The 72,089-nt window shown below is 46.1% G+C and overlaps 1 protein-coding gene across 2 annotated transcripts; it reads left to right on the forward strand.

Moving 5' to 3' along the window:
* Window positions 1-9,633: 9,633 nt before the first annotated feature.
* LOC139424096 (cdc42 effector protein 4-like) lies at window positions 9,634-44,071 on the forward strand. Of its 2 annotated transcripts, none has more exons than XM_071175791.1 (2): window positions 9,634-9,939; window positions 41,796-44,071. In XM_071175791.1, exon 2 carries the CDS (start codon window positions 41,984-41,986, stop codon window positions 43,091-43,093), a length of 1,110 nt encoding a protein of 369 aa, XP_071031892.1. In that variant the 5' UTR covers window positions 9,634-9,939; window positions 41,796-41,983; the 3' UTR covers window positions 43,094-44,071. The 2 variants fall into 2 exon arrangements, with proteins under 2 accessions (XP_071031892.1, XP_071031893.1); XM_071175792.1 differs by lacking the exon at window positions 9,634-9,939 and adding an exon at window positions 21,591-21,688.
* Window positions 44,072-72,089: the final 28,018 nt, after the last annotated feature.

The following is a 72,089-nucleotide window of genomic DNA, read 5'->3' on the forward strand; positions in this document are numbered from 1 at the left end:
AGGAAAGAATGAAAGGGGCCATGTATCGTGAGATTTTGAGTGAAAACCTCCTTCCATCAGCAAGGGCATTGAAGATGAAACGTGGCTGGGTCTTTCAGCATGACAATGATCCCAAACACACTGCCCGGGCAACGAAGGAGTGGCTTCGTAAGAAGCATTTCAAGGTCCTGGAGTGACCTAGCCAGTCTCCAGATCTAAACCCCATAGAAAATCTTTGGAGGGAGTTGAAAGTCCGGCAACAGCCCCAAAACATCACTGCTCTAGAGGAGATCTGCATGGAGGAATGGGACAAAATATCAGCAACAGTGTGTGAAAACCTTGTGAAGACTTACAGAAAACATTTGACCTCTGTCATTGCCAACAAAGGGTATATAACAAAGTATTGAGATAAACTTTTGTTATTGACCAAATACTTATTTTCCACCATAATTTGCAAATAAATTTATTAAAAATCCTACAATGTGATTTTCTGGATTTCTTTTTCTCATTTTGTCTGTCATAGTTGAAGTGTACCTATGATGAAAATTACAGGGCTCTCTCATCTTTTTAAGTGGGAGAACTTGCACAATTGGTGGCTGACAAAATACTTTTTTGCCCCACTGTACATCCCAGAGGCCTCTTTTTATCCCTCATTTACACTATAGAGCTGACCCTGAGCCCTACTGGGCTAGCTAGCCCTCATTCACACTATAGAGCTGACCCTGAGCCTTACTGGGCTAGCTAGCCATCATTCACACTATAGAGCTGACCCTGAGCCCTACTGGGCTAGCTAGCCCTCATTCACACTATAGAGCTGACCCTGAGCCCTACTGGGCTAGCTAGCCCTCATTCACACTATAGAGCTGACCCTGAGCCCTACTGGGCTAGCTAGCCCTCATTCACACTATAGAGCTGACCCTGAGCCCTACTGGGCTAGCTAGCCCTCATTCACACTATAGAGCTGACCCTGAGCCCTACTAGGCTAGCTAGCCCTCATTCACACTATAGAGCTGACCCTGAGCCCTACTGGGCTAGCTAGCCCTCATTCACACTATAGAGCTGACCCTGAGCCCTACTGGGCTAGCTAGCCCTCATTCACACTATAGAGCTGACCCTGAGCCTTACTGGGCTAGCTAGCCCTCATTCACACTATAGAGCTGACCCTGAGCCCTACTGGGCTAGCTAGCCCTCATTCACACTATAGAGCTGACCCTGAGCCCTACTGGGCTAGCTAGCCCTCATTCACACTATAGGGCTGACCCTGAGCCCTACTGGGCTAGCTAGCCCTCATTCACACTATAGGGCTGACCCTGAGCCCTACTGGGCTAGCTAGCCCTCATTCACACTATAGGGCTGACCCTGAGCCCTACTGTGCTGGCTTGGATAGTTTCTTTTCACATGATCCTGTCCAGCACGGTTCCATCTACTATATTGGATGTGTAACCTGGCCAGCGCCGTACAGCTCGCTTTGGCTCATAGTGAAAAGGGGAATATTTTGTTGTAGTTGGTTTTACTCGCGTTTAAAAAAAATTCTGCTTGTTTCTTAATGACAATGATATTTAAAGATGTTCTCTCAATATTATAGTAAACATTGCAGGCATCTTGGATAGTATTTTCGCTCACCCGTGTGTGTGTGTGTGTGTGTGTGTGTGTGTGTGTGTGTGTGTGCGTGTGTGTGTGTGTGTCTATGAGTGAGCGAGAGAAAGAGAGAGCGAGAGAAAGAGAGTGAGAGAGAGAGTTACATTTCTAAAAAAAAAAAAAAAAAGACAATCATTCAGAATGTTCCTGATGCTTGGCATCATTAATAATAGTATTTTACAGGACAGCCACGACACGTGACCCAGGAGATGAGTATTGAAGCCTTCATGAACAAGAGAGCAGGACCTCGCCACAAAGGATCAGCGGACTGTGTCTTACAGAGAATGACACAGAACACAATGAAAGGGAAAAACACTTCATGTGGGCTGGAAATATGAACCAAGGACGAACGTAAGAGACAACTGTAACAGGACAAATGACTTCTGGTTCCACGACACTCAATCAGCTACAACGGCTTCAACACCTTCCATGGTCTCCTCACTTAAACCCAAAACATTGTTGCTATTTTATATGTACATATGTGATGTGTATTTTGTCTTCATTTTGTTGAACCGATATTTATTTCTTAATGGTATCTATCAATCACTTCTGTAATGGTAATGTTATCAATCTCATTTAAAAACAAGTATTGCATAATGTAATCTGTCTGCTACAGCTACAGTACATTCCTCTGCAGCTGCAAAATGTAATCTGTCTGCTTACAGCTACAGTACATTCCTCTGCAGCTGCATAATGTAATCTGTCTGCTACAGCTACAGTACATTCCTCTGCAGCTGCATAATGTAATCTGTCTGCTACAGCTACAGTACATTCCTCTGCAGCTGCATAATGTAATCTGTCTGCTACAGCTACAGTACATTCCTCTGCAGCTGCAAAATGTAATCTGTCTGCTTACAGCTACAGTACATTCCTCTGCAGCTGCATAATGTAATCTGTCTGCTACAGCTACAGTACATTCCTCTGCAGCTGCATAATGTAATCTGTCTGCTTACAGCTACAGTACATTCCTCTGCAGCTGCATAATGTAATCTGTCTGCTACAGCTACAGTACATTCCTCTGCAGCTGCATAATGTAATCTGTCTGCTACAGCTACAGTACATTCCTCTGCAGCTGCATAATGTAATCTGTCTGCTACAGCTACAGTACATTCCTCTGCAGCTGCGTAATGTAATCTGTCTGCTACAGCTACAGTACATTCCTCTGCAGCTGCGTAATGTAATCTGTCTGCTACAGCTACAGTACATTCCTCTGCAGCTGCGTAATGTAATCTGTCTGCTACAGCTACAGTACATTCCTCTGCAGCTGCATAATGTAATCTGTCTGCTTACAGCTACAGTACATTCCTCTGCAGCTGCATAATGTAATCTGTCTGCTACAGCTACAGTACATTCCTCTGCAGCTGCATAATGTAATCTGTCTGCTACAGCTACAGTACATTCCTCTGCAGCTGCGTAATGTAATCTGTCTGCTACAGCTACAGTACATTCCTCTGCAGCTGCATAATGTAATCTGTCTGCTACAGCTACAGTACATTCCTCTGCAGCTGCGTAATGTAATCTGTCTGCTACAGCTACAGTACATTCCTCTGCAGCTGCGTAATGTAATCTGTCTGCTACAGCTACAGTACATTCCTCTGCAGCTGCGTAATGTAATCTGTCTGCTACAGCTACAGTACATTCCTGTGCAGCTGCGTAATGTAATCTGTCTGCTACAGCTACAGTACATTCCTCTGCAGCTGCATAATGTAATCTGTCTGCTTACAGCTACAGTACATTCCTCTGCAGCTGCATAATGTAATCTGTCTGCTACAGCTACAGTACATTCCTCTGCAGCTGCATAATGTAATCTGTCTGCTACAGCTACAGTACATTCCTCTGCAGCTGCATAATGTAATCTGTCTGCTACAGCTACAGTACATTCCTCTGCAGCTGCATAATGTAATCTGTCTGCTACAGCTACAGTACATTCCTCTGCAGCTGCATAATGTAATCTGTCTGCTACAGCTACAGTACATTCCTCTGCAGCTGCATAATGTAATCTGTCTGCTTACAGCTACAGTACATTCCTCTGCAGCTGCGTAATGTAATCTGTCTGCTACAGCTACAGTACATTCCTCTGCAGCTGCGTAATGTAATCTGTCTGCTTACAGCTACAGTACATTCCTCTGCAGCTGCATAATGTAATCTGTCTGCTTACAGCTACAGTACATTCCTCTGCAGCTGCGTAATGTAATCTGTCTGCTACAGCTACAGTACATTCCTCTGCAGCTGCATAATGTAATCTGTCTGCTACAGCTACAGTACATTCCTCTGCAGCTGCGTAATGTAATCTGTCTGCTACAGCTACAGTACATTCCTCTGCAGCTGCGTAATGTAATCTGTCTGCTACAGCTACAGTACATTCCTCTGCAGCTGCGTAATGTAATCTGTCTGCTACAGCTACAGTACATTCCTCTGCAGCTGCATAATGTAATCTGTCTGCTACAGCTACAGTACATTCCTCTGCAGCTGCGTAATGTAATCTGTCTGCTACAGCTACAGTACATTCCTCTGCAGCTGCATAATGTAATCTGTCTGCTACAGCTACAGTACATTCCTCTGCAGCTGCATAATGTAATCTGTCTGCTACAGCTACAGTACATTCCTCTGCAGCTGCGTAATGTAATCTGTCTGCTTACAGCTACAGTACATTCCTCTGCAGCTGCATAATGTAATCTGTCTGCTACAGCTACAGTACATTCCTCTGCAGCTGCATAATGTAATCTGTCTGCTACAGCTACAGTACATTCCTCTGCAGCTGCATAATGTAATCTGTCTGCTACAGCTACAGTACATTCCTCTGCAGCTGCATAATGTAATCTGTCTGCTACAGCTACAGTACATTCCTCTGCAGCTGCATAATGTAATCTGTCTGCTACAGCTACAGTACATTCCTCTGCAGCTGCATAATGTAATCTGTCTGCTTACAGCTACAGTACATTCCTCTGCAGCTGCAGAACGTTGAATGTGGTTCTTCAACGCTTTACAATATGATTTCGGCTTTAATTCCACCTAAACATGCAGATAAATACCCACATGTGTTGTATTGTAATATTCATTTTGACCCAAGTATTATGGGACATTTCTAACGGGATGGAAACCTTTGGAAGAAGGTCCCTGATCACATCCAAGGTCCATCAGGACACTTTTAATCACCTGTGTTGTTGTGTGCTGAAACTCACTGTACACATCATCAACCACATGATCATGGTACTACTGCAACAATAAATTATTTTATTTTCTACAAATTGTCTCTTTGAACGCCTCAAATTGTAAGCCTTGAAATAGATACCCAGACTCTGTGGAATGCTCCTGCAGTTTATTCAGTTTCTACCTGAAGGGTCAGTCTCATAGGTCTGTAGGAGATATCAAGACCCCCACTAAAGTTTAATAATCAGGTTCAGTCTCATAGGTCTGTAGCAGATATCAAGACCCCCACTAAAGTTTAATAATCAGGTTCAGTCTCATAGGTCTGTAGGAGATATCAAGACCCCCACTAAAGTTTAATAATCAGGTTCAGTCTCATAGGTCTGTAGGAGATATCAAGACCCTCATTAAAGTTAAATAATCAGGTTCAGTCTCATAGGTCTGTAGCAGATATCAAGACCCTCACTAAAGTTAAATAATCAGGTTCAGTCTCATAGGTCTGTAGGAGATATCAAGACCCTCATTAAAGTTAAATAATCAGGTTCAGTCTCATAGGTCTGTAGCAGATATCAAGACCCTCACTAAAGTTAAATAATCAGGTTCAGTCTCATAGGTCTGTAGCAGATATCAAGACCCTCACTAAAGTTAAATAATCAGGTTCAGTCTCATAGGTCTGTAGGAGATATCAAGACCCTCACTAAAGTTAAATAATCAGGTTCAGTCTCATAGGTCTGTAGGAGATATCAAGACCACCACTAAAGTTAAATAATCAGGTTCAGTCTCATAGGTCTGTAGCAGATATCAAGACCCTCACTAAAGTTAAATAATCAGGTTCAGTCTCATAGATCTGTAGGAGATATCAAGACCCCCACTAAAGTTAAATAATCAGGTTCAGTCTCATAGGTCTCTAGCAGATATCAAGACCCTGACTGAAGTTAATAATCATTAATATGTTGAAGTCTGAATAACATGAACTCGTCCATGTTCATGTACTGTAGCTAGGCAACGCTACTGAAAGAACCCCATCCTCCTTCACATAGAACACAACTCTCAGAGCCAGAAGGATGACTGACACTAGATGCTGATAGGCAGATAGATGACCTGATTCTTCCCAGCCACATCAGAGACAGAGCAGGGACAGAGACAGAACAGAGCCGAGATGAGACAGGGACAGAGACAGAACAGAGATGAGATGAGACAGGGACAGAGACAGAACAGAGATGAGATAAGAGAGGGACAGAGACAGAACAGAGATGAGACAGGGACAGAGACAGAACAGAGCCGAGATGAGACAGGGTCAGAGACAGAACAGAGATGAGATGAGATGAGACAGAGACAGAACAGAGATGAGACGGGGACAGAGACAGAACAGAGATGAGATGAGACAGGAACAGAGACAGAACAGAGTTATCTTAGATTAATTCTGACTATTTTGAGGAAATATACTTCATCTCAAAATGGACAAACAGTACTATTGCCACCTTTTTCTAATTTTTCAAGCAACGGTCTTTTAAGGGAGTATGAGAGCACTCGTTCGAATTCGGCTCGCCGAGTTAGGCTAGGCGCCAGCCGAACTGAAGAATGCTGACGCCTTAAGCCGTCCGGCCTCACACACACCAGGAAACTTCCTCTTAAACTGTGCATCCTCTACTTAAAGGCTGTTATCACCCCCTTGAGAGGAGCCCTTTTCCATAGGCTAAAACATGTTACCTCTCCCGCCCCTGAGTCGAACCAAAGGCAATGCTCGGTCCGTCTGGGTTACCCTATCATAATGAATCTGCTATGAATCTGTTGATAGACTGCATTCCCCCCAGCAGACTTCCACCCACCTCAACAACGCATGCTGGTCATGCCCCTTTGTTTTATAAACCCTGCACCTATTGGAAATCATCTTGTAAGTCATGTGACTATAGGTCTACCTATCCCCTCCCTGGGCAGTAAGTCATGTGACTATAGGTCTACCTATCCCCTCCCTGGACATTAAGTCATGTGACTATAGGTCTACCTTTCCCCTCCCTGGACAGTAAGTCATGTGACTATAGGTCTACCTATCCCCTCCCTGGGCAGTAAGTCATGTGACTATAGGTCTACCTATCCCCTCCCTGGGCAGTAAGTCATGTGACTATAGGTCTACCTATCCCCTCCCTGGGCAGTAAGTCATGTGACTATAGGTCTTCCTTTCCCCTCCCTGGACAGTAAGTCATGTGACTATAGGTCTACCTATCCCCTCCCTGGGCAGTAAGTCATGTGAGTATAGGTCTACCTATCCTCTCCCTGGGCAGTAAGTCATGTGACTATAAGTCTACCTTTCCCCTCCCTGGACAGTAAGTCATGTGACTATAGGTCTACCTTTCCCCTCCCTGGGCAGTAAGTCATGTGACTATAGGTCTACCTATAGTCCCCGCGATATGCAACTGTTCAGGGAAGTCAGGAACCAATACACGCAGTCAGTCAGGAAAGCAAATGCCAGCATCTTCAGGCAGAAATTTGCATCCTGTAGCTCTAACTCCAAAAAGTTCTGGGACACTGTGAAGTCCATGGAGAACAAGAGCACCTCCTCCCAGCTGCCCACTGCACTGAGGCTAGGTAGCACGGTCACCACCGATAAATCCATGATTATCGAAAACTTCAACAAGCATTTCTTAACTGCTGGCCATGCCTTCCTCCTGGCTACTCCAACCTCGGCCATCAGCTCCGGCCCCCCCCCCGCAGCTACTCGCCCAAGCCTCTCCAGGTTCTCCTTTACCCAAATCAGCTGGGCTTGACAATCTGGACCCTCTATTTCTGAAACTATCCGCTGCCATTGTCACAACCCCTATTACCAGCCTGTTCAACCTCTCTTTCATATCGTCTGAGATCCCCAAGGATTGGAAAGCTGCCGCAGTCATCCCCCTCTTCAAATGGGGAGACACCCTGGACCCAAACTGTTACAGACCTATATCCATCCTGCTCTGCCTATCTAAGGTCTTCGAAAGCCAAGTCAACAAACAGGTCACTGACCATCTCGAATCCCACCGTACAATCTGGTTTCCGAGCCGGTCACGGGTGCACCTCAGCCACGCTCAAGGTACTAAACGATATCATAACCGCCATCGATAAAAGACAGTACTGTGCAGCCGTCTTCATCGACCTTGCCAAGGCTTTCGACTCTGTCAATCACCATATTCTTATCGGCAGACTCAGTAGCCTCGGTTTTTCTGATGACTGCTTTGCCTGGTTCACCGACTACTTTGCAGACAGAGTTCAGTGTGTCAAATCGGAGGGCATGCTGTCCGGTCCTCTAGCAGTCTCTATGGGGGTGCCACAGGGTTCAATTCTCGGGCAGACTCTTTTCTCTGTATATATCAATGATGTTGCTCTTGCTGCGGGCAAGAGATCCCCTGGTCCACCTCTACGCAGACGACACCATTCTGTATACTTCCGGCCCGTCCTTGGATACTGTGCTATCTAACCTCCAAACGAGCTTCAATGCCATACAACACTCCTCCCGTGGCCTCCAACTGCTCTTAAACGCTAGTAAAACCAAATGCATGCTTTTCAACCGTTCGCTGCCTGCACCCGCACGCCCGACTAGCATCACCACCCTGGATGGTTCCAACCTAGAATATGTGGACATCTATAAGTACCTAGGTGTCTGGCTAGACTGTAAACTCTCCTTCCAGATTCATATCAAACATCTCCAATCTAAAATCAAATCTAGAGTCGGCTTTCTATTCCGCAACAAAGCCTTCTTCACTCACGCCGCCAAACTTACCCTAGTAAAACTGACTATCCTACCGATCCTCGACTTCGGCGATGTCATCTACAAAATAGCTTCCAATACTCTACTCAGCAAACTGGATGCAGTTTATCACAGTGCCATCTGTTTTGTTACTAATGCACCTTATACCACCCACCACTGCGACCTGTATGCTCTAGTCAGCTGGCCCTCGCTACATATTCATCGCCAGACCCACTGGCTCCAGGTCATCTACAAGTCCATGCTAGGTAAAGCTCTGCCTTATCTCAGTTCACTGGTCACGATGGCAACACCCACCCATAGCACGCGCTCCAGCAGGTGTATCTCACTGATCATCCCTAAAGCCAACACCTCATTTGGCCGCCTTTCGCTCCAGTTCTCTGCTGCCTGTGACTGGAACGAATTGCAAAAATCGCTGAAGTTGGAGACTTTTATCTCCCTCACCAACTTCAAACATCTGCTATCTGAGCAGCTAACCGATCGCTGTAGCTGTACATAGTCTATCGGTAAATAGCCCACCCAATTTACCTACCTCATCCCCATACTGTTTTTATTTATTTACTTTTCTGCTCTTTTGTACACCAGTATCTCTACCTGTACATGACCATCTGATCATTTATCACTCCAGTGTTAATCTGCAAAATTGTAATTATTCGCCTACCTCCTCATGCCTTTTGCACACAATGTATATAGACTCTCTTTTTTTTCTACTGTGTTATTGACTTGTTAATTGTTTACTCCATGTGTAACTGTGTTGTCTGTTCACACTGCTATGCTTTATCTTGGCAAGGTCGCAGTTGCAAATGAGAACTTGTTCTCAACTAGCCTACCTGGTTAAATAAAGGTGAAATAAAATAAATAAATACCTATCCCCTCCTTTGGCTGTGTGAGATATGGTACCTGTTGGCCCACACACATACATGAATGTGAATGTGACAATCATTCATTGCCCATCTCCGTTTGGAAAACATGTGGGGCCCACCCAGAGCCTCTAGTCTGTCTCAGTACAGTGAGAATAGCCTAATTCTAGAATACCGCCCTATCGCTTTAAGACGCCATGTGGGAGGGGCGTGGTCAGACTCACGACAGAAGTGGAAACGCGATGAACGTTGCACCGGTGTACAGCAACCCTTGACAGAAGCACATAGGATGCATCATAGCTACTATTTTACTCTGGAAACCAACTTCACTATCTTATTTTGGTGCTGATTTGTTTAAAACAAAAAAAATAATAATAGAATTGGGAGTTTGGAAGAGTCGATAGGATATATATTCTCTACATTTTGCCTGGTCCCGTTGTTGAGCGGATCCTAGCCTACGGCAAGACAAGCCAACAGACAACGTTGTTGTGTGATGAACGCGCCCTTGTCTTGAACCTGGGGCCTCTTTGAAACTGTCACGCGGATCAACGCCTTGTGGATGGGATGCTTTTCACGGTGAGTTCCGCGTGGCCTATGCATGCGCTTTAAATTAGATTCATAACAACAAAAAAAAACTTAATTGTGGCTCTTTTATTCCGTCTTGATCATAGTGCATGCAGCTTACAAACAGACAGAAGCGCAGATAGGGGGGGACCACGGGGGGTGAATATTGGGAGCGGAGTCGCTTTTGTAATCATCAACCAGGCTACTTACTGTTCCCTCGTCAGTGATCCTCGGCCGTATTGAAACTGGGCTTAACTGGGGTCATTTCATGATTCTCTTTTTTTAACAGTTTAATTGGAGTAGTTGTCTCCTTTCTGTCGAGTGTAGATTATTCCTCACATTACAAAGAACAGCCAATTGCAACATGCGGTGGTTTTGGGCGCTGCCGGGTGCCTGTTTATTGAATGCAACGATGTTGCAAAAATAGGCTCGTGTTACTTTGTTGCCTTTTCTGTGTCCGGGTTCATGATCATTTGCTTTGCGTCTTGAACTCAATAGAATAAGACAGAGTTTTTTGGGGGTTTTCTGTTAGAATTCTGCTTTCAGTGGACTTATAATTATTTTCATATTTCTTAACTTTATATTCGACTGATTCATTTAGAAGTTGTGTAGCTTAATTAAAGGAAATCAAGGAAATATGGCGCGGGTCACTTTTTATTATGGTAAAAAGAAAAGCGTCGCTTGTATTGAAGGCAGTGTGGCTGTAGCTCCTGGATACGTTGTCTAGACCAGGGGAGCGTGATGGTCTGAATCTATGAGGATGGTGATACAGTAGGGCTGTAGCTCCTGGATACGTTGTCTAGACCAGGGGAGCGTGATGGCCTGAATCTATGAGGATGGTGACTCCGGTGATATCTTTTCTGATGTACTCCATCATACCATGTCCACGAACAACGTCCCCTTTGATAGCCTAACTACTAATTGGTTGCACCAAAGCTCTTTCTTAAAGAACATGCATTTGACAGAATGGGAGAAAATGCATTTTTGCCAACTCACTCTGCAGCATTGGGAGAAGTGAGTTTGGATCTCAGGTCAGAGAATTGTTCAATCATTAACCAGCAGACATTAGATAAAGTGGAACTGCTGGTGACAGAATGGACAAACTGACCCTATTAAGTCCAAAACTATACACACACACACACACACACACACACACACACACACACACACACACACATCGTAGCAGACATTTCACCTACTGTTTAGCCTCTCGTCGTGCGTGTGTGTATGCGCTGGTACACTGGTCAAAGTGCATCCCATTCTCCCAAACCATTACCCTCCTCGCCAGAGAGACTGTTGACATGGCAACCAGGTCTGTGTCACTGGGCATCAGATCAGCTCATTGGCTGGGAGTCCTCTACTGCCTGTGTTCCAAATGGCACCATAGTCACTATACAGTGCACTACTTCTGACCAGGGCGGATAGAGGGAATAGGGAGCCATTTGGGATGCAGATTCTCTGGTCCTCCTGTCATAATGGGGGGGTTATTAGGGCTAAACTTTATTTAAAAAAATGTGCAACGGAAAATTCAACCAAACCAATCGTTTCTCATTGGACAAATGTATGTAGTTGCCTACCCCATGTTGCACTCAGGTTTCTAACGTTTTGCTGAATCAAGAATATTGGTGGATAAATCAAACTTTTCAATTGTCATTAAATGAATGGATCTTTTCATGTGTCTGTGTTCCTGTGTGGCAGCTGTGAACCGCTGTGTTCTGTCTCTCACTATGTACTGTGTTGTGGGAGGAAAGCCATGTCTTTGTAGGGGGGAAGGCCATGTCTTTGTAGTAGGGGGGGCATGTCTTTGTAGGGGGGGGGGAGGCCATGTCTTTGTAGGGGGGGGGGGCCATGTCTTTGTAGGGGGGGAGGCCATGTCTTTGTAGGGGGGGGAAGGCCATGTCTTTGTAGGGGGGGGAAGGCCATGTCTTTGTAGGGGGGGAAGGCCATGCATCCTGCTTTAAACTCTGTCATAGAATGTGTGTGTACATGTGTGTATGGGGGGTTGACATTCCAGGAAATTCCAACATAAACTGTTATTTTCTCCTAGGGAATGTCTCTGTGGACTGTGACACTTAGCTGAATGATACTGAGTATGTGGTGAAGGGTTGTCCACTGTAGTTTGGTTGACTGATGTTGTGTTGCCAGTTCAACACTTAGAACTTGGTCTTTCAGGGACACTTTGGAGTCGGAATGGATCCATCTGTATCATTGGTTCTCCTCCTCTGATCCTGACTGTTTACTGTTCTGACAGGTTGTATCCCAACTGACACCTTGTCCCCTATAGTCTGTATCCCAACTGACACCCTGTCCCCTATAGTCTGTATCCCAACTGACAACCTGTCCCCTATAGTCTGTATCCCAACTGACACCCTGTCCTCTCTAGTCTGTATCCCAACTGACACCCTGTCCCCTGTAGTCTGTATCCCAACGGCCACCCTGTCCCCTATAGTCTGTATCCCAACTGACACCCTGTCCCCTATAGTCTGTATCCCAACTGACACCCTGTCCCCTATAGTCTGTATCCCAACGGACACCCTGTCCCCTATAGTCTGTATCCCAGCTGACACCCTGTCCCCTATAGCCTGTATCCCAACTGACACCCTGTCCTCTCTAGTCTGTATCCCAACTGACAACCTGTCCCCTATAGTCTGTATCCCAACGGCCACCCTGTCCCCTATAGCCTGTATCCCAGCTGACACCCTGTCCCCTATAGTGCTCTCCATAAGATCCTGCTAGGGAAAAGGGTGGTGTTTAGGATGCAGAAAATACATCATTTGACCGTGTTGTCCTCTACTGCTTTTGGCACACAGTTCTAATGGTCTGTAACTAAGTAACTAAGTAACTAACTAGGTCTGTGATTTGTGCACAGGAGTTAACCTTTGACCTTTGGTTCGTTCACTGCGGCACAGCAAACTTGATGTAACCCCTGTTATGTTGCCCCAACATCTAAATTCCAAGGGGGTTTGGTGAGGCTCAAATGTCACTGTGAATACTGTGTTTGTTCCTGGGACTCTTTTGTTTCAGGCCTGATAATAATACTGTGTGTGTGTGTGTGTGTGTGTGTGCCAGCGTGATAGTAGAGTTTGTTCAAAAGCCAGAGGGCATGTTTATTCAGCAACCCCCTGCTATCTGGGGTCCCAAGGACGTCCGACTCATTGTACAGTCCTCTACACTCTCATCATTATACAGTCCTCTACACTCTCATCATTATACAGTCCTCTACACTCTCATCATTATACAGTCCTCTACCCTCTCAACATTATACAGTCCTCTACACTCTCATCATTATACAGTCCTCTACACTCTCATCATTATACAGTCCTCTACACTCTCATCATTATACAGTCCTCTACACTCTCATCATTATACAGTCCTCTACTCTCTCAACATTATACAGTCCTCTACACTCTCAACATTATACAGTCCTCTACACTCTCATCATTATACAGTCCTCTACACTCTCATCATTATACAGTCCTCTACACTCTCATCATTATACAGTCCTCTACTCTCTCAACATTATACAGTCCTCTACACTCTCTCAACATTATACAGTCCTCTACACTCTCTCAACATTATACAGTCCTCTACACTCTCATCATTATACAGTCCTCTACACTCTCATCATTATACAGTCCTCTACTCTCTCAACATTATACAGTCCTCTACACTCTCGTCATTATACAGTCCTCTACTCTCTCGTCATTATACAGTCCTCTACACTCAACATTATACAGTCCTCTACACTCTCATCATTATACAGTCCTCTACACTCTCATCATTATACAGTCCTCTACACTCTCTCAACATTATACAGTCCTCTACACTCTCATCATTATACAGTCCTCTACACTCTCATCATTATACAGTCCTCTACACTCTCATCATTATACAGTCCTCTACTCTCTCAACATTATACAGTCCTCTACACTCATCATTATACAGTCCTCTACACTCTCATCATTATACAGTCCTCTACACTCTCAACATTATACAGTCCTCTACACTCTCATCATTATACAGTCCTCTACACTCTCATCATTATACAGTCCTCTACACTCTCATCATTATACAGTCCTCTACACTCTCATCATTATACAGTCCTCTACACTCTCATCATTATACAGTCCTCTACACTCTCTCATCATTATACAGTCCTCTACACTCTCTCATCATTATACAGTCCTCTACACTCTCTCAACATTATACAGTCCTCTACACTCTCGTCATTATACAGTCCTCTACTCTCTCGTCATTATACAGTCCTCTACACTCTCGTCATTATACAGTCCTCTACTCTCTCGTCATTATACAGTCCTCTACACTCTCAACATTATACAGTCCTCTACACTCTCAACATTATACAGTCCTCTACACTCTCATCATTATACAGTCCTCTACACTCTCTCATCATTATACAGTCCTCTACACTCTCTCATCATTATACAGTCCTCTACACTCTCTCAACATTATACAGTCCTCTACACTCTCATCATTATACAGTCCTCTACTCTCTCGTCATTATACAGTCCTCTACACTCTCGTCATTATACAGTCCTCTACTCTCTCGTCATTATACAGTCCTCTACTCTCTCGTCATTATACAGTCCTCTACTCTCTCGTCATTATACAGTCCTCTACACTCTCAACATTATACAGTCCTCTACACTCTCAACATTATACAGTCCTCTACACTCTCATCATTATACAGTCCTCTACACTCTCATCATTATACAGTCCTCTACACTCTCATCATTATACAGTCCTCTACACTCTCATCATTATACAGTCCTCTACACTCTCTCATCATTATACAGTCCTCTACACTCTCTCATCATTATACAGTCCTCTACACTCTCTCATCATTATACAGTCCTCTACACTCTCTCATCATTATACAGTCCTCTACACTCTCTCATCATTATACAGTCCTCTACACTCTCTCATCATTATACAGTCCTCTACACTCTCTCATCATTATACAGTCCTCTACACTCTCTCATCATTATACAGTCCTCTACACTCTCTCATCATTATACAGTCCTCTACACTCTCTCATCATTATACAGTCCTCTGCTCTCTTTCTCGTCGTCACGCAGTCCTCTGCTCTCTCTCTCGTCGTCACGCAGTCCTCTGCTCTCTCTCTCGTTGTCACGCAGTCCTCTGCTCTCTCTCTCTCGTCGTTACGCAGTCCTCTGCTCTCTCTCTCGTCGTTACGCAGTCCTCTGCTCTCTCTCTCTCGTCGTTACACAGTCCTCTGCTCTCTCTCTCTCGTCGTCACACAGTCCTCTGCTCTCTCTCTCTCGTCGTCACACAGTCCTCTGCTCTCTCTCTCGTCGTTATACAGTCCTCTGCTCTCTCTGAACAGATGTCAACATTCAGATGCATCTAAAGCACAGGTAACAGTGAAAGGTCAGGAAGCACACACACTCACAGTACAGTTTAGAAGTACAGTACCACGTAATTAAAACCGTATTGCTGCTGGTTGGTTTAGAGTAGTGTCTGTTTATTTGTTTAGAGTATGGATTGATGTGTGTGTCCCCGAGTTAATTTCTGTTGATATGGGAGACTCCTACTCCCCCTGCCCTTCCTGTGGGCTCAGACCTTTATACACACACACACACACACACACACCCCTGTACCGCCACAGTGCGTGTCACCAGTAATTGCCATGTAAAGCTAACTGATGTCAGTTAACTTATCTTTCTAGTGTAATTAGGAACATTCCTTTAGCGCTGTGTAGTGCAGAACACAGTTCAACAGCCATGGATGTGTGTCTCAGATGTTCACCAATTAGTCCAACCAATGAGGTCAAGTCTTTGGTCCAGCTGGTGAACTGGAAGGCCAAGCCGTGTGGTTTGGGAACTGAGGACAGCAGTAATTTTAAGGAGGAAAACTTAACCATCCCCCATATCTTACTTCTGATAAAACCTCCAAGTGTATCATTTTGAGATGGCTAAGAATTAGAATGCATTTTAATATTCCTTGACTGTTCCGGAGTTCCACTCTGTTCTGATCTCCTTCACCCTCACTGTGGCCACTCTCTTTAGGCTGTGTAGTAAGTCTTCTAAATGCCATGGAGGGAGGTGCCCCCTCTGAAGGCCTCTGCCTGTTTACTTCTAGATGCCACGCTCAGTGCCATTACATCACTCTGTGCAACAGTTGAAAAGGGACGGTATATTACTGGAAAATGCCAACGTTTACCAGTAAAATACCAGCGTTTTGGTAACGTTCAAGGATTTAATGTAATTTTTTCACAAGACATCTAGTGTCCCTTTTGGGTCCTTCAGATTATCCCAGATGTGTGTAATCATCTCCGGCCCTCTGTGTGGCCTTATAGCATGTCAAATATTCAAAGATAAGATTTTTTTAAAAATAATAATAGCACAAGAAATCTGTAAATCATTATCCTGAATACAAACCATGAACTTAGTGAATATCATTGGTATTTAATGAGGGTTTCGGCATGAAGTATCCTTGTTTTCTTTTAACAGGTTCATTTATCTGTATCACGGTCTCTGTTGTACTGGTGACGGTGGTGGAAAAAGTGGATGGTTAGTTGCAGAGTTAATTGAATATAAAGCCTGTGTGTACAGTGGCAGGAACCAGTAGGTATAAACCCTCTGGAATTACCAGGATTTCATCATCAGATCTGATCTTCATCTAAGTCACAACAACAGACAAACTCAGTGTGCTTAAAGTATCTGAACCCCACGAGGCTAATGACTTCTCCAAAAGCTGAGGCTAATGACTTCTCCAAAAGCTAATGGGAGTCAGGAGTCAGCTGACATGGAGTCCAATCAATGAGACCAGATTGGAGATGTTTATTAGAGCTGCCCTGCCCTATTAAAAAAGCACTCACAAAATGTTTATTCGCTATTCCCTAGTAGGGTGGCACATTTTGGGGAATATTCAGAGTTGGAAACTTTCCGTGGGAATTAATAGAAATATGTGCAAAATAATATTTATACCATTTAAATGTAAATGTTTTTTTGCATTGGATATATTTACCTTACCATATATGGAGACAAACCTTTTACCTTATAAGTAGACATAATTGCAAATTATTTAATACTTCCAATAGGAAAAAAATAAATGTAGTTACGAAATAAACTTTAAATAAATGAGTTAACTCTTCACATGAGATGATTTCACTGAACAACAAAATAAAGGGAATATTGAAGGATCCTCAATGATCCATTGCATCACTCAAAGGATATTCTAGAAACTAAAGCTTTGGTTGTCTTCCTCTCAGGCTTCCATGTCTTCTCCCTGGACCTCCTCAATGTCCACCTCTTGAACATCAGACTCTGAGGCCTCATCTTCACTGTCACTTTCCAACCTTGTTGAGGATGGCTCGTGGTCAGGCTCAAAAAGCCTCAAATTGCCTGGATGGCCACCAATCTTTCAACCCTTGTATTGGTCAGCCTGTTGCGTGCTTTGGTGTGTGTGTGTGTGTTCCCAAACAAGGACCAGTTGCGCTCTGAGGCAGCTGATGTTGGTGGGATTTGTAGGATGATGGAGGCAACAGGGGAAAGAGCCTCAGATCCACAAAGTCCCTTCCACCAGGTGGCTGATGAGATATGTTGGCACGACTGCCATATTGCATCTCCATCCCAAAGCCCTTGCTTGGAAGTGTACTTCGCCAGACTGCCAAGAACCTTGCCCTCATCCAGGTCAAGGTGGCGAGACGCGGTAGTGATGACGCCATAGGCCTTGTTGATCTCTGCACCAGACAGGATGGTCCAAGGTCATTGATGACTGCCTTCAGCTCATCTGCAATGTAGAGATCGGTGCATCTGTGCTCTTGTAGAATACTGGCTAAGGGGTGGAGTTAATGATGTAGTTAATTATTCCTTGCCCACGAACATTCGACTGCCCATCAGAGATGATTGCAATACAGTCTGCTTTCTCTATGATTTGCTTGACCTTCACTTGGACTCTGCATCCAGCAAATGAGTAGATAAAGCATGTCTGGTTGGAGGGGTGTATGCTGAGCGAAGAACATTCAGAAATCTCTTCCAATACACATTGCCTGTGAGCATCAGAGGTGAACCAGTTGCGTACACAGCTCGAGCAAGACATTCATAATTTCTCTGACTACTTTCCTCCATTGAGTCAAATATACTTCTGATTCCAGGAGGACCGTGAGCTGTTGCTATCGATAAGGAGTCTGATTCATAATTTTCATCTCGAATAGAAGTAAGAGGGACTTTTGTCTTTGAGTTTGAGTTTGTGAGCCCTGGGGGAACTTTATGCACTTGGCCAGATGATTCTGCATTTGTTGTGTTCTTAACATTTGAGTTGGCACAGTATTTGCAAATGTACACAGATTTTCTTTATACATTAGCTGCAGTGAAATGTCTCCACACATCAGATTGTGCCCGTGGCATTTTCCTGTAAAGATTAGAAAAAAATGAGTTAAAAACCCCCACATACAAGATCACGTACAGAGAAATAGTTAAGCAGTTAGATTAAACAACTCCTTTGTAAGATAAATGTTTTTAAAAAATGATGTATGGAAACAGGTGAATTAACACTCCTCAGTTAGCAGGTTCAAGCAAGCTAAAACCCACATGGTAGCAAAAACGAAGTAGCAGAAGTTAGAAATGATTTAAACACACTTCGCTGTAGGCTACTATTTACAAGTTAACAAAAAATCATGTATGTCATATAAAATATATTCACCCCACCCAGTATTGTAATCAAAACTTACCAGAAAGCATGTAGTCCTTGGCTCAGACAGTGTAGTGGTGTGGGCTCAATAGCATCTCATTAGTGTGCAAGATCTTGAGAAGAATGCGCAGAATGCTCAATGAGGTTTAGAAGAATCCTAGAGTGTCAACTAAAGACTGACAGAAATCTCTGGAACATGCTTACATCTCTGTTGACGAGTCTACGATACGTAAAACACTAAACAAGAATGGTGTTACTGGGAGGACACCACGGAAGAAGCCACTGCCGTCCCCCTCTTCCTCCTGACCCCATCCCTCCCTGACCCCGTTCCTCTGTAATTCTTGTCAGGTTTTAAACAGCAGCTCAGTAACAGGACAGAGGTCACAGCACATGGAGTCTACGTCACAAGTGGCACCATATCCCCCTGTTTTTAGTGCACTACTTTTGACCTTACAATCAACACCTTTTGTGTCAACAAGCCATAGTTGAACGCACTTTGTTTAGCTTTCAGGCTTATCTTTTAAACCCACGCAGGATCGCCCATAGGGTGCACTAGGCCCCATAGGGCTCTGGTCAGAAGTAGTGGACTATATAGGGAACAGGCTGCTATTTGAAACTGAACCGTAAACTAGTAGAAACATGTTCCTAACGGTCTCTCTTGGATCCTGACTGAGAGGAGAGAGCAGCATTCCATAGAACACGCTGCCTCCCTCTGTTGTCTGCGTGGGAGGTGTGACACGAGCAATGCTGATGACCTCATACACACACGTCAGGTGAGCGCTGATGGTTGGAGGTGATGGCAGCACTATGGTTTAGCACGACGACGTTCGTTCACACCACAGGGTTGGTTGACACACTGCGGGGTTCACAACACACACCTCTGTGTGGGTGGAGGTGTGAGGAGAGACAGAGGAGTAACCAGCTCACACCGTGGTCTATAGTTAGTCTGACTCTGGCCTATATACTCTGGACATCAGTCAGCCAACAGAAAGGCCTATATACTCTGGACATCAGTCTGGCCAACAGAAAGGCCTATATACTCTGGACATCAGTCAGCCAACAGAAAGGCCTATATACTCTGGACATCAGTCTGGCCAACAGAAAGGCCTATATACTCTGGACATCAGTCTGCCAACAGAAAGGCCTATATACTCTGGACATCAGTCAGCCAACAGAAAGGCCTATAACTCTGGACATCAGTCAGCCAACAGAAAGGCCTATATACTCTGGACATCAGTCTGGCCAACAGAAAGGCCTATATACTCTGGACATCAGTCAGCCAACAGAAAGGCCTATATACTCTGGACATCAGTCAGCCAACAGAAAGGCCTATATACTCTGGACATCAGTCTGGCCAACAGAAAGGCCTATATACTCTGGACATCAGTCAGCCAACAGAAAGGCCTATATACTCTGGACATCAGTCTGGCCAACAGAAAGGCCTATATACTCTGGACATCAGTCAGCCAACAGAAAGGCCTATATACTCTGGACATCAGTCAGCCAACAGAAAGGCCTATATACTCTGGACATCAGTCTGGCCAACAGAAAGGCCTATATACTCTGGACATCAGTCAGCCAACAGAAAGGCCTATATACTCTGGACATCAGTCTGGCCAACAGAAAGGCCTATATACTCTGGACATCAGTCTGGCCAACAGAAAGGCCTATATACTCTGGACATCAGTCAGCCAACAGAAAGGCCTATATACTCTGGACATCAGTCAGCCAACAGAAAGGCCTATATACTCTGGACATCAGTCAGCCAACAGAAAGGCCTATATACTCTGGACATCAGTCAGCCAACAGAAAGGCCTGTTTTGTACGTCATGACAATTGATCCTAGACAGACTTCTAAATATAGAACATCTATTTGGCTACCAATGATTCATTGAAAATGAGCTTTTCTTGAAAGTGCAACATGCTCCATTTAAAATGACGTCCCCGACTGCAAGTCATTATTGTGCTGCTGTCTGCATGGTCCCACCCTGTTGGTCTGATGGAGAGATAATGGGCTGTTCCTCTTCTAAATGGGACGTTCACCTCTGGTAAGTGGCTGTGTAGCACGACCCAGAGACATACATTAAGAGCGTGGCCAGGTTTGAGAACGGCTGCCATGGTAACGTCTCTATTCTCTAGATGTTGGTGATGTCACAATGCTAGAGTGACAGTTCCCTGCCGTAAACAAACAAAACAGAGCAGCGAATTTCCGATGTTTTTATTGATTAGCATTCGGGATCGTGTGCATCCAAGGCGGTGTTGTGTTGTGGTGTCAAACAAATGACTTATCTGCTTTCACTGGACGTCTTCACAGGTTTAAAACCTGTCGGAAATAAACCGTGCAGCTCTGAAGTGTGGCAGTGGCTACAGAGCCTTTTACCTTGGCTACTGAGGAGGAAGTGGCTCTCAGAATGTTCAGACAGAAACCTCTCTAGATACATGTATAGGACTCTGGCACGGCCCAGCAGCCTGCTAGGAGTTCCGGCACGGCCCAGCAGCCTGCTAGGAGTCCGGCACGGCCCAGCAGCCTGCTAGGAGTCCGGCACGGCCCAGCAGCCTGCTAGGAGTCCGGCACGGCCCAGCAGCCTGCTAGGAGTCCGGCACGGCCCAGCAGCCTGCTAGGAGTCCGGCACGGCCCAGCAGCCTGCTAGGAGTCCGGCACGGCCCAGCAGCCTGCTAAGTTACTTGGTGCAGTAAAGACCGACATCTAGCAGAGACCAACTGTCTGGTGAATTACAGGCACTACTGGCAAATCTCTGAATAGTGTAATATAACCCAGGTCACTGATTTCTGGAAACTTCCAATGTCATCAGTAGCTAGAGGAGACTACTGTAAAAGATTGAAGAAGACTATTCTAGTCTGTTCTTATTCCCAGGTCTTATGTCCAACAGTCTGGGGAATGACTGGGATAAGAGGCAGATCTCTGAAGAAACCCAGTCTGGTTAACCCATGCCTGTGTAGAATGAACATCTAGAACAAGCCTGCCTAGCCGCCATAGCCGGTCGCTGTTTCCAGGTCTTGTGGATTGGGCCATATGCGACCCCCCCCCCATGCCCTCAGGTCATCCTGTCATCACTCTATCCAGGTCAGTAGTTTTTATTGGCTCCAGAGACTGACTGTCCAGACTGACTGAGTGCCACTGCCCAGCTTCAGCCACCTTCTCTGGGGTTGAATGGGCTGCATGGTGGGGGAGGGGGATACCACCTTCTCTGGGGTTGGATGGGCTGCATGGTGAGGGTTGGGGGTTATCACTCTTCTCTAGAATGGAGCTGGGCTGTTAGTAATGTAGAGTTCTGTAATCTGAAGGGTCAGTAAACTCCCTCTAATGGAGCTGGGCTGTTAGTTATGTAGAGTTCTGTAATCTGAAGGGTCAGTAACTCCCTCTAATGGAGCTGGGCTGTTAGTAATGTAGAGTTCTATAATCTGAAGGGTCAGTAAACTCCCTCTAATGAAGCTGGGCTGTTAGTAATGTAGAGTTCTGTAATCTGAAGGGTCAGTAACTCCCTCTAATGGAGCTGGGCTGTTAGTAATGTAGAGTTCTATAATCTGAAGGGTCAGTAAACTCCCTCTAATGAAGCTGGGCTGTTAGTAATGTAGAGTTCTATAATCTGAAGGGTCAGTAAACTCCCTCTAATGGAGCTGGGCTGTTAGTAATGTAGAGTTCTGTAATCTGAAGGGCCAGTAACTCCCTCTAATGGAGCTGGGCTGTTAGTAATGTAGAGATCTGAAGGGTCAGTAACTCCCTCTAATGGAGCTGGGCTGTTAGTAATGTAGAGTTCTGTAATCTAAAGGGTCAGTAAACTCCCTCTAATGAAGCTGGGCTGTTAGTAATGTAGAGTTCTGTAATCTGATGGGTCAGTAAACTCCCTCTAATGGAGCTGGGCTGTTAGTAATGTAGAGTTCTGTAATCTGATGGGTCAGTAAACTCCCTCTAATGGAGCTGGGCTGTTAGTAATGTAGAGTTCTGTAATCTGATGGGTCAGTAAACTCCCTCTAATGGAGCTGGGCTGTTAGTAATGTAGAGTTCTGTAATCTGAAGGGTCAGTAAACTCCCTCTAATGGAGCTGGGCTGTTAGTAATGTAGAGTTCTGTAATCTGAAGGGTCAGTAAACTCCCTCTAATGGAGCTGAGCTGTTAGTAATGTAGAGATCTGAAGGGTTAGTAAACTCCCTCTAATGGAGCTGGGCTGTTAGTAATGTAGAGTTCTGTAATCTGAAGGGTCAGTAAACTCCCTCTAATGGAGCTGGGCTGTTAGTAATGTAGAGATCTGAAGGGTTAGTAAACTCCCTCTAATGGAGCTGGGCTGTTAGTAATGTAGAGTTCTGTAATCTGAAGAAGTGGATGAGGTATTCAGTAGAGGGTTGACACTCACAGTGTTATTTATGAATGGAGATTAGTGAATGTTTCTCCTCATAACTCAGGTTACAGCTCCCACAGCAACTGTTACTGCTGTCATTTCCTCACAGTGTGTGTGTGTGTGTGTGTGTGATGGAATAACTTATTTTAGTAGCTACAGTACAACTCCACAGCATTTGTCTTTCAACTCAATCAAGCCAAGTGTGTTTTGCCTCTAATTAACTCTGATTGAAGTGGAGGAAATCTGTATGTTTTAGAGGAAGCTGAACGTTAAAGCCTCGTGGAACCCACTCGTTGCCTTTCTCATGATTCCTTCGTTTTCAGGGTTTTCTCTCCCCATAATGTTGGGTCTTAATGAACCAGAAATATACCACAGTCAGTAACCTATATGTAACCTATAAACACCTAACATTTAGAGTGCACGTCCCCAATGGCACTCTGTTTCCTGTATAGTGATGGGCCCTATGGGCTCTGGTCAAAAGAAGTGCACTACATAGGGAATAGGGTGCCCTTTGGGAAGCAGACAAAGTTAACACGGCGTTTCCATGGCGTTCCCAGGGTAAGAATACTGTTGGGAAAACCCTCTGGAATTCCACAATGTCTTCCTGACCAGATGTCACATGATGAGGAAAAGAGGAACATATTTAGGGATGGATTGGTGTGTGTGTGTGTGTGTGTGTGAAGGCTGTTGGTGAGTCACCGTGGGAACTCGGGGGTCACTGCTTGGGAATTGACTTTTCAAACACGTTTACAACGCACACACACACCCACACACACACACATGCTCTTTGACAAAATGCAACATCCATGTCACGTGAGTCAGAACACAGAGAACACAGAGAACACAGAACACAGAGAAGATAAACAGCTGGGGTGTCTGTACTATAATGGACATTCATAGATTGCAGTGTTCTGTCATCACTGTACTAAAGTATTCATTCTCCCCGATGGGATTTAAATACTTGAATATCACGTAGTCTGTATGTTGCAAACCATATTTCACAATGTTCAGAGAGAGAGGTAGAGCGAGAGAGATAATGAGAAAGATTGAAAAGGGTGGAGAGAGACATTCAGTCTAAACATTGCCTTCCTCCCACACCCCAACACACTCAGCACGACCCTGACCTTTGACCCAAAAGTGAATTATGGGGCCTGAGCTAGCAGGATGTCATAGAGATGAACCATGCATAACATGCTGTGGGTGCTGTGAAACATCTCAACTGATGATCTGACATTCAACACACACAGTCTTGTACAGCTAGCCACATGTAGAGGGAGGGGTCTTGGTCTTTGCAAATTGTGGTTAGAACCCTTTCGCAAAAGTGTATTATAGAATGGCATTTGCTTATGAATGATTGGCCTTCCCTTGCTAGTAGTAGCTAGCCGGCAGCCCGACTAGCTGGCTTTAGCCTGGGTAAAAACATGACAAGCTTGCTAGCCTTTTAAAATCAAATCAAATTGCATTAGTCACATGTGCCGAATACAACAGGTGTAGTAGACCTTACAGTGAAATGCTTACTTACGAACCCTAACCAACAATGCCGTTTCAAAAAATACAGATAAGAGATAAAAGTAACAAGTAATTAAAGAGCAGAAGTGAAATAACGACAGCGAGACTATATACCGGGGTGTACCGGTACAGAGTCAATGTGCAGGCTATATACAGGTGGTACTGGTACAGAGTCAATGTGGAGGCTATATACAGGGGGGTACCGGTACAGAGTCAATGTGGAGGCTATATACAGGTGGTACTGGTACAGAGTCAATGTGGAGGCTATATACAGGGGGGTACCGGTACAGAGTCAATGTGCAGGCTATATACAGGTGGTACTGGTACAGAGTCAATGTGGAGGCTATATACAGGGGGGTACCGGTACAGAGTCAATGTGCAGGGGGGTACCGGTACAGAGTCAATGTGCAGGCTATATACAGGGGGGTACCGGTACAGAGTCAACGTGCAGGCTATATACAGAGGGGTACCGGTACAGAGTCAATGTGCAGGCTATATACAGGGGGGTACCGGTACAGAGTCAATGTGCAGGCTATATACAGGGGGGTACCGGTACAGAGTCAACGTGCAGGCTATATACAGGGGGGTACCGGTACAGAGTCAACGTGCAGGCTATATACAGGGGGGTACCGGTACAGAGTCAATGTGCAGGCTATATACAGGGGGGTACCGGTACAGAGTCAACGTGCAGGCTATATACAGGGGGGTACCGGTACAGAGTCAACGTGCAGGCTATATACAGGGGGGTACCGGTACAGAGTCAATGTGGAGGCTATATACAGGTGGTACTGGTACAGAGTCAACGTGCAGGCTATATACAGGGGGGTACCGGTACAGAGTCAATGTGGAGGCTATATACAGGGGGGTACCGGTACAGAGTCAATGTGGAGGCTATATACAGGGGGGTACCGGTACAGAGTCAATGTGGAGGCTATATACAGGTGGTACTGGTACAGAGTCAACGTGCAGGCTATATACAGGGGGGTACCGGTACAGAGTCAATGTGGAGGCTATATACAGGGGGTACCGGTACAGAGTCAATGTGCAGGCTATATACAGGGGGGTACCGGTACAGAGTCAATGTGCAGGCTATATACAGGGGGGTACCGGTACAGAGTCAATGGTTATTTGAGGTAGTACAAACTACCTGTTTTATTAAAGTAACTATGCATAGATGACGACAGAGTAGCAGCGGTGTAAAAGATGGGGGGGGGGGGGCACTGCAAGTAGTCTGGGGAGCCATGTGATTAGATGTTCAGGAGTCTTAAGGCTTGGGGGTAGAAGCTGTTTAGACTTGGCGCTCCGGTAACGCTTGCTGTGCGTTAGCAGAGAGAACAGTCTATGACTAGGGTGGCTGGAGTCTTTGACCATTTTTAGGGCCTTCCTCTGACACCACCTGGTATAGAGGTCTTGGGTGACAGGAAGCTTGGCCTCGGTGATGTACTGGGCCGTTCGCACTACCCTCCTTGCGGTCGGAAGCCGAGCAGTTGCCATACCAGGCAGTGATGCAACCTGCTCTCAATGGTGCAGCTGTAAGACCTTTTTGAGGATCTGAGGACCCATGCCAAATATTTTCAGTCTCCTAAGGGGGAATAGGTTTTGTTGTGCCCTCTTCACAACTGTCTTGGTGTGCTTGGACCATGTTAATTTTTTGGTGATGTGGACACCAAGGAACTTGACGCTCTCAACCTGCTCCACTGCAGCCCCGTCGATGAGGTTGATATTTTGGCACCACACGGCCAGGTCTCTGACCTCCTCCTCCTCTGACCTCCGTCTCATCGCTGTTGGTGATCAGGCCTACCACTTGTCTCATCGGCAAATGTAATGATGGTGTTGGAGTCATGCCTGGCCGTGCAGTCATGATTGAACAGGGAGTACATGAAGGGACTGAGCACCTGATGGGCCCCTGTGTTGAGGATCAGCGTGGCAGATGTGTTACCCTTACCACCTGGGGGCAGCCCGTCAGAAAGTCCAGGATCCAGTTGCTGAGGGAGGTGTTTTGTCCCAGGGTCCTTAGCTTATCCAGTTACTGAGGGAGGTGTTTAGTCCCAGGGTCCTTAGCTTATTGATGAGCTTTGTGGGCACTATGGTGTTGAGCACTGAGCTGTAGTCAATGAATAATACTGTGGTGACAACGTCCTCGATGCACTTATTGTTAAAGCCAGTGACTGATGTGGTGTACTCCTCAATGCCATCGGAAGAATCCCAGAACATATTCCAGTCTGTGATAGCAAAACAGTCCTGTAGCTTAGCATCTGCTTCATCTGACCACTTTTTTATAGATCTAGTCACTGGTGCTTCCTGCTTTAATTTTTGCTTGTAAGCAGGAATCGGGAGGATAGAATTATGGTCAGATTTGCCAAATGGAGGGCGAGGGAGAGCTGTGTGTGTGAAGTATAGGTGGTCCAGAATTGTTTTCCCTCTGGTTGCACATTTAACAGGTAATATGCTGATAGAAATTAGGTAAAACTGATTTAAGTTTCACTGCATTAAAGTCTCCGGCCACTAGGAGCGCTGCCTCTGGATGAGCGTTTTCTTGTTTACTTATGGAAGAATACAGCTCATTCAGTGCTGTCTTAGTGCCAGCCTCTGACTGTGGTGGTATGTAAACAACTACAAAGAACACAGATGAAAACTCATTCAGTAGGTAGTGTGGTCTACAGCTTATCATGAGAAACTCTACCTCAGGCGAGCAATAGCTCGAGACTTCCTTAGATATCGTGCACCAGCTGTTATTTACAAAAATACATAGTCCACCGCCCCTTGTCTTACCATATGCCGCTGTTCTATCCTGCCGTTACATCGTATAACCAGCCAGCTGTATGTTGACGTTCAGCCACGACTCCGTGAAGCATAAGATGTTGCAGTTTTTGATGTCCAGTTGGTAGTTTAATCTTCCCAATAACTCGTCAATTTTATTGTCCAAAGATTGCATGTTTGCTATCAGAATGGAGCGAAGTGGGTGTTTATCAGATCGCCTGCGACTTCTCAGAAGGCAGCCGGACCTTCGGCACCTCTTTCTCCGCCTCCTCTTCACGCAGATCACGGGGATTGGGGCCTGTTCCTGAGGAAGCAGCATATCCTTCGTGTCGGGCTCGTCAGAGTCGTGAAAGGAAAAAGAAGATTCTGCCAGTCCGTGGTGAATCGCAGTCTAGAAAATATTTTTGGTCATAAGAGACGGTAGTGGCAACATTATGTACAAAATAAGTAAGTACATTTTTTTAATTTTTTATATTACCTTTATTTAACTAGGCAAGTCAGTTGAGAACAAATTCTTATTTTCAATGACGGCCTAGGAACAGTGGGTTAACTGCCTGTTCAAGGGAAGAACAACAGATTTGTACCTTGTCAGCTCGGGGATTTGAACTTGCAACCTTTCGGTACTAGTCCAACGCTCTAACCACTAGGTTACGTTCTTGTTGTTTGGTTTACTGTTTGAACATTCACTGAGATTATATTTGGTTATTAATTCAAAATAGGCTTATTTGATGAATAGCCTATATATATACTGTATAGATCAGATCAAGGAATGAAGCGACCACTTCCCCCACGTCTGTGGAAGGCCTGATACGCGTGTCAAAATGTAGTAAGAAAGTCAGTCGAATGGAGCGTATTACAAGGAGCCGCCCCTTTTTTGTGACAAAAAAAAAACAATTTCGTAATCCTCAGACTTGAGTTTGCGTAGAGCGTGTAGTAAACTTACCATCTGGGTCCCCATGTCGGGTGCCATTAAGGCAGAGCGTGCTTGAGGCCTGAAGGGTGGAGTGGAGGGAGAGCGAGAGGAAGGGAGAGTGGGGGCATAGATGGAGATGGAGAGTGTGCTTGAGGCCTGAGAGGAGGAGTAGAGGGAGGGAGGGCTTGTGGGAGCAGAGGGAGGGAGGGCTTGTGGGAGCAGAGGGAGGCCTTTCTTAGTTTCTTTCCAATGGACTACTACATCTTTCATGTACTAGTTGCTTTCCTGTCAGATCATCATCATGCCACCCAGAAGCAGTGTCTCATAAATATACAGCTCTCTTTGTCTGGCTTTGAATTATTCCTGCTTCCATTTTCTTTCCATACAAGCATTCAGTGGAGGATGCTGGGTAACAACAAACATGTTTGGGTATGTATCCGCTGCAGCCCCTGTGTTTGTGTGTTTTAGACCAGCCTATCAACAGAAACGTCACTTGTCATGGAAACTAAAACGTACTTTTATTTACTCACTACAGCTAGACGGATGTTGTTCCATAACATGGCTGGTGTTATTAGATCAAGCTATTCGGCTGCCAACCTATGTGCAGTCGGTGTCATAATGGATTTCTCTGACATCAGGAAACTACTGATATACTTTCACTATATTAGTCAGGATTTGTCACATGCTGTACAGTGTGGACCAAGAAAAGCGGGTCAATGTGAAGTGGGTATCTTATCTAATGTATTACTTGTGGTGAATAATCAGTGCAGTGTTTCTCAGTCTTTTCTAAACCAGGGTCCGGCAAGCGATGGCTTTTCACTGCTCAAAGGACTTCTTGTAAGAAAGAGGACTTCTTGTAAGAAAGAGGACTTCTTGTAAGAAAGAGGACTTCTTGTAAGAAAGAGGACTTCTTGTAAGAAAGAGGACTTCTTGTAAGAAAGAGGACTTCTTGTAAGAAAGAGGGCGTCTTGCGTCGATCGGGAAGAGGGCGTCTTGCGTCGATCGGGAAGAGGGCGTCTTGCGTCGATCGGGAAGAGGGCGTCTTGCGTCGATCGGGAAGAGGGCGTCTTGCGTCGATCGGGAAGAGGGCGTCTTGCGTTGATCAGGAAGCGAACTTTGTTGATGAATTAGCCGGTACCCTAGTGGTTAGAGCAGTAACCTGAAGGTTGCAAGATCGAATCCCCGAGCCGACAAGGTAAAAATATGTCATTCTGCCCCTGAACAAGGCAGTTAACCCACTGTTCCTAGGCCATCTTAACTGACTTGCCTAGTTAAATAAAGGTAAAATAAAAAAATATAAAATAAAAAAATTTGTGGGATACACATAAGGGATTCTAAGTCTTGTGGCATATTTTAGTTAACCTTTCCTTCTGCATGCACAGTGCATTCTTCCATCACATGTACTTCTGGTTCTCAAGATCTTGCACACTAATGAGATGCTATTGAGCCCACACTACTACACTGTCTGACCCAAGGACTACATGCTTTCTGGTAAGTTTTGATTACAATACTGGGTGGGGTGAATATATTTTATGACATTATTTTTTTTGTTAACTTGTAAATAGTAGCCTATAGCATACTGTGTTTAAATCATTTCTAACTTGTTAACAATTTCTGCTAGTTAGTTTTTGCTACCATGTGGGTTTTAGCTTGCTTGAGCCTGTTAACTGAGGAGTGTTAATTCACCTCTTTCCATACATGTTAAATGTTTTACATTTTATCTTACAAAGGAGTTGTTTTAATTTAACTACTTAACAATTTATCTGTACATGGAATTGTGTGGAATTGTGACGAGTTATTAGGAAGATTAAACTACCATCTGGACAAATACTGTGCCAAATCATATGTGAAGAATACAACAAAGATGCAGAATCATCTGGCCAAGTGCATAAAGTTCCCCCAGGGCTCACAACCTCTGACAAAAGTTCCTCTACTTCTATTCGAGATGAAAATGATGAATCAGACTCCTTATCGATAGCAACAGCTCATGGTCCAGACACAAGGGACAACAGACACACCGATCTCTACATTGCATATGAGCTGAAGGCAGTCATCAATGACCTTGGACCACAGAAGGAGTTTGCACTGGTGACCGACAATGCTGCGAACATGAAGGCTGCTTGGTCTAAAGTGGAGGAGTCCTACCCTCACATCACACCCATTGGCTGTGCTGCTCATGCATTGAATCTGCTCCTCAAGGAAATCATGACACTGAAAACAATGGATACACTCTACAAGAGAGCCAAGGAAATGGTTAGGTATGTGAAGGGTCATCAAGTTATAGCAGCAATCTACCACACCAAGCAAAGTGAGAAGAATAAGAGCACCACATTGAAGCTGCCCAGCAACACCTGTTGGGGTGGTGTTGTCATTATGTTTGACGGTCTTCTGGAGGGGAAGGAGTCTCTCCAAGAAATGGCCGTGTCACAGTCTGCCAATATGGACAGCCCCATCAAGAGGATCCTCCTGGATGATGTATTTTGGGAGAGAGTGGTAAGCAGCCTGAAACTCCTGAAACTTATAGCAGTAACCATTGCACGGATTGAGGGAGACAATGTCATCCTGTCTGATGTTCGGACTCCTCTTGCAGATGTAAGAGAAGAAATACATACTGCCCTGCCCACTTCACTGTTGCTCCAAGCAGAGGAAACAGCAGTTCTGAAATACATCAAAAAGCGTGAAGACTTCTGCCTGAAGACCATACACGCCACAGCGTACATGTTGGACCCCAACTATGCTGGCAAGAGCATCCTGTCTGGTGCAGAGATCAACAAGGCCTATGGTGTCATCAATACCGTGTCTTGCCACCTTGACGTGGATGAGGACAAGGTTCTTGGCATTCTGGTGAAGTACACTTCCAAGCAAGGGCTTTGTGATGGAGATGCAATATGGCAGTCGTGCCAACATGTCAGCCACCAGGAGGAAGGGACTTTGTGGATATGAGGCTCTTTCCTGTTGACTATATCATTCTCCAAATCTCACCAACATCAGCTGCCTCGGAGCTCAGCTGGTCCTTGTTTGGGAACACACACACCAAGGCACGCAACAGGCTGACCAATACAAGGGTTGAAAAATTGGTGGCCATCCGGGCAATTTTGAGGCATTTTGAGCCTGACAACGAGCCATCCTCAACAAGGTTGGAAAGTGACAGTGAAGTCCGATGTTCAAGAGGTGGACATTGAGGTGGTCCAGGGAGAAGACATGGAAGCCCGAGAGGAAGACAACCAAAGCTTTAGTTTCTAGACTATAATTTTACAGATGTATGTTGAAAACATTTTAGGGAGATGCATTGGATCATTCAATATTCCCTTTCTTTGGTTGTTCAGTGAAATCATCCCATGTGAAGAGTCAACTCATTTAATTAAAGTTCAATTCGTAACTAAATTCTGATTTTTTTTTGTATTTTTTTCTATGGAAGTATTTAATCATTTGCTATTATGTCTTATGAGGTAAAAGGTTTGTCTCCATATGATATGGTAAATATATTCAATGCAAATAAACATATTTTTAAATGGTATAAATATTAACTTGCATATTTTTCAGTTAATTTCCATGTATTCCAGTTAATTCCCATGTATTCCCGTTATCTCCCACGGAACATTTCCACCTCTGAATATTCCTCAAAATGTGCAACCCTAGGTGTAGACCAGGGAGAGGACATGTGGTGTAGACCAGGGAGAGGACATGTGGTGTAGACCAGGGAGAGGACATGTGGTGTAGACCCAGGGAGAGAACATGTGGTGTAGACCAGGGAGAGGACATGTGGTGTCGACCAGGGAGAGGACATGTGGTGTAGACCAGGGAGAGGACATGTGGTGTAGACTAGGGAGAGGACATGTGGTGTAGACCAGGGAGAGGACATGTGGTGTAGACCAGGGAGAGGACATGTGGTGTAGACCAGGGAGAGGACATGTGGTGTAGACCAGGGAGAGGACATGTGGTGTAGACCAGGGAGAGGACATGTGGTGTAGACCAGGGAGAGGACATGTGGTGTAGACCAGGGAGAGGACATGTGGTGCAGACCAGGGAGAGGACATGTGGTGCTGACCAGGGAGAGGACATGTGGTGCTGACCAGGGAGAGGACATGTGGTGCTGACCAGGGAGAGGACATGTGGTGCTGACCAGGGAGAGGACATGTGGTGCTGACCAGGGAGAGGACATGTGGTGCTGACCAGGGAGAGGACATGTGGTGCTGACCAGGGAGAGGACATGTGGTGCTGACCAGGGAGAGGACATGTGGTGCTGACCAGGGAGAGGACATGTGGTGCTGACCAGGGAGAGGACATGTGGTGCAGACCAGGGAGAGGACATGTGGTGCAGACCAGGGAGAGGACATGTGGTGCAGACCAGGGAGAGGACATGTGGTGCAGACCAGGGAGAGGACATGTGGTGCAGACCAGGGAGAGGACATGTGGTGCAGACCAGGGAGAGGACATGTGGTGCAGACCAGGGAGAGGACATGTGGTGCAGACCAGGGAGAGGACATGTGGTGCAGACCAGGGAGAGGACATGTGGTGCAGACCAGGGAGAGGACATGTGGTGCAGACCAGGGAGAGGACATGTGGTGCAGACCAGGGAGAGGACATGTGGTGCAGACCAGGGAGAGGACATGTGGTGCTGACCAGGGAGAGGACATGTGGTGCTGACCAGGGAGAGGACATGTGGTGCTGACCAGGGAGAGGACATGTGGTGCTGACCAGGGAGAGGACATGTGGTGCAGACCAGGGAGAGGACATGTGGTGCAGACCAGGGAGAGGACATGTGGTGCAGATGCCTCTGCAATGTACACACACACACACACACATGCACGCTTGATGCCTCTGCAGCCCTCAGACATTCACACAGACAGGAAGTAGTGTCGTCCGCTTGCCTTGCAGGGGGGGGGGGGGGGGGGGGGTTGGTAACCACGGAGACAGAAGCAGCAAGAGTGTGGTTGCCGTGGAGACAACAGCAGGTGAGGGCATTATAAACAGGAAGTGGATTGAGGCTGTGCCTCGACTGGCAGAGGGGCGGAGCCTCGGAGAGAGAGCGAGAATGAGGTCGACGGCTCTGCTGGGCTGAACACTGCTGCCTGCTACCAGGAAACCTCGGCAGTCAAAATCTGTGGTTTCCCCCCCCCACCACCACCACCCATTCTCAACCGAGACTTTCTAAATGTGTTATGAGAGCAGAGCTAGGAGGAGAGAGATCTGGAAGGAGTGATGAGTGGAGGACACAAAGGAAGAGACAGCTGCGTCATCAGATCAGATACAGGGATTGTCAGTGGAGCAGGTCAGTACATGGGTGATGGGTTGACGCAGTGGAGCAGGTCAGTACATGGGTGATGGGTTGACGTAGTGGAGCAGGTCAGTACATGGGTGAATGGTTGAGGCAGTGGAGCAGGTCAGTACATAGGTGATGTGTTGGGGCAGGTCAGTACATGGGTGATGGATTGACGTAGTGGAGCAGGTCAGTACATGGGTGATGGGTTGAAGCAGTGGAGCAGGTCGGTACATGGGTGATGGGTTGAAGCAGTGGAGCAGGTCAGTACATGGGTGATGGGTTGAGGCAGTGGAGCAGGTCAGTACATGGGTGATGGGTTGAGGCAGTGGAGCAGGTCAGTACATGGGTGATGGGTTGAGGCAGTGGAGCAGGTCAGTACATGGGTGATGGGTTGAGGCAGTGGAGCAGGTCAGTACATGGGCGATGGGTTGAGGCAGTGGAGCAGGTCAGTTCATGGGTGATGGGTTGAGGCAGTGGAGCAGGTCAGTTCATGGGTGATGGGTTGAGGCAGTGGAGCAGGTCAGTCATGGGTGATGGGTTGAGGCAGTGGAGCAGGTCAGTACATGGGTGATGGGTTGAGGCAGTGGAGCAGGTCAGTTCATGGGTGATGGGTTGAGGCAGTATTTATATACTATGTATGGTCTGTGTGTGGTACACATTGATTTGTAGGGACTCTTATTAGGATGAGCTTTCAGCATTGCATGTTGCATCATTTTCATGTGTGACTATGTTTCCTGGTTGACTTTCACAGCGGCCTGGGGGTGACCTATAGCAGCGGCCTGGGGGTGACCTATAGCAGCGGCCTGGGGGTGACCTATAGCAGCGGCCTGGGGGTGACCTATAGCAGCGGCCTGGGGTGACCTATAGCAGAGGCCTGGGGTGACTATAGGGGTGAGGTCAGGGCAGTAGAAGAGTCTGGTCTGAACACTGCAGGTCATAACAGTGTTGCGGTAATGTGCGTTGTCAGTTCAGCTGCCTGTCAGGACTCATCTCTCTCTCCTGGAGGAATGCTCTGAGTACACACACACACACACACACACACACACACACACACACACACACACACACACACACACACACACACTCCTACTGCATCACCTGCCTTCCCTAGCTGAAGGGCATAGTTATGTTTGTTGATCTGGTCTGTTCACTAAAAGCAGCATGGCTCTATATCAGCCTGATCTGGTCTGTTCCCTATAAGCAGCATGGCTCTATATCAGCCTGATCTGGTCTGTTCACTATAAGCAGCATGGCCTCTATATCAGCCTGATCTGGTCTGTTCACTATAAGCAGCATGGCCTCTATATCAGCCTGATCTGGTCTGTTCACTATAAGCAGCATGGCCTCTATATCAGCCTGATCTGGTCTGTTCACTATAAGCAGCATGGCCTCTATATCAGCCTGATCTGGTCTGTTCACTATAAGCAGCATGGCCTCTATATCAGCCTGATCTGGTCTGTTCACTATAAGCAGCATGGCCTCTATATCAGCCTGATCTGGTCTGTTCACTAAAAGCAGCATGGCCTCTATATCAGCCTGATCTGGTCTGTTCACTATAAGCAGCATGGCCTCTATATCAGCCTGATCTGGTCTGTTCACTATAAGCAGCATGGCCTCTATATCAGCCTGATCTGGTCTGTTCACTAAAAGCAGCATGGCCTCTATATCAGCCTGATCTGGTCTGTTCACTATAAGCAGCATGGCCTCTATATCAGCCTGATCTGGTCTGTTCACTATAAGCAGCATGGCCTCTATATCAGCCTGATCTGGTCTGTTCACTAAAAGCAGCATGGCTCTATATCAGCCTGATCTGGTCTGTTCACTAAAAGCAGCATGGCCTCTATATCAGCCTGATCTGGTCTGTTCACTATAAGCAGCATGGCCTCTATATCAGCCTGATCTGGTCTGTTCACTAAAAGCAGCATGGCTCTATATCAGCCTGATCTGGTCTGTTCACTAAAAGCAGCATGGCTCTATATCAGCCTGATCTGGTCTGTTCACTATAAGCAGCATGGCTCTATATCAGCCTGATCTGGTCTGTTCACTAAAAGCAGCATGGCCTCTATATCAGCCTGATCTGGTCTGTTCACTAAAAGCAGCATGGCTCTATATCAGCCTGATCTGGTCTGTTCACTATAAGCAGCATGGCTCTATATCAGCCTGATCTGGTCTGTTCACTAAAAGCAGCATGGCCTCTATATCAGCCTGATCTGGTCTGTTCACTATAAGCAGCATGGCTCTATATCAGCCTGATCTGGTCTGTTCACTAAAAGCAGCATGGCTCTATATCAGCCTGATCTGGTCTGTTCACTATAAGCAGCATGGCATCTATATCAGCCTTATCTGGTCTGTTCACTAAAAGCAGCATGGCTCTATATCAGCCTGATCTGGTCTGTTCACTAAAAGCAGCATGGCTCTATATCAGCCTGATCTGGTCTGTTCACTAAAAGCAGCATGGCCTCTATATCAGCCTGATCTGGTCTGTTCACTATAAGCAGCATGGCCTCTATATCAGCCTGATCTGGTCTGTTCACTAAAAGCAGCATGGCTCTATATCAGCCTGATCTGGTCTGTTCACTATAAGCAGCATGGCATCTATATCAGCCTGATCTGGTCTGTTCACTAAAAGCAGCATGGCTCTATATCAGCCTGATCTGGTCTGTTCACTATAAGCAGCATGGCATCTATATCAGCCTGATCTGGTCTGTTCACTATAAGCAGCATGGCCTCTATATCAGCCTGATCTGGTCTGTTCACTAAAAGCAGCATGGCCTCTATATCAGCCTGATCTGGTCTGTTCACTATAAGCAGCATGGCCTCTATATCAGACTGATCTGGTCTGTTCACTATAAGCAGCATGGCCTCTATATCAGCCTGATCTGGTCTGTTCACTATAAGCAGCATGGCCTCTATATCAGCCTGATCTGGTCTGTTCACTATAAGCAGCATGGCCTCTATATCAGCCTGATCTGGTCTGTTCACTAAAAGCAGCATGGCTCTATATCAGCCTGATCTGGTCTGTTCACTAAAAGCAGCATGGCTCTATATCAGCCTGATCTGGTCTGTTCACTATAAGCAGCATGGCCTCTATCAGCCTGATCTGGTCTGTTCACTATAAGCAGCATGGCCTCTATATCAGCCTCATCTGGTCTGTTCCCTCTGGTCAAGGCTTTTTCTCACTGGTTACATCACTATAGTGTCAAAAAAGATGACAAGACCCGCAAATGCCTTGTTCATCTTGCCCGGGCAGAGACTGAAGTGGGAGCTTGTTTTTCCCAGTTATTTTTACATTTTGATCACTCCTACATGAATAATCATTCTTTTTTTCCCTTTTTTAAAAAAAGCATTGTATCCCAGTGGATGGTCGGTCTGTGGCCGTGACTGTCTGTGAGTGGTTGCATTTCTCCAACCTTATCCCTTGACTGTTTACAGGAACAATGGTGAGGTGTTTGCTCTGTCCCTGTACTATAGATTGCCCTTTAACCTTTGTAGCCTTCTGCCTGGTGTGTTTAACTTGTCTAAAGTATGGTATCTTTATAGCTATTTTTTTATTTGTATATTTTTTTCTTCTAGTTGAGTATATTATTTATATTGCTTTGTCTTGTCGTGTGTGTGTAAAACTTAACAAACAGAGTTTAAATAAAAAATAAAAAAAAAGATGACAAGGACAGTTTCCTGTTTTAAAGTAAAAGTAGGGATGTTTTGTTTCCCCCTCTGGCCGAGGCTATGTTTCACTGTTTACACTACATTATGCTACTGTTGTGTCTACAACGATGACGAGGACATTTTCAAAGTCAAAATAGAACATTGATCTTCTTCCACCATTAAGTACTATTAGAAGACCGTTGGCAACAGTTTGGCTCTTTCTCTCTGGGTTCATATGACTGGTCTGGGGTTTAACAGTTTGGCTCTTTCTCTCTGGGTTCATATGACTGGTCTGGGGTTTAACAGTTTGGCTCTTTCTCTCTGGGTTCATATGACTGGTCTGGGGTTTAACAGTTTGGCTCTTTCTCTCTGGGTTCATATATGACTGGTCTGGGGTTTAACAGTTTGGCTCTTTCTCTCTGGGTTCATATATGACTGGTCTGGGGTTTAACAGTTTGGCTCTTTCTCTCTGGGTTCATATATGACTGGTCTGGGGTTTAACAGTTTGGCTCTTTCTCTCTGGGTTCATATAGGCCTGGTCTGGGGTTTAACAGTTTGGCTCTTTCTCTCTGGGTTCATATAGGACTGGTCTGGGGTTTAACAGTTTGGCTCTTTCTCTCTGGGTTCATATAGGCCTGGTCTGGGGTTTAACAGTTTGGCTCTTTCTCTCTGGGTTCATATAGGACTGGTCTGGGGTTTAACAGTTTGGCTCTTTCTCTCTGGGTTCATATAGGCCTGGTCTGGGGTTTAACAGTTTGGCTCTTTCTCTCTGGGTTCATATAGGCCTGGTCTGGGGTTTAACAGTTTGGCTCTTTCTCTCTGGGTTCATATAGGACTGGTCTGGGGTTTAACAGTTTGGCTCTTTCTCTCTGGGTTCATATAGGACTGGTCTGGGGTTTAACAGTTTGGCTCTTTCTCTCTGGGTTCATATGACTGGTCTGGGGTTTAACAGTTTGGCTCTTTCTCTCTGGGTTCATATAGGCCTGGTCTGGGGTTTAACAGTTTGGCTCTTTCTCTCTGGGTTCATATAGGACTGGTCTGGGGTTTAACAGTTTGGCTCTTTCTCTCTGGGTTCATATAGGACTGGTCTGGGGTTTAACAGTTTGGCTCTTTCTCTCTGGGTTCATATGACTGGTCTGGGGTTTAACAGTTTGGCTCTTTCTCTCTGGGTTCATATAGGCCTGGTCTGGGGTTTAACAGTTTGGCTCTTTCTCTCTGTGTACATATAGGCCTGGTCTGGGGTTTAACAGTTTGGCTCTTTCTCTCTGGGTTCATATGACTGGTCTGGGGTTTAACAGTTTGGCTCTTTCTCTCTGTGTACATATAGGCCTGGTCTGGGGTTTAACAGTTTGGCTCTTTCTCTCTGGGTTCATATAGGCCTGGTCTGGGGTTTAACAGTTTGGCTCTTTCTCTCTGTGTACATATAGGCCTGGTCTGGGGTTTAACAGTTTGGCTCTTTCTCTCTGGGTTCATATAGGACTGGTCTGGGGTTTAACAGTTTGGCTCTTTCTCTCTGGGTTCATATAGGCCTGGTCTGGGGTTTAACAGTTTGGCTCTTTCTCTCTGGGTTCATATAGGCCTGGTCTGGGGTTTAACAGTTTGGCTCTTTCTCTCTGGGTTCATATAGGACTGTGTGTGATGTATGGTACAACATGCTGTTTGTCGTGTACTATACGTTGTTATGGTTTACGACAGTGTGCTGCTTTACGGATCAATGGCTTGTCAGAATGAGTGGCACATGTCATTAAACGGCAGAGTGATGTACAATGTGAAACTGTGCAGATGTGCGTTCTTTGACAGCTAAGCTAGATATAACACTGTGGTCTGGGGTTTAACAGTTTGGCTCTTTCTGTGTGTTCACAAAGGCCTGGTCTGGGGTTTAACAGTTTGGCTTTTCTAGTCCAGTCTCCTGATGCATCCCAAACACCCCTCTATAATGTAGCAGTGGTACAGTCCTGTCCCCTGCTGCACCACCAGGTGCCAGAGAGAAATCCCTCCATGTCAGTCAGACAGACAGGAACACAGAGACAGTTCAATCAGTAATACGGCGGCAGGGTAGCCTAGTGGTTAGAGCGTAGGGCTAGTAACCGTAAGGTTGCAAGTTCGAATCCCCGAGCTGTCGTTCTGCCACTGAACAAGGCAGTTAACCCACTGTTCCTAGGCCGTCATTGAAATAATTTGTTCTTAACTGACTTGCCTAGTTAAATAAAGGTACAATAAAAAATATACAGTAATATTGTTAATCAGTAATACAGTAAAATTGTTCAATCAGTAATACAGTAAAATTGTTGTCTAGGGTTTAACAGTCTGTGTTCATATAGTACTGTGGTCTGGGGTTTAACAGTTTGGCCCCTTCTGTGTTCATATAGTACTGTGGTCTGGGGTTTAACAGTTTGGCCCTTTCTGTGTTCATATAGTACTGTGGTCTGGGGTTTAACAGTTTGGCCCTTTCTGTGTTCATATAGTACGGTGGTCTGGGGTTTAACAGTTTGGCCCTTTCTGTGTTCATATAGTACTGTGGTCTGGGGTTTAACAGTTTGGCCCTTTCTGTGTTCATATAGTACTGTGGTCTGGGGTTTAACAGTTTGGCCCTTTCTGTGTTCATATAGTACTGTGGTCTGGGGTATTGAACCTCAATTTCAATGCATGGTGACAGTATACTCCCCTACAGTTCAATGTCATTTTCAATGCACTTTAAAAAAAAACATGGATGTGCCCCAAATATACCCTATAATAGTACACTTCTTTTGTGCAGAGCCCAATGGGCCCTGGTCTAAAGTAGTGCACTATGTAGGGAATAGGGTGCCATAGTGCACTACTTTAAGTTAGTAGCCTAAACTATCCTCCCGGATGGGTTCTGTTCCACTGCAGCACGGCTATCAGGATTACTGATTGAACTGTCTTTGTTTGTGTTCCTGTCTGTCTGACTGTCTGACTCTCTGGCATCAGGATACTGGGCTGTGCCACTGGTCCATTATAAAGGGGTGTTTGGGATGCATCAGGAGACTGGACTGTACCACTGGTCCATTATAAAGGGGTGTTTGGGATGCATCAGGAGACTGGACTGTACCACTGGTCCATTATAAAGGGGTGTTTGGCATGCATCAGGAGATTGTACTAGAGGTTAACCGATTGTGATTTTTCAACACCGATACCGATTGGAGGACCGAAAAACACCGATATTGATTTAATTTGACGATTTTTATATATTTTTTATATATATTTGTAATAATGAAAATTACAAAATTACTGAATGAACAATGAACCTTTTTATTTGAACTTAATAAAATACATCAATAAAATCTATTTAGCCTCAAATAAATAATGAAACATGTTCAATTTGGTTTAAATAATGCAAAAACAAAGTGTTGGAGAAGAAAGTAAAAGTGCAATATGTGCCATGTAAGACAGCTAACGTTTAAGTTCCTTGCTCAGAACATGAGAACATATGAAAGTTGGTGGTTCAATATTCCCAGTTATTCAATATTTCCAGTTAAGAAGTTTTAGGTTGTAGTTATTATAGGACTATTTCTCTCTATACCATTTGTATTTCATATACCTTTGACTATTGGATGTTCTTATAGGCTCTTCAGTATTTCCAGCCTAATCTCAGGAGTTGATAGGCTTGAAGTCATAAACAGTGCTGTGCATCCCAGCATTGCTAAGAGCTGCTGGCAAACCAGGAAAGTGCTGTTTGAATGAATGCTTACGAGTCTGCGGCTTCCTACCACCGCTCAGTCAGACGACTCTATCAAATCATAGACTTAATGATACTATAATTAATAACTTAATTATAATAAACACAGAAATATGAGCCATAGTTTCCTGAATTTGACCATATTCATTCATTTCGAAAACAAAATGTTTATTCTTCCAGTGAAATACGGAACCATTCTGTATTTTATCGAACAGGTGGCAACCAAATTAGTTCAGTTTGTAACGAGCAAGGCAGTCCAAACTGTTGCATATACCCTGACTCTGCCTGTACTGAACGCAAGAGAAGTTCCCTTGTTATTATTGCCTGCTAACATGAATTTATTTTATCTAAATATGCAGGTTTTAAAAAATATACTTCTGTGTATTGATTTTAAGAAAGGCATTGATGTTTATAGTGAGGTACATTTGTGCAAAGATTGTTTTTTCGGCAATGCGCTTTTGTTAAATTATCACCCATTTAGCGAAGTTGAAGTAGACTGATTCGATGATAAATTAACAGGCACCGCACTGATTATATGCAACACAGGACAAGCTAGTTAAACTAGTGATATCATAAACTATGTGTAGTTAACTAGTGATTATGTTAAGATTGTTTTTTTATAAGATCTGTTTAATGCTAGCTAGCAACTTACCTTGGCTCCTTGCAGCCACAAGGTCCTTTTGACTCTACACTCACGTAACAGGTGATCAGCCTGCCACACAGTTTCCTCGTGGATTGCAATGTAATCGGTGTCCAAAAACGCTGATTAACGATTGTTATGAAAACTTAAAATCGTCCCTAATTAATCGGCCGACTTCTAGACTGTACCACTGGTCAATTATAGAGGGGTGTTTGGGATGCATCAGGAGACTGGACTGGACTGGACCACTGGTCCATTATAAAGTGGTGTCAGATCAGAGTTTGTTTTTATCAAAAACACGTTGTTATCCACTCTTGTTTCAGAGCAATGATACGATGACATGGTATGAAACAATGTCTTGTCATGATCATATATATCTAATGTTGTTTTCCCCTCCTTTCTTTTCAGATTGAGCCACCCTGGAACTGAAGACATGTGTTATTGTTTCTGGGGACTGCAATGAGTGTGACACGGATCTACCTTGAAGACTTCCCAAAGAGAGAGATCTGTCCTTCTGGGATCCTGACTGACTGACTGTGTGTGTCTGTGTGACAGACTCTGTGAGTGTCCGAGGTGTGTGACCTCAACCAGCAACCATGCCCATCCTAAAGCAGCTGGTATCTGGTTCGTCCCAGACCAAACAGCGCCGCTCCCGGATGGACCTGACCCGGGAGATGATCAGCGCTCCCCTGGGGGACTTCCGCCACACCATGCACGTGGGTCGCAGCGGGGACGCCTTCGGGGACACCTCTTTCCTCTCCACCCACTCCGGGGAGGCCCCCCACCAGGCCGAACCCCAGGCCCATCCCCACTCCCCCCGCCCGGGGCTTTTATCCAGAACCTTCCGCAGCAGCAAACGCTCCCAGTCCGTCACCAGAGTGGACCAGAGAGACTGCTCGCTAGCGCCACCCGGTGGCTCGCCCACCTTCGTGAAGAACGCCATGTCTCTCCCCTTCCTCAATGATGAAAACGGTGACCATGTTGATGGAGGACACAGGGTGCCGAAGAGCCTCTCGTCCAGCCCACTGAAACAACTGAATGAGCAGGATGGAGGTGGAGGTACCAGGCCGTCTAATGGGGCCGCTGCTGGGGCCCGATCTCTGGAGCTGGATGAGAGGAGCTTTGGGGAGCTGACTGACCTGCCAAGCCCCAGCCGCGGGTACTACGGAGGAGGGATGAAGCACGCTGTGTCGGTCATGTCGTTCCACATCGACCTGGGGCCCTCCATGTTGGGGGACATCCTGGGGGTGATGGAGAAGGAGGATGATGATCTGGGATACGAGGAGGGGAAGAGCAGTGAGGGACGGGCCTCTCCTACACTACTCCTGGGGAGGGAGGTGGGAGGAGAGGAGGAGGGAGAAGAAGAGGAACCGGAAGCTGAGCTACTGCAGCTGCAGGAGGAGGCGGTCCCTGTACCTGTGAGTCCAACCAGCTCTGTAGAACCTGAGGTGGGAGAGGACGAGGGTGCACCCTACACCCCAGAGTACACCCCAGAGCCCCGCCCTAAACACCTGCAGCACCGATTAGATACCTGTTCTGTGTCCAGCTCCGCCTCTGGCTCCGCCCACGTGGAGCAGGAGAAACCAGACGGACAGCTCCACGGGGGAGATACAAACAGCGCCACTTTCAGCGCACCACCTGAGGAAGAGGAGCTGGGAAAGTTTTCTTCCTTCTTGGAGGACGAGGATGATGAGATCCGTGTATGAAACGAGACGTACAAGCTCAAACCATATATGGAGCGGATGAGTGTGGATTAATACAGATGGATAGATTCTATACTGAGTGGATATGGATGAGTACAGATGGATAGATTCTATACTGAGTGGATATGGATTAATACAGATGGATAGATTCTATACTGAGTGGATATGGATTAATACAGATGGATAGATTCTATACTGAGTGGATATGGATGAGTACAGATGGATAGATTCTATACTGAGTGGATATGGATTAATACAGATGGATAGATTCTATACTGAGTGGATATGGATTAATACAGATGGATAGATTCTATACTGAGTGGATATGGATGAGTACAGATGGATAGATTCTATACTGAGTGGATATGGATGAGTACAGATGGATAGATTCTATACTGAGTGGATATGGATGAGTACAGATGGATATGGATGAGTACAGATGGATAGATTCTATACTGAGTGGATATTGATGAGTACAGATGGATAGATTCTATACTGAGTGGACATGGATGAGTACAGATGGATAGATTCTATACTGAGTGGATATGGATGAGTACAGATGGATAGATTCTATACTGAGTGGATATGGATGAGTACAGATGGATAGATTCTATACTGAGTGGATATGGATGAGTACAGATGGATAGATTCTATACTGAATGGATATGGATGAGTACAGATGGATAGATTCAGTACTGAGTGGATATGGATGAGTACAGATGGATAGATTCAGTACTGTATAAAGTCAACTCTATAAAGCCCCACATCACAACAGAGACGTATAGACTGGATGGCTTACATGGGGCTGTGGACGACGTGTTGAGTTGATACAGGAATGAATTAATTACTACTGTGGATGAAACTACTCTATAAAGGCCCATATTATGACAGAGATGTACAGTCTATACTGGGTGGATATGGATCACAGTGCAGTAGCAGTACCTCCTCTGGTAGTGTGGATGATGTGTTTATACAACAACAAACTAAGATTGTGGATGAAACTGTACTCTGTCTAGTCTGGATAGAAGGGTTGTAGTACAGCAGCACCTCTGTCTAGTCTGGATAGAAGGGTTGTAGTACAGCAGCACCTCTGTCTAGTCTGGATAGAAGGGTTGTAGTACAGCACCTCCTCTGTCTAGTCTGGATAGAAGGGTTGTAGTACAGCACCTCCTCTGTCTAGTCTGGATAGAAGGGTTGTAGTACAGCAGCACCTCTGTCTAGTCTGGATAGAAGGGTTGTAGTACAGCACCTCCTCTGTCTAGTCTGGATAGAAGGGTTGTAGTACAGCACCTCCTCTGTCTAGTCTGGATAGAAGGGTTGTAGTACAGCACCTCCTCTGTCTAGTCTGGATAGAAGGGTTGTAGTACAGCACCTCCTCTGTCTAGTCTGGATAGAAGGGTTGTAGTACAGCGCCTCCTCTGTCTAGTCTGGATAGAAGGGTTGTAGTACAGCACCTCCTCTGTCTAGTCTGGATAGAAGGGTTGTAGTACAGCGCCTCCTCTGTCTAGTCTGGATAGAAGGGTTGTAGTACAGCACCTCCTCTGTCTAGTCTGGATAGAAGGGTTGTAGTACAGCACCTCCTCTGTCTAGTCTGGATAGAAGGGTTGTAGTACAGCACTTCCTCTGGTAGTGTGGATAGAAGGGTTGTAGTACAGCACTTCCTCTGGTAGTGTGGATAGAAGGGTTGTAGTACAGCACCTCCTGTCTAGTCTGGATAGAAGGGTTGTAGTACAGCACCTCCTCTGTCTAGTCTGGATAGAAGGGTTGTAGTACAGCACCTCCTCTGTCTAGTCTGGATAGAAGGGTTGTAGTACAGCACTTCCTCTGGTAGTGTGGATGACGTGTTGAATTAAATAGAAGAAGAAACTGCTCCCTCTGTCCTTCCTGTGAGAATACAAACATCTGGACTTAGTCATGTGGACTGGGATCTGTGGACTGGGATCTGTGGACTGGGATCTGTGGACTGGGATCTGTGGACTGGGGATCTGTAGACATGGGATCTGTAGACATGGGATCTGTAGACATGGGATCTGTGAACTGGGATCCTGCTTCAGGGAGAAAGGGGAAGACAGTCTGTAGGACACTGGCTCCTTCTGGATGAATAGAAACTCCATCTGTTACATACAGAACAGCTTGCTAACTTCTCCCTCACACACACCACATTACAGCTACTGTCTGTCTGTCTGTACACTGAGAGAACTCACATGGAAGAGCAGTCCAAGTGTGTGAACTCGTGAATTTAGGAGAGACCCTTAAGAAAAGAACATGTTGATAAACATGACTTTATTAAGCCTCTGTCCAGTGCTATTCATTCCCTTTACTTGTGTCATAATAATAATAAGGGCTTTTCTTCCTTGATAATCTGTGCCATTTCATATGATGTAGCTCCTCTCTTGTTCTGTGCTCCTCTCTGCCTGGTAAGTGGAACTGTGTTGGTGTAATCAAGTAGTCTGGCCGGAACAGAGAGCTACTGTTACCGCGGTGATGGGGACCTGGCTGCCTGTCTGTCACAATAAAAGGCTTGTGTTGTGTGTATCACTCCACCAGCTGTGATGAGGCTTTTTCCATGCTAGAGCCTGGTAGAGAATATTTACTAGAGCCTGCTACCTATAACATCGTGACTAGAGCCTTCTAGCTATAACATTGTGCCAAGAGCCTGCTAGCTGTAGCATTGTGACTAGAGCCTGCTAGCTACAATATTGTGACTAGAGCCTGCAAGCTACAATATTGTGACTAGAGCCTGCTAGCTGTAGCATTGTGACTAGAGCCTGCTAGCTAAAACATTGTGACTAGAGCCTGCTAGCTACAACATTGTGACTAGAGCCTGCTAGCTACAACATTGTGACTAGAGCCTGCTAGCTACAACATTGTGACTAGAGCCTGCTAGCTACAACATTGTGACTAGAGCCTGCTAGCTACAACATTGTGACTAGAGCCTGCTAGCTACAACATTGTGACTAGAGCCTGCTAGCTACAACATTGTGACTAGAGCCTGCTAGCTACAACATTGTGACTAGAGCCTGCTAGCTACAACATTGTGACTAGAGCCTGCTAGCTACAACATTGTGACTAGAGCCTGCTAGCTACAACATTGTGACTAGAGCCTGCTAGCTACAACATTGTGACTAGAGCCTGCTAGCTACAACATTGTGACTAGAGCCTGCTAGCTACAACATTGTGACTAGAGCCTGCTAGCTACAACATTGTGACTAGAGCCTGCTAGCTACAACATTGTGACTAGAGCCTGCTAGCTACAACATTGTGACTAGAGCCTGCTAGCTACAACATTGTGACTAGAGCCTGCTAGCTACAACATTGTGACTAGAGCCTGCTAGCTACAACATTGTGACTAGAGCCTGCTAGCTACAACATTGTGACTAGAGCCTGCTAGCTACAACATTGTGACTAGAGCCTGCTAGCTACAACATTGTGACTAGAGCCTGCTAGCTACAACATTGTGACTAGAGCCTGCTAGCTACAACATTGTGACTAGAGCCTGCTAGCTACAACATTGTGACTAGAGCCTGCTAGCTACAACATTGTGACTAGAGCCTGCTAGCTACAACATTGTGACTAGAGCCTGCTAGCTACAACATTGTGACTAGAGCCTGCTAGCTACAACATTGTGACTAGAGCCTGCTAGCTACAACATTGTGACTAGAGCCTGCTAGCTACAACATTGTGACTAGAGCCTGCTAGCTACAACATTGTGACTAGAGCCTGCTAGCTACAACATTGTGACTAGAGCCTGCTAGCTACAACATTGTGACTAGAGCCTGCTAGCTACAACATTGTGACTAGAGCCTGCTAGCTACAACATTGTGACTAGAGCCTGCTAGCTACAACATTGTGACTAGAGCCTGCTAGCTACAACATTGTGACTAGAGCCTGCTAGCTACAACATTGTGACTAGAGCCTGCTAGCTACAACATTGTGACTAGAGCCTGCTAGCTACAACATTGTGACTAGAGCCTGCTAGCTACACTATTGTTCAAAAGTTTGTGGTCACTTAGAAATGTCCTTGTTTTCCATGAAAACATACCTGAATTGAGTTGCAAAATGAATAGGAAATATAGTCAAGGTTATAAATAATGATTTTAATTGAAAAAATAGTGTCCTTCAAACTTTGCTTTCGTCAAAGAATCCTCCATTTGCAGCAATTTCAGCCTTGCAGACCTTTGGCATTCTAGTTGTCAATTTGTTGAGGTAACCCCATGCTTCCTGAAGCACCTCCCACAAATTGGATTGGCTTGATGGACACTTCTTACGTACTGTACGGTCAAGCTGCTCCCAGAACAGCTCAATAGGGTAAAGATCTGGTGACTGTGCTGGCCATTCCATTATAGATAGAATACCAGCTGACTGCTTCTTCCCTAAATAGTTCTTGCATAGTTTGGAGCTGTGCTATGGGTCATTGTCCTGTTGTAGGAGGAACTTGACTCCAATTAAGTGCTGTCCACAGGGAATGACATGGTGTTGCAAAATGGAGTGATAGCCTTCCTTCTTCAAGATCCCTTTTACCCTGTACAAATCTCCCACTTTACCACCACCAAAACATCACATTGCCTCCACCATGCTTGACTGTTGGCGTCAAGCAATCCTCCAGCATCTTTTCATTTTTTCTGCGTTTCATGAATGTTTCAAACTCAGATTAGTCCATAACACTTTTTTCAAATCTTCCTCTGTCCAGTGTCTGTTATTTTCCCAATCTTAATCTTTTCTTTTTATTGGCCAGTCTGAGATATGGCTTTTTCTTTGCAACTCTGCCTAGAAGGCCAGCATCCCGGAGTCGCCTCTTCACTGTTGATGTTGAGACTGGTGTTTTGCGGGTACTATTTAATGAAGCTGCCAGTTGAGGACGTGTGAGGCATCTGTTTCTCAAACTAGACTCTCTAATGTACTTGTCCCCTTGCTCAGTTGTGCACCGGGGCCTCCCACTCCTATTCTGGTTAGCGCCAGTTTGCACTGTTCTGTGAAGGGAGTAGTACACAGCGTTGTACGAGATCTTCAGTTTCTTGGCAATTTCTCGCATGGCCTTCATGAAGAGCCATTGCTTAATTTCTCAGACCAAGAATAGACTGACAAGTTTCAGAAGAAAGTCCTTTGTTTCTGGCCATTTTGAGCCTGTAATCGAACCCTCAAGTGCAGATGCTCCAGATACTCAACTAGTCTAGAAGGCCAGTTTTATTGCTTCTTTAATCAGGACAACAGTTTTCAGCTGTGCTAACATAATTGCAAAAGGCTTTTCTAATGACCTGAATTAGTTAACAAAACGTGCCATTGGAACACAGGAGTGATAGGTGCTGATAATGGGGCTCTGTACGCCTATGTAGATATTCTATTAAACTTTTGAACAGTAGTGTTTAGCATCTTGACTAGAGCCTGCTCCCTATAACATCGTGACTGGAGCCTGCTGCCTGTAGCATCGTGACTAGAGCCTGCTAGCTATAGCATCGTGACTAGAGCATGCCAGCTATAGCATCTTGACTAGAGCCTGCTACCTATAACAACATTTGTGACTAGAGCCTGCTAGCTACAGCATCTTGACTAGAGCCTGCTAGCTACAGCATCTTGACTAGAGCCTGCTAGCTATAGCATCTTGACTACAGCCTGCTAGCTATAGCATCTTGACTAGAGCCTGCTAGCTATAACATCTTGACTAGAGCCTGCTAGCTATAACATCTTGACTAGAGCCTGCTAGCTATAGCATCTTGACTAGCGCCTGCTAGCTATAGCATCTTGACTAGAGCCTGCTAGCTATAGCATCTTGACTAGAGCCTGCTAGCTGTCAGAACGATATAATCATCTAGTTAGTTCATTGTTACATCAACACCAGTTCTGTTTCACATTCTAACTGACATTTTCCTCACATTATCAGTGTCATGTTACACACGTTCATTACTGTGACATGGTACACACGTTCATTACTGTGACATGGTACACACGTTCATTACTGTGACATGGTACACACGTTCATTACTGTGACATGGTACACATGTTCATTGCTGTGACAAAGTAACCTATTTGTCTGTTGGTGTTTGTGCCTCAACCTCTTGTCATTTCCTGTAATAAAGTGGACTGTGGGCGGGAGGAGATGTTCCTCTGTTTACCTAGCGTTGAGAGTTTAGCCTTAACTCTCCCAGCCTGATGCTGTTGGTTAACTAGCGTTAGCAGGGTCGTAAAGCAGACGGATGGAAGCATAGGACCTTGTGGCGATTATCAAACACTGGTTACAGCAGGACGTTTAGAGCAGAGAGAAGTGTGTGTACACCAAACTGAAGAGGGGAGGTGTGTGTGTGTGTGTGTGTTCCTCTTTCTCCACCTGCAGATCAGGTTAGATCCGTTTTGTGAAATTCGGATGCAAATTCCCTGCTTCTATTTGCCTATGATTTGTCCATATTTCTCTGCAATGAAAATCCTTCTGCAAGTGTGTGTCAGTCAGGTTCTACAATCATGTCAGAGCTAACAGGCTACAGAGTGTCTGATAATAACAGCTAACCACTTCCTTCCTTCCCCACTTAAAAAGAGAGGTAGAAACTGTTCATAGCTGCAGTAGTGTAGTGCACCTGGCCGGACTGCATCAACATGTCTGTTGCATTCCATATGGCTCCCTGTTCCCTACATTGGGCCCTGTAGGCCCGGGTCCAAGATAGGGTACCATTTGGGATGCTGTTCTCACTCACCTCTAGGGCCCTCACTAGGACAGTCCAGCTGTCTCACTATTGAACTGGACCTTTTTAGTGTTCATTAGGGCACACCGTAGCAAAATGTTTTGCAATAGAAAATTAACATTTGTGTTATTGGAGACGTTCAGGTAGAATCTCTCCATTTTAAATTTGTTGTTGTTGTTGAACCACACCGACGCATCAGCAAGCTCTGCTGTGTTTAAACCAGACGCTAACTGTGTTGTGGTCTGTAACATGTTGATGATGCTTTGTGTCTGGACATACAGACAGAGAATATCTGTTAAAATGACTATTTAATTACACAAAGTGTTAATGAAAGACGTGTATAAACAGGGGCGCAACTTTCACTGGGAACAGGGGGGGACATTTCCCCCCCCACATTCTGAAATTGTATTTTTGTCCCCTCCCCCACCCAGTTTTATCATTGGAACGTGATACTAAACGAGGCAACGGTGTGCTTTAGGACATGCGGACGCCTCCGAGAGGTTGGGTAGGCTGTTTGGAGTGTTTATCTGACTGGATACATTTTGTTTTTGACATGTCCTCCCCAACTTCTAAAACCAAAGATTCGCCCCTGTGTATAAATATGTGTGTCTGGCTTCAGAAAGAAAAGCATTATTGAAGAAGACGACTTCTTCACAGGTATCTTATCTGTACAGGGATGCATTAAGGTGGCTGACTGTTAGTGACGTCTATATTAATTCTCAGTCATAACTCAGTCTACGTCCCAAATCGCAACATATTTCCGATACAGTGACCTACTTTTTACCATAATCCATAGGGAATAACCCGGGTCCATTCATCCCAAATGGCACCCTTTTCCCTATATAGTGCACTAGGGACCAGAAGTAGTGTACTGTAACGGGAATAGGGTGCCATTTTGGACGAATCCTAAGACTGACCAATGAGCATCAAGTAATGTCCTAAGACTGACCAATGAGCATCAAGTAATGTAATCACAAATAACTTTGGTTCTGGAGCTCAGAGTTATGAGAGCCTGCCAGACTTCTGGTCCTTCCTCCTTGATTGGTTAATCAATGTAGATACCCAGGTAAAGGTCATATTCTGGCTCTGCTTCTTTGTTGATGTAATCGTTGTACTTTTTTCTATCGGTTGTTAAAGGCTCCCTCTCTGATTTCAGTCGAGCCAGAAATAAATACTGTAATTGTTTCAACATTTTATCTCCTAGAAAAGAAAATGTTAAAAAAAACATAGAATTGATTTGTTACAGTATAGTCATAGTAGTCTGGTTGACGAGGCTATATTCACAGTTCTCTCTCTCCACTTTAACACTAACAGTCACGTATTCACATTTACCCACGTTTAAAATCATGAGGCTGCAATGAAAGCAAAATGGAGGATTCTGTTGCTATGTCCTACGTATATTCCTATATTTGTTTTGAAGCTGTATATTATCTCTTGCTATTCTTTGTCTTTGTATGAATAATGTATGGTTACACGCTCTCCTTACTCTCCCAAATAACTGCTCTATTTTGTAATAAAATACAAGCTGCCCATCATTACTCCACCCGTCTGGTATGTTTCAGAGTCATGTTGCTGTGTTTGCTTTCTGACCGACTGTATTCACCTGCTCTATTTTGAAGCAGATACTTTACGGGATCAAAGAATATGTTCTACAAAAGGTAAGCAAAGTCTCTAAGGCTGTGCTTTTACACAGGCAGTTCAATTCAGATCCCCCCCCCCCCCCCCCCCACTAATTTGTCTTTTGACCAATCGGATCAGATCTTTGCCAATAATTTGGTGAAGGATCAGAATAGGTCTGCCTGGTATAAACGCAGCCTATTCTCCCAGGTGCTTCGTCGTCAATGTTTCGACCCTGATGTCTTCATTTGATTGTATTGGTTCTTGAAGAGTAGCATCCCCTTGTCAGCCACTCAGACAGTTACATGTTCTGTACATGTCTCAGCTGACATACTAAAAGTGTTGGTGTTGACTTGGGCTGGACCAGAGGGAGGAGGACTGGCCCTGGGGGAGGACCAGAGGGAGGAGGACAGGCCCTGGGGAGGCCCTGGGGGAGGAGGACAGGCCCTGGGGGAGGCCCTGGGGGAGGAGGACAGGCCCTGGGGGAGGAGGACAGGCCCTGGGGGAGGACCAGAGGGAGGAGGACAGGCCCTGGGGGAGGACCAGAGGGAGGAGGACAGGCCCTGGGGAAGGACCAGAGGGAGGAGGACCAGATGGAGGAGGACAGGCCCTGGGGGAGGACCAGAGGGAGGAGGACAGGCCCTGGGGGAGGACCAGAGGGAGGAGGACAGGCCCTGGGGGAGGACCAGAGGGTGGAGGACAGGCCCTGGGGGAGGACCAGAGGGAGGAGGACAGGCCCTGGGGGAGGACCAGAGGGAGGAGGACAGGCCCTGGGGGAGGACCAGAGGGAGGAGTACATGCCCTGGGGGAGGACCAGAGGGAGGAGGACCAGAGGGAGGACCAGAGGGACGAGGACAGGCCCTGGGGGAGGACCAGAGGGAGGAGGACAGGCCCTGGGGGAGGACCAGAGGGAGGAGGACAGGGGAAGGACCAGAAGGAGGAGGACAGGCCCTGGGGGAGGACCAGAAGGAGGAGGACAGTACTTTTGTCTATGTGTTCGGTCTGTCTGTGATCTGCACCATTTCAACAGATCAAATTCCTGGTTCATGTAAATGTAGTTGTCTAATAACGATGATTCTGGAGGATCAGTAATGGGGGAGGGGTTGAAGGAGCAGGCAGTCATGGAGACCAGGACTGGGAATCTCTTTGTCCTACCTCCTGTCGGCGGTGGCTGGAGGATCAGTAATGGGGGAGGGGTTGAAGGAGCAGGCAGTCATGGAGACCAGGACTGGGAATCTCAGCGGTGGCTGGATGGATGAACACAGATCTGATGTGACGGCTGTTTGTTAGTCTGCTGCTCTGAGGGCTGGGTGAACTCAGCTGGGGCCTTGGGGAGGATGGAGGAGAGTCCTACTGTCAATATGGCTGTACTGAATCTGTACATGGAGGTCCTGAAAGACAACCAGTTTGTATCTGTACATGGAGGTCCTGGTAGACAACCAGTTTGTATCTGCACATGGAGGCTCTGATAGACAACCAGTTTGTATCTGTACATGGAGGCCCTGATAGACAACCAGTTTGTATCTGTACATGGAGGCTCTGATAGACAACCAGTTTGTATCTGTACATGGAGGCTCTGATAGACAACCAGTTTGTATCTGTACATGGAGGTCCTGATAGACAACCAGTTTGTATCTGTACATGGAGGCTCTGATAGACAACCAGTTTGTATCTGTACATGGAGGTCCTGATAGACAACCAGTTTGTATCTGTACATGGAGGCTCTGAAAGACAACCAGTTTGTATCTGTACATGGAGGCTCTGATAGACAACCAGTTTGTATCTGTACATGGAGGCCCTGAAAGACAACCAGTTTGTATCTGTACATGGAGGCTCTGCTCTGAAAGACAACCAGTTTGTATCTGTACATGGAGGCTCTGCTCTGAAAGACAACCAGTTTGTATCTGTACATGGAGGCTCTGCTCTGAAAGACAACCAGTTTGTATCTGTACATGGAGGCTCTGCTCTGAAAGACAACCAGTTTGTATCTGTACATGGAGGCTCTGAAAGACAACCAGTTTGTATCTGTACATGGAGGCTCTGCTCTGAAAGACAACCAGTTTGTATCTGTACATGGAGGCTCTGCTCTGAAAGACAACCAGTTTGTATCTGTACATGGAGGCTCTGATAGACAACCAGTTTGTATCTGTACATGGAGGCTCTGCTCTGAAAGACAACCAGTTTGTATCTGCACATGGAGGCTCTGAAAGACAACCAGTTTGTATCTGCACATGGAGGCTCTGAAAGACAACCAGTTTGTATCTGCACATGGAGGCTCTGATAGACAACCAGTTTGTATCTGCACATGGAGGCTCTGAAAGACAACCAGTTTGTATCTGCACATGGAGGCTCTGATAGACAACCAGTTTGTATCTGTACATGGAGGCTCTGAAAGACAACCAGTTTGTATCTGTACATGGAGGCCCTGATAGACAACCAGTTTGTATCTGTACATGGAGGCTCTGCTCTGAAAGACAACCAGTTTGTATCTGTACATGGAGGCCCTGAAAGACAACCAGTTTGTATCTGTACATGGAGGCTCTGCTCTGATAGACAACCAGTTTGTATCTGTACATGGAGGCCCTGATAGACAACCAGTTTGTATCTGTACATGGAGGCTCTGCTCTGATAGACAACCAGTTTGTATCTGTACATGGAGGCTCTGAAAGACAACCAGTTTGTATCTGTACATGGAGGCCCTGAAAGACAACCAGTTTGTATCTGTACATGGAGGTCCTGATAGACAACCAGTTTGTATCTGTACATGGAGGCTCTGATAGACAACCAGTTTGTATCTGTACATGGAGGCCCTGATAGACAACCAGTTTGTATCTGTACATGGAGGTCCTGAAAGACAACCAGTTTGTATCTGTACATGGAGGTCCTGATAGACAACCAGTTTGAATCTGTACATGGAGGCTCTGCTCTGAAAGACAACCAGTTTGTATCTGCACATGGAGGCTCTGAAAGACAACCAGTTTGTATCTGCACATGGAGGCTCTGATAGACAACCAGTTTGTATCTGTACATGGAGGCTCTGATAGACAACCAGTTTGTATCTGTACATGGAAGCTCTGAAAGACAACCAGTTTGTATCTGCACATGGAGGCTCTGAAAGACAACCAGTTTGTATCTGCACATGGAGGCTCTGAAAGACAACCAGTTTGTATCTGCACATGGAGGCTCTGATAGACAACCAGTTTGTATCTGTACATGGAGGCTCTGATAGACAACCAGTTTGTATCTGCACATGGAGGCTCTGAAAGACAACCAGTTTGTATCTGTACATGGAGGTCCTGAAAGACAATCAGTTTGTATCTGTACATGGAGGTCCTGAAAGACAACCAGTTTGTATCTGTACATGGAGGTCCTGAAAGACAACCAGTTAGATTGCGCTGGAAGAAATGGCAGCAGTTTTACAGGCGCCCAACCAATTGTGCTGTTATGTGTTTTTTTTCACGTTATTTGTAACTTATTTTGTACATCATGTTTCTGCAACCGTATCTTACGGCAAAAAAAGAGCTTCTGGATATCAGGACAGCGATCACTCACCTCGGATTAGACCACGATTGTTTTTTTCAACAAGCAGGACGCACAGGACATTCTCCAAACACCCGATAGGGCCAACATCCCAGTTATTTGCAAGAGGAAGAAATGCAGGTACAGGGGAGACAGAGCGGGATGCCTCGGGAGGACCCGCAGAAGGCGAGTGGGAAAGCTGCGGTTAGTGTCAATATTACTCGCCAACATGCAATCATTGGACAATAAATTAGACGAGGTACGATCACGAATATCCTACTAACGGGACATCAAAAACTGTAATATCCTGTGTTTCTATGGCTGGTTGACAACATGGATATTCAGCTAGCGGGATGCAGGGGCATTATAGAACGGCACACTAACGGTAAGACGAGGGTGGGGGGGGGGGGTCTGTGCATATTTGTAAACAGCTGGTGTACGAAATCTGAGGAAGTCTCTGGATATTGCTCGTCTGAGGTAGAGTATAAGAGTATATTGTGATAAATTGCAGGCCACACTACTTGCCTAGAGAGTTTTCAGCTATACTTTTTGTGGCTGTTTATTTACCACCACAGACAGATGCTGACACTAAGACCGCACTCAGTCAGCTGTATAAGGAAATAAGCTAACAGGAAACCGCTCATCCAGAGGCGGCGCTCCTAGTGGCCGGAGACTTTAATGCAGGGAAAATTAAATCAGTTCTACAAAACTCTATCAACATGTTAAATGTGCAACCAGAGGGAAAAACATTCTAGATCACCTGTACTCCACAGAACAGAGACGCGTACAAAGCTCTCCCTCGCCCTCTATTTGGTAAATCCGACCACAACCCTATCCTCCTGATTCCTGCTTACAAGCTAAAATTAAAGCAGGAAGCACCAGTGACTAGATCTATAAAAAAGTGGTCAGATGAAGCAGATGCTAAACTACAGGACTGTTTTGTTATCACAGACTGGAATATGTTCCGGGATTCTTCCGATGGCATTGAGGAGTACACCACATCAGTCACTGGCTTTAACAATAAGTGCATCGAGGACGTTGTCACCACAGTGACTGTACGTACATACCCCAACCAGAAGCCATGGATTACAGGCAACATTCACACTGAGAAGAAGGGCCGCTTTTGCCGCTTTCAAGGTGCGGAACTCTAACCCGGAAGCTTATAAGAAATCCTGCTATGCCCTTCGACTAACCATCAAACAGGCAATGCGTCAATACAGGGCTAAGATTGAATCATACTACACCGGCTCTGACGCTCGTCTTATGTGGCAGGGCTTGCAAACTATTACAGACTACAAAGGGAAGCACAGCCACGAGCTGCCCAGTGACACGAGCCTACCAGACGAGCTAAATCACTGATTACCAGGACGTGTGCTCCGGGCATGTGCTGACAAACTGGCAGGTATCTTCACTGACATTTTTAACATGTCCCTGATTGAGTCTGTTTCAAGCCTGTAATCAAACCCATAAATGTTGATGCTCCAGACACTCAACTAGTCAAAAGAAGGCCAGTTTTATTGCTTCTTTAATCAGGACAACAGTTTTCAGCTAACATAATTGCAAAAGGGTTTTCTAGTAATCAATTAGACTTTTAAAATGATTAACTTTGATTAGCTGACACAACGTGCCATTGGAACACAGGAGTGATGGTTGCTGATAATGGGCCTGTGTAGATATTCCATAAAAAATCATCCGTTTCCAGCAACAATACTAATTTACAGCATTAACAATGTCTACACTGTATTTCTGATCAATTTGATGTTATTTTAATGGACAAAAAATATTCTACAATATTGAAAATAGTACAAATGAAGCAAAACCCTTGAATGAGTAGGTGTTCTAAAACTTGACTGGTAGTGTACATATACACCACCCAGGAATATATATACACCAGCCACCAAGGTGCAGCAGAGGTCTGACGGCTCTCAGAACTCCTCATTCTAATTCTACAGTCAGGTCTGACGGCTCTTACAACTCCTCATTCTAATTCTACAGTCAGGTCTGACGGCTCTCAGAACTCCTCATTCTAATTCTACAGTCAGGTCAGACGGCTCTCAGAACTCCTCATTCTAATTCTACAGTCAGGTCAGACAGCTCTCAGAACTCCTCATTCTAATTCTACAGTCAGGTCTGACGGCTCTCAGAACTCCTCATTCTAATTCTACAGTCAGGTCAGACGGCTCTCAGAACTCCTCATTCTAATTCTACAGTCAGGTCAGACAGCTCTCAGAACTCCTCATTCTAATTCTACAGTCAGGTCTGACGGCTCTTACAACTCCTCATTCTAATTCTACAGTCAGGTCTGACGGCTCTCAGAACTCCTCATTCTAATTCTACAGTCAGGTCTGACGGCTCTTACAACTCCTCATTCTAATTCTACAGTCAGGTCTGACGGCTCTTACAACTCCTCATTCTAATTCTACAGTCAGGTCTGACGGCTCTTACAACTCCTCATTCTAATTCTACAGTCAGGTCTTTTCTCTGTCTAACTGCTCTTCCAATCCTGGGCGTTCCTCCACTGCTCAGGCTCTGTTCCAAATAGCTCCCTATTCCCTACGTAGTACACTACTTTCGGGGCCTGGTCAAATAGGGAACAGGGTGCCCTTTGGAACACTTCCATGATCCTGATGGCCTGAGTTAAAACACATTTAGTATTGATTATGGTTATTGACAATGGCCATCAATACAAAACGGAGTGCCTTAATTGATCCTTGTTCTGTCTGACTGTTTAAAAACCATTAGTGGTTACTGTATGTGTGTTTAGGCCATTTTGGTTTATTGTATGTGTGTTTGGGCCTGCAGATCACAGGAGGCTGGTGAGGGGAGGATTCTTTTCCAGCCATTACTTTGAGCTTGTCCTCCCCAATTAAGGTGCCACCAGCCACCTGTGATGCAGATACATGCAATTCTAAATTCTCACCATCTTTTTGTCTGTATTTCTGCAGGTGTTCTCCAAGTCACTGAATTCACATTCCATCATTGTCATCATCAAGTTGAATTCCAAATCAACCTCCAGTCTCTACATGCTCCCGAGTGGCGCAACGGTCTAAGGCACTGCATCTCAGTGCTAGAGGCACTACAGACCTGGTTCGATTCCAGGCTGTATCACAACCGGCTGTGATTGTGAGTCCCGTAGGGCGGCGCCCAAGGTCGTCCGGCTTAGGGTTTGGCCGGGGTAGGCCGTCATTGTAAATAAGAATTTGTTCTTAACTTACTTGCCTAGTTAAAGGTTAAAAATAAATAAAAACTTCCACCCAGGCTTTAGCCTCCCTCTCTGACTGTTGTCTTCTGCCACCTAGTGGACTCTGGAGGAAAGACATGGATAGGGGTGTGTCTGGAACAATGGAAACAGTCTACAGGATGTTAGAGACTGTTTTTCTCTCTGATGATCTGTTTGTTTCAATGCACAACCTGTTACAAACATTTTAATTCTACGACATTGGTTGTTATGTAATTCTGCTTAGGCTATAATCTCTTCTTGGGGGACAGACTGATCTCAGGAAATCACATTTGGTTGTAATTGCAACGCTGACATATTTGTTGTGTTCGACATCCAACTGTAAAAGTACATGGGGAAAATGTCAATTGGCATTTTTTTCCATCACTCCCTGAACTGTTATTCTCTCTTTCCACCACTAGGGGGCAATCACAGCCTTCCAGTGAGTTCCCCTGTGGAACCCCTGGTGGGACACAACAGCCTTTTTTTGCCAAATTCCATGATCAGACTTGGGCTGAGTTCCTATGGGCCCTGGTCAAAAGTAGTGCACTATATAGGGACTAGGGTGTTATTTGGGGCGTTGCAATGCTTCCAGGGCGACGGCGTGCGGACATCTGGAAAACATTAAACATCCTGCTGGTAAAAAGAACTGGGAAAGGAGGGAGGGAAGGAGGTGAGAGAGGAGGTAGGAAGGAAGGAGAGGGATGGAAGGATGAAGGAAGGAGAAAGGGATTGGAGTTGGAGGTGGGGGATGGGGGAGAGAGAACCAGGAACAAAATGATTGATAGTTTACAACTGTTTTTAGCCTGGCTGTTGTTCCCTCTCCTCCCCTCCTACATGCATGCATGCACGCACACACAGACACACACACGCATGTTACATTCGCTAGAGTGCAATTCTCTTCCTCCATACTAGACCTAACTGAACCACTCCCCAAAATCCCCTCCACCCATAGCAGATCCTATTTTGTCTTGGCTGCCTGCAGAGTTTGTGGGTGCTGTTTTATGGCTCAAAAACAGACCGTTTCTGCTGCAATCCAGATTTTACTGAGGGAGTGAGAGTGTGTTTGAGGTTGGGGTGAGAGAAGGAAGACCTGAATATCGTCCAGACAGATTTTACTGAGGGAGAGAGAGTGTGTTTGAGGTTGGGGTGAGAGAAGGAAGACCTGAATATCGTCCAGACAGATTTTACTGAGGGAGGGAGAGTGTGTTTGAGGTTGGGGTGAGAGAAGGAAGACCTGAATATCGTCCAGACAGATTTTACTGAGGGAGAGAGAGTGTGTTTGAGGTTGGGGTGAGAGAAGGAAGACCTGAATATCGTCCAGACAGATTTTACTGAGGGAGAGAGAGTGTGTTTGAGGTTGGGCTGAGAGAAGGAAGATCTGACCATCCAGACAGATTTTACTGAGGGAGGGAGAGTGTGTTTGAGGTTGGGGTGAGAGAAAGAAGACCTGAATACCGTCCAGACAGATTTTACTGAGGGAGGGAGAGTGTGTTTGAGGTTGGGGTGAGAGAAGGAAGATCTGACCATCCAGACAGATTTTACTGAGGGAGAGAGAGTGTGTTTGAGGTTGGGCTGAGAGAAGGAAGACCTGAATACCGTCCAGACAGATTTTACTGAGGGAGGGAGAGTGTGTTTGAGGTTGGGCTGAGAGAAGGAAGATCTGAATACCGTCCAGACAGATTTTACTGAGGGAGTGAGAGTGTGTTTGAGGTTGGGGTGAGAGAAAGAAGACCTGAATACCGTCCAGACAGATTTTACTGAGGGAGTGAGAGTGTGTTTGAGGTTGGGGTGAGAGAAAGAAGACCTGAATACCGTCCAGACAGATTTTACTGAGGGAGAGAGAGTGTGTTTGAGGTTGGGGTGAGAGAAGGAAGACCTGAATACCGTCCAGACAGATTTTCCCAGGGTCTGCTACACATTCAGTGTCTATGACCGAATATACACACACAGTCCCGAGTGGCTCAGTTGGTAGAGCGTGGCACATGCAACACCAGGGTGGTGGGTTTGATTCCCACGGGGGACCAGTATGAACAGTTAGTAAAATGTACATAAATAACTACTGTAAGTCTCTCTGGATAAGAGTGTCAGCTAAAATGTACATAAATAACTACTGTAAGTCTCTCTGGATAAGAGTGTCAGCTAAAATGTACATAAATAACTACTGTAAGTCTCTCTGGATAAGAGTGTCAGCTAAAATGTACATAAATAACTACTGTAAGTCTCTCTGGATAAGAGTGTCAGCTAAAATGTACATAAATAACTACTGTAAGTCTCTCTGGATAAGAGTGTCAGCTAAAATGTACATAAATAACTACTGTAAGTCTCTCTGGATAAGAGTGTCAGCTAAAATGTACATGTTAAAATGGTGCATATCTGTTAGAGGAAATAGTATACTGTATGCTGGTGAGAGGTCTTGTACTGTATGTTGGTGAGAGGTCTTGTACTGTATGTTGGTGAGAGGTCTTGTACTGTATGTTGGTGAGAGGTCTTGTACTGTATGTTGGTGAGAGGTCTTGTACTGTATGTTGGTGAGAGGTCTTTGTACTGTATGTTGGTGAGAGGTCTTGTACTGTATGTTGGTGAGAGGTCTTGTACTGTATGTTGGTGAGAGGTCTTGTACTGTATGTTGGTGAGAGGTCTTGTACTGTATGTTGGTGAGAGGTCTTTGTACTGTATGTTGGTGAGAGGTCTTGTACTGTATGTTGGTGAGAGGTCTTGTACTGTATGTTGGTGAGAGGTCTTGTACTGTATGTTGGTGAGAGGTCTTGTACTGTATGTTGGTGAGAGGTCTTGTACTGTATGTTGGTGAGAGGTCTTTGTACTGTATGTTGGTGAGAGGTCTTGTACTGTATGTTGGTGAGAGGTCTTGTACTGTATGTTGGTGAGAGGTCTTGTACTGTATGTTGGTGAGAGGTCTCGTACTGTATGTTGGTGAGAGGTCTTGTACTGTATGTTGGTGAGAGGTCTTGTACTGTATGTTGGTGAGAGGTCTTGTACTGTATGTTGGTGAGAGGTCTTGTACTGTATGTTGGTGAGAGGTCTTGTACTGTATGTTGGTGAGAGGTCTTGTACTGTATGTTGGTGAGAGGTCTTGTACTGTATGTTGGTGAGAGGTCTTTGTACTGTATGTTGGTGAGAGGTCTTGTACTGTATGTTGGTGAGAGGTCTTGTACTGTATGTTGGTGAGAGGTCTTGTACTGTATGTTGGTGAGAGGTCTTGTACTGTATGTTGGTGAGAGGTCTTTGTACTGTATGTTGGTGAGAGGTCTTTGTACTGTATGTTGGTGAGAGGTCTTGTACTGTATGTTGGTGAGAGGTCTTGTACTGTATGTTGGTGAGAGGTCTCGTACTGTATGTTGGTGAGAGGTCTTTGTACTGTATGTTGGTGAGAGGTCTTGTACTGTATGTTGGTGAGAGGTCTTGTACTGTATGTTGGTGAGAGGTCTCGTACTGTATGTTGGTGAGAGGTCTTGTACTGTATGTTGGTGAGAGGTCTTGTACTGTATGTTGGTGAGAGGTCTTGTACTGTATGTTGGTGAGAGGTCTTGTACTGTATGTTGGTGAGAGGTCTTGTACTGTATGTTGGTGAGAGGTCTTGTACTGTATGTTGGTGAGAGGTCTTGTACTGTATGTTGGTGAGAGGTCTTGTACTGTATGTTGGTGAGAGGTCTTTGTACTGTATGTTGGTGAGAGGTCTTGTACTGTATGTTGGTGAGAGGTCTTGTACTGTATGTTGGTGAGAGGTCTTGTACTGTATGTTGGTGAGAGGTCTTGTACTGTATGTTGGTGAGAGGTCTTGTACTGTATGTTGGTGAGAGGTCTTGTACTGTATGTTGGTGAGAGGTCTTGTACTGTATGTTGGTGAGAGGTCTTGTACTGTATGTTGGTGAGAGGTCTTGTACTGTATGTTGGTGAGAGGTCTTGTACTGTATGTTGGTGAGAGGTCTTGTACTGTATGTTGGTGAGAGGTCTTGTACTGTATGTTGGTGAGAGGTCTTGTACTGTATGTTGGTGAGAGGTCTTGTACTGTATGTTGGTGAGAGGTCTTGTACTGTATGTTGGTGAGAGGTCTTGTACTGTATGTTGGTGAGAGGTCTTGTACTGTATGTTGGTGAGAGGTCTTGTACTGTATGTTGGTGAGAGGTCTTGTACTGTATGTTGGTGAGAGGTCTTGTACTGTATGTTGGTGAGAGGTCTTGTACTGTATGTTGGTGAGAGGTCTTGTACTGTATGTTGGTGAGAGGTCTTGTACTGTATGTTGGTGAGAGGTCTTGTACTGTATGTTGGTGAGAGGTCTTGTACTGTATGTTGGTGAGAGGTCTTGTACTGTATGTTGGTGAGAGGTCTTGTACTGTATGTTGGTGAGAGGTCTTGTACTGTATGTTGGTGAGAGGTCTTGTACTGTATGTTGGTGAGAGGTCTTTGTACTGTATGTTGGTGAGAGGTCTTGTACTGTATGTTGGTGAGAGGTCTTGTACTGTATGTTGGTGAGAGGTCTTGTACTGTATGTTGGTGAGAGGTCTTGTACTGTATGTTGGTGAGAGGTCTTGTACTGTATGTTGGTGAGAGGTCTTGTACTGTATGTTGGTGAGAGGTCTTGTACTGTATGTTGGTGAGAGGTCTTGTACTGTATGTTGGTGAGAGGTCTTGTACTGTATGTTGGTGAGAGGTCTTGTACTGTATGTTGGTGAGAGGTCTTGTACTGTATGTTGGTGAGAGGTCTTGTACTGTATGTTGGTGAGAGGTCTTGTACTGTATGTTGGTGAGAGGTCTTGTACTGTATGTTGGTGAGAGGTCTTGTACTGTATGTTGGTGAGAGGTCTTTGTACTGTATGTTGGTGAGAGGTCTTGTACTGTATGTTGGTGAGAGGTCTTGTACTGTATGTTGGTGAGAGGTCTTGTACTGTATGTTGGTGAGAGGTCTTGTACTGTATGTTGGTGAGAGGTCTTGTACTGTATGTTGGTGAGAGGTCTTGTACTGTATGTTGGTGAGAGGTCTTGTACTGTATGTTGGTGAGAGGTCTTGTACTGTATGTTGGTGAGAGGTCTTGTACTGTATGTTGGTGAGAGGTCTTGTACTGTATGTTGGTGAGAGGTCTTGTACTGTATGTTGGTGAGAGGTCTTGTACTGTATGTTGGTGAGAGGTCTTGTACTGTATGTTGGTGAGAGGTCTTGTACTGTATGTTGGTGAGAGGTCTTGTACTGTATGTTGGTGAGAGGTCTTGTACTGTATGTTGGTGAGAGGTCTTGTACTGTATGTTGGTGAGAGGTCTTGTACTGTATGTTGGTGAGAGGTCTTGTACTGTATGTTGGTGAGAGGTCTTGTACTGTATGTTGGTGAGAGGTCTTGTACTGTATGTTGGTGAGAGGTCTTGTACTGTATGTTGGTGAGAGGTCTTGTACTGTATGCTGGTGAGAGGTCTTGTACTGTATGCTGGTGAGAGGTCTTGTACTGTATGTTGGTGAGAGGTCTTGTACTGTATGTTGGTGAGAGGTCTTGTACTGTATGTTGGTGAGAGGTCTTGTACTGTATGTTGGTGAGAGGTCTTGTACTGTATGTTGGTGAGAGGTCTTGTACTGTATGTTGGTGAGAGGTCTTGTACTGTATGTTGGTGAGAGGTCTTGTACTGTATGTTGGTGAGAGGTCTTGTACTGTATGTTGGTGAGAGGTCTTGTACTGTATGTTGGTGAGAGGTCTTGTACTGTATGTTGGTGAGAGGTCTTGTACTGTATGTTGGTGAGAGGTCTTGTACTGTATGTTGGTGAGAGGTCTTGTACTGTATGTTGGTGAGAGGTCTTGTACTGTATGTTGGTGAGAGGTCTTGTACTGTATGTTGGTGAGAGGTCTTGTACTGTATGTTGGTGAGAGGTCTTGTACTGTATGTTGGTGAGAGGTCTTGTACTGTATGTTGGTGAGAGGTCTTGTACTGTATGTTGGTGAGAGGTCTTGTACTGTATGCTGGTGAGAGGTCTTGTACTGTATGTTGGTGAGAGGTCTTGTACTGTATGTTGGTGAGAGGTCTTGTACTGTATGTTGGTGAGAGGTCTTGTACTGTATGTTGGTGAGAGGTCTTGTACTGTATGTTGGTGAGAGGTCTTGTACTGTATGTTGGTGAGAGGTCTTGTACTGTATGTTGGTGAGAGGTCTTGTACTGTATGTTGGTGAGAGGTCTTGTACTGTATGTTGGTGAGAGGTCTTGTACTGTATGTTGGTGAGAGGTCTTGTACTGTATGTTGGTGAGAGGTCTTGTACTGTATGTTGGTGAGAGGTCTTGTACTGTATGTTGGTGAGAGGTCTTGTACTGTATGTTGGTGAGAGGTCTTGTACTGTATGTTGGTGAGAGGTCTCGTACTGTATGTTGGTGAGAGGTCTTGTACTGTATGTTGGTGAGAGGTCTCGTACTGTATGTTGGTGAGAGGTCTTGTACTGTATGTTGGTGAGAGGTCTTGTACTGTATGTTGGTGAGAGGTCTTGTACTGTATGTTGGTGAGAGGTCTTGTACTGTATGTTGGTGAGAGGTCTTGTACTGTATGTTGGTGAGAGGTCTCGTACTGTATGTTGGTGAGAGGTCTCGTACTGTATGTTGGTGAGAGGTCTTGTACTGTATGTTGGTGAGAGGTCTTGTACTGTATGTTGGTGAGAGGTCTTGTACTGTATGTTGGTGAGAGGTCTTGTACTGTATGTTGGTGAGAGGTCTTGTACTGTATGTTGGTGAGAGGTCTTGTACTGTATGCTGGTGAGAGGTCTTGTACTGTATGTTGGTGAGAGGTCTTGTACTGTATGTTGGTGAGAGGTCTTGTACTGTATGTTGGTGAGAGGTCTTGTACTGTATGTTGGTGAGAGGTCTTGTACTGTATGTTGGTGAGAGGTCTTGTACTGTATGTTGGTGAGAGGTCTTGTACTGTATGTTGGTGAGAGGTCTTGTACTGTATGTTGGTGAGAGGTCTTGTACTGTATGTTGGTGAGAGGTCTTGTACTGTATGTTGGTGAGAGGTCTCGTACTGTATGTTGGTGAGAGGTCTTGTACTGTATGTTGGTGAGAGGTCTTGTACTGTATGTTGGTGAGAGGTCTTGTACTGTATGTTGGTGAGAGGTCTTGTACTGTATGTTGGTGAGAGGTCTTGTACTGTATGTTGGTGAGAGGTCTTGTACTGTATGTTGGTGAGAGGTCTTGTACTGTATGTTGGTGAGAGGTCTTGTACTGTATGCTGGTGAGAGGTCTTGTACTGTATGTTGGTGAGAGGTCTTGTACTGTATGTTGGTGAGAGGTCTTGTACTGTATGTTGGTGAGAGGTCTTGTACTGTATGTTGGTGAGAGGTCTTGTACTGTATGTTGGTGAGAGGTCTTGTACTGTATGTTGGTGAGAGGTCTTGTACTGTATGTTGGTGAGAGGTCTTGTACTGTATGTTGGTGAGAGGTCTTGTACTGTATGTTGGTGAGAGGTCTTGTACTGTATGTTGGTGAGAGGTCTTGTACTGTATGTTGGTGAGAGGTCTTGTACTGTATGTTGGTGAGAGGTCTTGTACTGTATGCTGGTGAGAGGTCTTGTACTGTATGTTGGTGAGAGGTCTTGTACTGTATGTTGGTGAGAGGTCTTGTACTGTATGTTGGTGAGAGGTCTTGTACTGGTTGTCTAGAACAGATGAATTAGGTTGTCTAGAACAGATGAACCAGGTTGTCCTATTGATGTCAAATAGCAGAAAGGAGACTTATCTCCCCTTATCTAGTAGAGAGACAGACTGATAGCTCTAATCCTGGGTATACTGACAGACTGGTAGATCTAACCCTGGGTAGACAGACAGACTGATGATAGCTCTAACCCTGGGTAGACAGACAGACTGGTAGCTCTAACCCTGGGTATACAGACTGACGATAGCTCTAACCCTGGGTAGACAGACAGACTGATGATAGTTCTAACCCTGGGTAGACAGACTGATGATAGCCATAACCCTGGGTAGACAGACAGACTGGTAGCTCTAACCCTGGGTATACAGACTGACGATAGCTCTAACCCTGGGTAGACAGACAGACTGATGATAGCTCTAACCCTGGGTATACAGACTGATGATAGCTCTAACCCTGGGTAGACAGACAGACTGGTAGCTCTAACCCTGGGTAGACAGACAGACTGATGGTAGCTCTAACCCTGGGTAGACAGACAGACTGGTTGCTCTAACCCTGGGTATACAGACTGACGATAGCTCTAACCCTGGGTATACAGACAGACTGATAGCTCTAACCCTGGGTATACAGACTGATGATAGCTCTAACCCTGGGTAGACAGACTGATGATAGCCATAACCCTGGGTAGACAGACAGACTGGTAGCTCTAACCCTGGGTATACAGACTGACGATAGCTCTAACCCTGGGTATACAGACAGACTGATAGCTCTAACCCTGGGTATACAGACTGATGATAGCTCTAACCTGGGTAGACAGACTGATGATAGCCATAACCCTGGGTAGACAGACAGACTGGTAGCTCTAACCCTGGGTATACAGACTGACGATAGCTCTAACCCTGGGTATACAGACAGACTGATAGCTCTAACCCTGGGTATACAGACTGACGATAGCCATAACCCTGGGTAGACAGACTGACGATAGCCATAACCCTGGGTAGACAGACTGACGATAGCCATAACCCTGGATAGACAGACTGATGATAGCCATAACCCTGGGCAGACAGACTGATGATAGCCCTAACCCTGGGTAGACAGCCTGATGATAGCCATAACTCTGGGTAGACAGACTGATGATAGCCATAACCCTGGGTAGACAGACTGATGATAGCCATAACCCTGGGTAGACAGACTGATGATAGCCATAACCCTGTAGGTCTCCAGACAACATCCAGCTGGTGGGACCATAAGACACAGAGAGGCCACCCCTGGTCCCACCCCAAGGGGAGCAGGTAGGTCACCCCTGGTCCCACCCCAAGGGGAGCAGGTAGGTCACCCCTGGTCCCACCCCAACGGGAGCAGGCAGGTCACCCCTGGTCCCACCCCAAGGGGAGCAGGTAGGTCACCCCTGGTCCCACCCCAAGGGGAGCAGGCAGGTCACCCCTGGTCCCACCCCAAGGGGAGAAGGCAGGTCACCTGCGATACAAGTCAGTATTCGACGTTCATCCATGTCGGAGGATGTCAGGAGATGTTGTGGAAAGTGGCCACTAGAGGAAACAGTGAGCGCTGTTACCTCTCGTCTCATTGCTGCAACTCCCCAACAGGCTCGGGAGGCGAAGGTCAAGTCATTTGTCCTCAGAAACAGGACCCGCCAAACCGTGCTTCTTAACACCCACTCGCTTAACCCAGAAGCCAGCCGCACCAACGTGTCAGAGGAAACACCGTGGTCAGCCTGCAGGAGCCCGGCCCGCCACAAGGAGTCGCTAGAGAGTGATAAGCCAAGTAAAGCCCCCCCTGGCCCAAACCTCCCCTAACCTGGATGACGCTGGGCCCAACCCTCCCCTAACCTGGACGACGCTGGGACAATTGTGTGCCGCCCTAAGGGACTCCTGATTACGTCTGGTTGTGACACAGCCTGGGATCCAACCCGGGTCTGTAGTGACACCTTTAGCACTGTGATGCAGTGCCTTAGACAGCTGCGCCACTCGGGAGGCCCAGAAAGTAGTTTTATATATATATTTTTACTCCCCCCACACACACATACACACAGGGGCCACCCCAGTCCCTGAGGCCAAACCCCTCAAGCATGTCACAGCCCAGGCATCTCAGGCATGCAGCAGAACCTAGATCTCTGCTCTCACAGCTACATAAACACACCCTGCCCTGCTCACCACATGTGACTCCCTATCACTGGGTATGGATGTGTGTGGGGGGGGGTCAGGGGGAGAGAGAGAGAGATGAATAGTGGGATGAGGTTGTAACACTGGTGTGCGTGCATGTGTGTCCTCTCCTCCCATCCCAGGGGCCCATAACAGTGTGACTTCACCATGCTGCCTCCACCCCTCTACATCACACTCCTCCTCTTCTACACCCCTCTACATCACACTCCTCCTCTCCTCCACATCACACTCCTCTCCTCCACATCACACTCCTCTCCTCCACATCACACTCCTCTCCTCTCCTCTACATCACACTCCTCCTCTCCTCCACATCACACTCCTCTCCTCCACATCACACTCCTCTCCTCCACATCACACTCCTCTCCTCCACATCACACTCCTCTCCTCCACATCACACTCCTCTCCTCTACATCACACTCCTCTCCTCTACATCACACTCCTCTCCTCTACATCACACTCCTCATCTTCTCCACCCCTCTACATCACACTCCTCTTCTACATCACACTCTTCCTCTTCTCCACCCCTCCCCATCACACTCCTCTCCTCCACATCACACTCCTCCTCTTCTACACCCCTCTCCATATCACACTCCTCCTCTTCGACACCCCTCTTCATCACACTCTTCCACCCCTCTCCATCACACTCTTCCTCTTCTCCACCCCTCCACATCACACTCCTCCTCTTCTATACCCCTCTACATCACACTCCTCCTATCCTCCACATCACACTCCTGCTCTTCTACACCCCTCTCCATCACACTCCTCCTCTCCTCCACCCCTCTACATCACACTCCTCCTCTCCTCCACATCACACTCCTCCTCTTCTACACCCCTCTCCATCACACTCCTCCTCTTCTACACGCCTCCACATCACACTCCTCCACCCATCTACATCACACTCCTCCTCTTCTGCACCCCTCTCCATCACACTCCTCCTCTTCTACACCCCTCTACATCACACTCCTCCTCTCCTCTCATCACACTCCTCCTCTCATTACACTCCTCTTCTACACCCCTCTCCATCACACTCCTCCTCTCCTCTCCACCACACTCCTCCTCTCCTCTCCTCCACATCACACTCCTCCTCTTCTACACCCCTCCGCATCACACTCCTTCTCTCCTCCACATCACACTCTTCCTCTTCTACACCCCTCTACATCACACTCCTCCTCTCCTCCACATCACACTCCTCCTCTCCTATACATCACACTCCTCCTCTTCTACACCCCTCTACATCACACTCCTCCTATCCTCTCCTCATCACACTCCTCCTCTTCTATACCCCTCTACATCACACTCCTCCTCTCCTCCACATCACACTCCTCCTCTCCTCCACCCCTCTCTATCACACTCCTCCTCTTTTACACCCCTCTACATCACACTCCTCCTCTCCTCCACATCACACTCTTCCTCTCCTCCACATCACACTCCTCCTCTCCTCTCCACCACACTCCTCCTCTCCTCATCACACTCCTCCTCTTCTACACCCCTCTACATCACATTCCTCCTCTCCTCTCCATCACACTCCTCCTCTCCTCCACATCACACTCCTCCTCTTCTACACCCCTCTACATCACACTCCTCCTATCCTCTCCTCATCACACTCCTCCTCTTCTACACCCCTCTACATCACATTCCTCCTCTCCTCTCCATCACACTCATCCTCTCCTCCACATCACACTCCTCCTCTTCTACACCCCTCTACATCACATTCCTCCTCTCCTCTCCATCACACTCCTCCTCTCCTCCACATCACACTCCTCCTCTTCTACACCCCTCTACATCACACTCCTCCTCTCCTCTCCACCACACTCCTCCTCTCCTCATCACACTCCTCCTCTTCTACACCCCTCTACATCACATTCCTCCTCTCCTCTCCATCACACTCCTCCTCTCCTCCACATCACACTCCTCTCCTCCTCTACCCCTCTCCATCACACTCCTCCTCTCCTCTATCCCTCTCCATCACACTCTTCCTCTCCTCCACATCACACTCCTCCTCTTCTATACCCCTCTCCATCACACTCCTCCTCTCCACATCACACTCCCCCTCTTCTACACTCCTCCTCTCCTCCACACCTTTCTTTCACACTCCTCCTCTTCTACACCCCTCTCCATCACACTCCCCCTCTTCTACACGCTTCCACATCACACTTCTCCACCCCTCTACATCACACTCCTCCTCTTCTACACCCCTCTCCATCACACTCCTCCTCTTCTACACCCCTCTACATCACATTCCTCCTACTACATCCCTCTACATCACATTCCTCCTCTCCTCTCATCACACTCCTCCTCTTCATCACACTCCTCCTCTTCTACACCCCTCTCCATCACACTCCTCCTCTCCTCTCCACCACACTCATCCTCTCCTCTCCACCACACTCCTCCTCTTCTCTCCACCACACTCCTCCTCTCCTCTCCACCACACTCCTCCTCTCCTCTCCACCACACTCCTCCTCTCCTCTCCTCCACATCACACTCCTCCTCTTCTACACCCCTCCACATCACACTCCTCTCCTCCTCTACCCCTCTCCATCACACTCCTCCTCTCCTCTATCCCTCTCCATCACACTCTTCCTCTCCTCCACATCACACTCCTCCTCTTCTATACCCCTCTCCATCACACTCCTCCTCTCCACATCACACTCCCCCTCTTCTACACTCCTCCTCTCCTCCACACCTTTCTTTCACACTCCTCCTCTTCTACACCCCTCTCCATCACACTCCCCCTCTTCTACACGCTTCCACATCACACTTCTCCACCCCTCTACATCACACTCCTCCTCTTCTACACCCCTCTCCATCACACTCCTCCTCTTCTACACCCCTCTACATCACATTCCTCCTACTACATCCCTCTACATCACATTCCTCCTCTCCTCTCATCACACTCCTCCTCTTCATCACACTCCTCCTCTTCTACACCCCTCTCCATCACACTCCTCCTCTCCTCTCCACCACACTCATCCTCTCCTCTCCACCACACTCCTCCTCTTCTCTCCACCACACTCCTCCTCTCCTCTCCACCACACTCCTCCTCTCCTCTCCACCACACTCCTCCTCTCCTCTCCTCCACATCACACTCCTCCTCTTCTACACCCCTCCACATCACACTCCTCCTCTTCTACACCCCTCTACATCACACTCCTCCTCTCCTCTCCATCACACTCCTCCTCTTATACACCCCTCTACATCACACTCCTCCTCTCCTCTACATCACACTCCTGCTCTTCTACACCCCTCTACATCACACTTCTCCTCTCCTCTACATCACACTCCTCCTCTTCTACACCCCTCCACATCACACTCCTCCTCCCCTCCACATCACACTCCTCCTCCCCTCCACCCCTCTAGATCACACTCCTCCTCTCCTCAACATCACACTCCTCCTCTCCTCTACATCACACTCCTCCTCTCCTCTACATCACACTCCTCCTCTCCTCTACATCACACTCCTCCTCTACACCCCTCCACATCACTCTCCTCCTCTTCTACACCCCTCTCCATCACACTCCTCCTCTTCTACACCCCTCTCCATCACACTCCTCCTCTTCTACACCCCTCTCCATCACACTCCTCCTCTCCTCTCCATCACACTCCTCTTCTACACCCCTCTCCATCACACTCCTCCTCTCCATCACACTCCTCCTCTTCTACACCCTTCTACATCACACTCTCTGTCTGTCCCTCCCTCTCTCTCTGACCCGCCCTCTCTCTCTCTAGTTCAGGTATTCCCGAACTGGGGTACGTACAATGCCATCGGGGGTACGCCAAATAAAAATGTGATTCACTTCTTTCTTTCTTTAATTTTTATACTGTCTGGGTGAGGTTTTTGTCTCACCTGAGTATCCTCGTTTTACTGTCTGGGTGAGGTTTTTGTCTCACCTGAGTATCCTCGTTTTACTGTCTGGGTGAGGTTTTTGTCTCACCTGAGTATCCTCGTTTTACTGTCTGGGTGAGGTGTTTGTCTCACCTGAGTATCCTCGTTTTACTGTCTGGGTGAGGTTTTTGTCTCACCTGAGTATCCTCGTTTTACTGTCTGGGTGAGGTTTTTGTCTCACCTGAGTATCCTCGTTTTACTGTCTGGGTGAGGTGTTTGTCTCACCTGAGTATCCTCGTTTTACTGTCTGGGTGAGGTTTTTGTCTCACCTGAGTATCCTCGT

This window comes from Oncorhynchus clarkii, chromosome 13 (assembly GCF_045791955.1).
Source record: "Oncorhynchus clarkii lewisi isolate Uvic-CL-2024 chromosome 13, UVic_Ocla_1.0, whole genome shotgun sequence".
NCBI classification, from domain to species: Eukaryota; Metazoa; Chordata; class Actinopteri; order Salmoniformes; family Salmonidae; genus Oncorhynchus; species Oncorhynchus clarkii.

Coding starts and splice junctions, on each gene's coding strand:
- LOC139424096 (XM_071175791.1), top strand. CDS start 41,984: ATGCCCATCCTAAAGCAGCTGGTATCTGGTTCGTCCCAGACCAAACAG.